Here is a 70,984-nt window from a genome sequence, read left to right on the forward strand (position 1 = left end):
TGGTCTGGAACCATCTTCACTTCCTTACCATGCAGGCCACTCCAATGTAGCAGCTTGCTTCATCAAAGCACACAAGCCAAAGAGGCAGCAGAGAGAGAGTCTGACAGCAGGACGGAAGTGACCGTCTCTTGTAACCTAATCTTAGAAACGGCATCTGTCACCTTGGCCATATCCTACTCATTAGAAGTAAGTCATGGGCCTTGCCCCCAGTCAAAGAATATCAGCAGGGGGCATCACCGGGGAGGTCCTGTTAGAAGTCTGTTGGCCTCGGGGCGCCTGGGTGGCTCAGTCGGTTGAGCGGCCGACTTCGGCTCAGGTCATGATCTCGCGGTCCATGAGCTCGAGCCCTGCATCGGGCTCTGTGCTGACAGCTCAGAGCCTGGAGCCTGTTTCAGATTCTGTGTCTCCCTCTCTCTGACCCTCCCCCGTTCATGCTCTGTCTCTCTCTGTCTCAAAAATAAATAAACGTTTAAAAAAAAAAAAAAAAGAAGTCTGTTGGCCACACACAGAAGGCCACTGGAGGTGTCTAAGCAGGGAGATGACGTGATCTGATGTATATTTTCAAAGGATCACGTTGACTTTCTTGAGGACGTGCAGTGTGGGCAGGGGTTGGGTAAGAATGGAAGCAGGGAGGCCAGTGGGGGCTTCTGTGTGAGATGATGCTGGTTTGGACTAAGGAGGTAACAGTGGAGAGGCAGAGGACAGCCAAGGATGCCTCACCAACAGATAGGAGGGGCTGGGGACAAGCACAGAGGAACTGAGGATGACTCCTGAGCTTGCAGTCACATGGCAGGATGAGGGTGCCTTTGACTCCTGGGACGCACGCTCTGCGTTTCTTCTCCCCCTGGGAAAGAGAATCCTCATCCTCCTCTGGCCCTCCCCAAGGTCACACGTTCGCTGGACGGTTAGCCAGCCATCAGGAGCACCGGCCGGGAGCACAGCACAGATGTCTCCTTGTGCCGGGCTGAGGGACTGACCCCCATGTCCTCGATCTGATTAGTCCGCCCACGCTCAGACCAACCAAGCCAGCGAAGCGGGGACGTGGTTGGAGAACCGCTCGCCTGGAACTGCCCTGGCAAAGTCATTCAGCGCCCCCTGGTGCGTGCGTGCGTGCGCGTGCGTGTGCGTGCGTGTAGGTCTCAGACGGTCCACGGTTGGAGTGGGGAATACGGTAGAGGGAAGGGAGAGTTCTGAAAACCCACCGTCAAGTTTTAGGCCATTCCAAACAAATACGTTCCAGAGAGACGAACACGTTCCTCACCTGAAGAACACCACCTCTGTGGGCGAAAGGAGAGATGATTATGTGGCTGCCATTTGCTGTGACGGCCCCGTGGCTAAGCACTTGACAGATACCTCGCTTCATCCCCATAACAACCCAGTGAAGCAGGCACCAGGATTACCCCATTTCACAGATGGGAAACCCGAGGCTTCGGGAAGTTAAGCAACTTGCCCAAGGTGACAGAGCCAATGAGCGGGAGAGCCAGGATTTGATCCAGGTCTGTCCGACTCCAAACCCGCGTTCGAAACCACTACCACCTTACTGCCTCTCATTTAGGCCGATCGGAGATTCGTTTCCTGGCTCGAGGGATGAAACTAGGGGCAGGAGATCTTCTAAGCGGGCCCAGGCTCATCAGAGCTCTCGTCAGCCCTGACCTAGTGGTTAGGAGACGGAGCAGTCACCCCAAGAAAGGGTCCAGCCCTTACCAGTGCAGGCAGCGGATAGCGTGAGAAAGGGGGGGGGGGATATGGAAGAGCTCGGGGTTGGCCAGTTAGTTGGGGGGACAGAGTCACAGCAGTGTCCATGGAGCAGGGAGCCGGCTCCATGGAGTCAGGCTGTCCCAGGCCGTCCCAGGCACAGCCTCCCTTCCTGGGGCCCTTGGGGTGTCCTCACGCCTCCTTCCCAGGTCAGCCAGGCGCTCATCGGAGGCAACACCCACCAGTAACCCAAATGACATCACCAAACACCAGCCACACTCATCATTCAAACCTAACATCCGCTCCTAAACCCAGACTCCTGCACATACCATACCGGCATCAGCTTGCTTACAATTTAGGGCCTGGGATTTTGGCTCATTTAGAGGTCTGTCTGCCAACCAAAGGGAGAAAACCTCATGACTGGGTTGTTTCTGTTTACGGGGAGCAGGCCCCCACATAGGAAATTTCCTGGGGGGGGGGCATTGTCCACATAGCTTCCCAAGACCCAACCTCACGGGGAGACAGATATGGGGCACTTATAAAACAAGGCGGGGAGGGCTCCGGGAGCACAGGAGGAGTGGGGAGCTCTGCTTGGCTAGTTGGGGAAGGCATGACATCAGGTTTTGAACACATCAGAATACCTTGGGTATTTGCCACCTCTTGAATAGGAATCACAAAGAAGGAGCTGGCTGACAGTCTCTGAAGGTCTGTCCCTGTCACCTGCAACATTTTCCCTCAGGTTGCAAGAGGCCCCCTTCCTGGGGCAGGAGCAGGGTGAGCAGAGCAGCTGGGGAGTCTGGATGCCTGTGTTCTATTTCCAGCAGCTATCACTGACTCACCGTGTGACCTTGCTGAGGTCACAGCTATGTTTTCTTTGCCTGGGGAAAATCAGAGGTGGCAAAGTTTGCATTTCCCCAAGGCGTAGGAGTCCTGGGACATTAGGGGCCCCTCCCTGCCCCCCACAAACCCCAACAGAGTCTTCTCCCACTGACATTAATGAAAAAGGCTTAGATTTAGATTCGAGGGACTTTGGGGGAACACTCAAAGCAAGAAGCAAAGAGTTCCTGCCATAGCGAGACTTACGGCCACTTTTTAATGTAGTGTTCCTCTAAATACGCTTCAGATCACGTCCCCTCCCGGTATTTCCCCACGTGGGCCTTACATAGTCTGTGGAAGAGGAGAGGGAAATTATTTTCTCCCTGGTTTCACGATGAGGAAATCCAGGCCAGGAGGGGGTATTTCTCAACATTTTTCATTACCGGGAGCCCCTTTTGTTACGTTGCCTACCACCCTGCATCTCCGTTTTGCAAGCCCTTGCTAAGTAAATACTCCGCATTTATTAAGTAGGGATGCATCTCTGTTTTCATTCATCAAAGTCATCCATGAGTGCCAGCTTCTGCTCTGCACAAAAGAACTAGGGCTACCGTCAAGTTCATCACCAAGAATTCCAGCATTGGCTCCGGGTGAGCTCTTCACAGGTAAAGGTCCAGTTCTCACCAGATTTTTACAAAACTCTGAAAAGAGTTCACCATCAAGGGGCCCAAGGACCCCAGGCGAAGAAGTACTTCCCCAGAGACATCAAGGGGCCCGTGAAAGTTTCTGTGGCTCGTGGTGGGGCCAGGACCGGGGCCAGGAGCCTGACTCCCAGGCCAGGCTTCCAGCAACCACCCTACTTTGGTAGGAATGGCTGGCACACACTGAGACACACTCGCAAGGTGGCCGCCACCAAATGCAGGTGTCCCAAAGCAAGGACGCTGAGGGCTCAGCCCCGTGACAAACGGGTTCTCCTGGGGACTGCAGTGAGCAGCCGGAACCAAGCCTGAGACTGGAAAGGGGGAGGAGGTAACAGATCGGCGCAGGGTGTTCCCGGAGAGTTGCAACAGGGGGACCTGTCTATTCTGCCACCTGCCTGTGCTTTGTCTGACATTAAAATACTACCTCATTTATGCAGCCTGGGGTACTCTCACCCACTCTAGGAGGATTCGGATTATTTCTCCCTGCACCTGCCTCTTCAAGGGAATGATGCCAGAGCGGGGGCTGAACCCCTGCACCTGGGGATGATAAAGGCAAGCTGGGACAGTAGGGGCACAGAGGATTCGGGAGGTCTGGAATGGTGGCCTGGAGTACAAGCAGAGAAAAGAGCCGCAGGGCCCCAAGAGCTGTTCCCTGGAACTCTTATCCATGACCGCTCCCCACCCCCCACCCCCACCCGCCACCACGCCCTGGTCTTCTGCAAACACTTGTCATCTGTTGAGCTATTGGCTCAGCCCCAGAGGCTCAGGTTTTTGATCCATCGGAAGGCATCAAGACTGCATGTACCTTTGGAAAAAAGGCTGAGGCTTAGCTCTTACGGTTTTAGAATCTGAGCCTCCACCAGTCTGTGTTGGGCCAAGGGACCAGGGCAGGGTCTCCAGGGGACTGTTGCCCAACAGCTGTTCCCTGGGTTATTTTGGTTCAGTGGGAGCTTATCAATTCCAGCGTATTTGGATCAAGAGAGCCAACAGCAAGAGAATCTCCGGGTGGTTCTGTGGGGACCTCTCCAACATTTCTGAAATGAGCTGGGGTGGGGGAAAGAGTTGCTTGGGGAGTAGTTTCCCCAGGAGGGAAATCTGCCAGTATCATACCTATCACCTTCTCCAATTTTACTCGGGGTCCAGAGAGGTGAGGCCCTGGAACTGACGCCACACCCCTGGGGAGCCAGGTCTCTGACCCCAGGCCACAGTGCCTCTCCGCTGGGCCTCGGGCAGACCAGAAAGCCAGGTCGGATGGTGCCAAGGGGGATTCCGGTTCCCGACAAGCTCCGGCCAGCATGGAAAGCGCTGACTGGCCCTGGCTTCCTTGTGGGCCACAGCGAGGGGGGGAGGGGGGTGGGGCAGGCAGCTGCCCGCCTCACTGACCCCAGTGCCTCCCTGAGATGGGTCGAGTGCGGGTGGGCGGAGTGAGGCAGGAAAACGAGCCACTCTGGAGCCCCGCCCAGCCCTAGGTCAGCAGCTCCTGGCTTGGCCCCCCAGAGCCCGCGGGGACTGCCCCCGGGCGCAGAGCCAGAGGGACCCAGGCCGCGTTCCCTTTGGCGACCGGGCTGGCGCCCGGGGAGCGCGCTTAGGCACCAGGCGGGCGCACGCCCCCCACACGCCCTCTGGAAATCGCCGGGGTGGGGGGCGCTCCGTAACCGAACTTAGTCGTCGAGCGCGCTCCTGGCAAGTCCCAGCGACAGGTCTTATTGCCGGATCTCAGAAAACAAGCGGCCCCGGGCGAGGCCGCTTCGGCGAAGTCCCCTCGGCAACCTCTATCGCTCCCGCCTCTCCCTGGGATTTTCCAGCGGGTTAATTTCCTGTCCGGGTAAGTCCTTCGCGAGTCCTCGCCCCTCCCTCCCCGACTCTCCCCGGTGCGTCCCCGCCGCCCCGGACTCCCCCAGTCCGTCCGCGTCGCGCTCGGTCGCCCCCGCGCGCCCGGGCGCACGCCCTCCCCGCCCCGGCCGCCCTCCAGCTCCCGGCGCCCGGCCGCCCGGGGCCCCGCGCACCGCCCCGCGCCAGGAGGGCTCGCCCCGAGAGCCGTGTCCGCGTAGCCGCGGCTCGCGCGGGTCACCACCCCCCTCCCCCCCCGGCCATGCGCCCCCGCACCGTCCCCCGCGCCCCCTCCGGCGCCCCCGCCGCCGCCGCGCTCGGCGTCCGCAGCCTCCTCCTGCTGCTACTGCTCCGGCCCGGGCACGCGTGCCCCGCGGGCTGCGCCTGCACCGACCCGCACACCGTGGACTGCCGCGACCGCGGGCTGCCCAGCGTGCCCGACCCTTTCCCCCTGGACGTGCGCAAGCTGCTGGTGGCCGGCAACCGCATCCAGCACATCCCCGAGGACTTCTTCATTTTCTATGGCGACCTGGTCTACCTGGACTTCAGGAACAACTCGCTGCGCTCGCTGGAGGAGGGCACGTTCAGCGGCTCGGCCAAGCTGGCCTTCCTCGACCTCAGCTACAACAACCTGACCCAGCTGGGCGCCGGCGCCTTCCGCTCGGCCGGGAGGCTGGTCAAGCTGAGCCTGGCCAACAACAACCTGACGGGCGTGCACGAGGCCGCCTTCGAGACGCTGGAGTCGCTGCAGGTGCTGGAGCTCAACGACAACAACCTGCGCAGCCTCAACGTGGCCACCCTGGCGGCGCTGCCCGCGCTGCGCACCCTGCGTCTGGACGGCAACCCCTGGCTCTGCGACTGCGACTTCGCCCACCTCTTCTCCTGGATCCAGGAGAACGCGTCCAAGCTGCCCAAAGGTGAGCCTGCAGGCGGGACCGTCCCCTGGGCTGGGGGTGACGGGGAGGGAGCAGGCGGCCTCGGGTCCGGCCTGGACGAGGGGGGGACTGGGTGCTTCAGAGCAACTGCCCCGGGAGTGTCGCGCCGGCAGGTTCCCAGCCTGAACGTTGCCCGGAGGTCTGCCGGGGACAGCGGGTGGGCCGGCTCGCATCTGGACTCTCTGGGGTTTCTGGGCCCGGATGCCATGCTTCTACACCTGTTTCTCCAACAACTCACTTTCCAAAGTTAGGGACCTACCATCCCTCTGTTACCCACGTCCGAGATGGACTCATCGGGCTTTGGGTCCTAGTCCTGGTGGGTACAGATTATTTAGGGGCCCCTCCTAAGGGCAAGACGCCCTCCGTGTGGGAAAGAGCTGAGTGCCGTCCTCGCTACGCTGAACGTGGAAGGATCCAGCCAGTTCTGAGGGCTCTCCGGCAGCCTCCAGAGCCTGAGCAGGTCTGTTTCTCAGCTCTGGTGTCTGAGAGGGATGAGAGGTCTTTCTGGTGAGGAGTGATGGCAGCCTGCTAACAGCCAGTGATGCAGTAAAGATTTGCAGTTCTGGGGCTTTGCAGCCCAGATGTGAAATAGCGGAACAAAAACCTTGCAGGCCGGTGCCCCCTTTCCTTTCCTGGCGTGCTTTTCCGGTGGCGACATGGACATAAGGACCCCTCTGGCAGATGGGGACACAGCGGGCACAGAAGTTAAGGGGCCCTGCTAAGGCCAGCGGAAGGAAGCGAGGCAGAGCTGAGAAGAGGGGACCCCGGCATCCACAGAGATGAGCCCCAGGATGGGGAGCAGGCAGAATGTCCCTACCCTCAGTGGATTCCAGTTTTCCACTGGCGAGCATGTAAGCATCAGTCCTAGCAGTGACCTTGCGAAGCCTCCCACCTTGCCCCCAAGGCTTTGGCACAGTGGGACCCAGAGCTGTAAGTCACACGTTAGAATAGGTGACATAGATGCGGGTTTCGCTCTGCTGTATCTTTTTTCCATTTCTTGCGATTTCAAGGTCGTTGCTCGTCTATGCCCTGAATTCCTGTGATCCCTTATTCACTCCAGACTTTCCTAAGCATGGCCCCCAGGGGTCGGGGGCAATCACTCCCCAGCAGACGCAGGCCCCTGAGCTGGCATTTTCAGCCCCGGCCGGCTCGGCCACGTGAGCAAGTCCTAAGCAGATCTGACCTGCCTTCACTCAGCTGCCTGGTTCTCCCCACCTCCCCACCTCCGGGAGACAGGAATGTCCAGATAAAAACGTCATTGTGGGATGACGGTACGCCCTGGTTCTCACTGCTCCTGCCTTTGCTTTTGGGTGGAGTTGGCCTCCCTAAGCCCTGTCAGTAGTTGAGTTGGCATAATTGGTTCCACTTGCATGAGGGCAAGGTGTTATAGAGTTGGAGGCTCTAGATTTCAGTCTCACTTCTGCCACGGATGGCTGTGACCTCGCACAGGGCACGTACCCTGTCTGGGTTTCAGACTCCTCATGTCTAAAGGGCTTTGCTTGAGGGCCACCTGGGTGGCTCAGTCGGTTGAGTGTTCGACTTCGGCTCAGGTCATGATCTCGCAGTTCGTGGGTTTGAGCCTCGCGTCGGGCTCTGTGCTGACAGCTCGGAGCCTGGAGCCTGCTTCGGATTCTGTGTCTCCCTCTCTCTCTCCTCCCTTCCCCTGCTCATGCTCTCATTCTCTGTGTCTCTCAAAAAATAAGTAAACATTGAAAGAAAGAAAGAAAGAAAGAAAGGAAGGAAGGAAGGAAGGAAGGAAGAGCTTTGATTGACCCCCGAGGTGTCTACAGAACCCTGGATGTAGAGTCAGAAGACACAGGTTTGAGTCCCGGTGTAAAAACCGGGTGAGTCTGGCCAGGTCCCTTAACTTTTTTGAGCCCTGTCTTCCTCCCATGTGAAATTGGGACACGGATAATGCAGGGTGGCCCATCTGACCGCGTGGTCATCCGGATCAAAACCAGATAATGTGGGCGAAAGTAGAGAGCAGTGAGACTGCAAGGTGCTATTCCTCCCAGGGTCTGTGATAGAGGGAAGAAAAGGGACACCAGATGGGGATGTGTGGCCGGGGGAAAGGATGGACAGGTTCAGAGCAAGGAGCAGAGTCCGGGCCCTGGTTGACGGTCGGTCTGGTTCAGCGGGGAGAGGACAGAGGCAGCGAGGAGGGAGCGCGTGGTCTCCATGGGGGCTGCCGTGAGCGTGGCCAGAGCGGCGTCCCGAGAACCGCGAACCACAGCGGGGTGCGTGGCGAGGGAACTAGCCCGGGGCCTCGACGCAAGAGAGCTGAGTTCCGATTTTGACTCATGTTTCTCTCTGAGCCTCAGTTTCCCTTGCCTCTGCCTTCAGAATGCAGTAAGAGTGTCCCCCGCGTCGTTTGCGGTGAGGTTTGAAGAAGGTCGGTTCTGGCGAGGGCGCAGCGGTGCTTAGCACAGCGAGGGTGCTCTCTGGAAGCCGGCGGCCCCGTCCCTCCTCCTCCCGCCTTGCGTCTTCGCAGAGGCTCAGGGCAGCGTGGCTGAGGAACCAGACCGGGCCCAAATCCTGCCTCAACTTCTTGCTAGTTGGGTGACCTTGGTTTCCTCCTCTGTGAAATGGACATGATGCCTAGCACCCACCTCCTGGGGTTATTGGGAGGATTAAAGAGGTTTGGTTTATGAAACACTAAGAACAGTGCCTGGCACCCAGCAATCCTGTGGAAGTGTTAATGCTGTTGTTATTATCCTGTTTTAACAGGAAGGCCCGGAGAGGTGAGGGCACAGAGAATTAACAACAGCTGGGGGGCGCACGGGGACCTCAAGGCTTCCAGCCCCCTGCCACGATGTGGCCACCCACTTCCTGCCGAGGAAAATCGGGCTTCGTGGAGTCAGTCCGAGCTGCAGGGTTTTCTAGACAAGTGCCCTGCCTCCCCCAGGGGGAGGGGATTCAAAGGCAGGAGCAAAGGGATCCTGTCCTCATTGCCTTTTCCTCGCCTCCCTGTCCCCTCCCCCAGAGAAGCAGAAAGGAGCAGAGCAAGTGACCTTGACAGGCTCAGACATTTACAAAAATACATTCATCCGCCAGGCGAACCTGAACCTCTCGTGCGGCCGCTGTGCTGATGGGAGAGCTTCCCTCACAGACCACACCACAGCCGGGAGGAAGGGACGTGCTGGGGATGACGGGTCCCCTCCATCCAGGCTCCTTTGGGGCTTAGTCAGGGCTGGGGCTGGGACCTTAGGAGGGACTGCCGGGCTGGGGCTGGGTCTGAAGGAAGAGGAGACAGAATGCCTGCTGGAATGCCCATCAGCCAACTTAGCGACAAAACAAACAAAGCTGACAAACCTAAACAAACAACCAAGGGACACCTCCCCCAGGATGCCTAATTAACTCTGAACTTCAGGTAAATAATGCACGATATTTTAGTATAAGTATGCCTCACGCAGCCTCTGGGATATACTTACACACAAAGGTATTTGTTGTTTTCTGAAATTCAGCATAACTGAGCCACCCTGGCTCGACGTAACTGGCCTGACCTTGCGGTGTGCGTCACTTTGTAGTTTACGAGTCCCACCCCCTTTAATACAACTGGGCCCGGCAGGTGCCTTTGCCCACAGTTTACCCAACAAGATGCAAAGAGGCGGTTTGTGGTCATGTGGTTAGTGGCTGAGATGAGTTTGTACTCAGGAGTGCCTGACCCTACAGCTCATTCTTTCTGGTGGGCAGAGATCAGGGAGGAGGGCGAGAATATCCCCAACCCCCCCCCCCTCCGCCCCCAGTCTCCAATTGCCCTGGGTGACAGTTGGCGGACCTTCCAGCCCCAGATCCTGCACCTGGTCTGGTGAGACAGTGCGTTCCGGGCAGGTTGGGACAGTGTGTTGCCAAGGGGACAGTGACCATCCCTCTTTAGGTAGAAAGGACTCCAGACCTGGAAGCAAGAGTCCTTGGCAACCACTCAGGCGAGCCGCGGGGTAGAGAGGGAGAGGGTGGGAGGCTCTGGAAAGAGGGGAGCAGCAAGGTAACACCCTTGAGCTTTAAAGCTTCGTGCTGGCCCAGCACCTGGTCTCTTTAGCAGCCCAGTGAGATGGATTGGGAATGAAGACACGAGGGAGCTTGGTGGAAAAGGAGATTCTTGGGCCCTCAGGCCTACTGAGTAGGCCGCTGCAGGTAGGGGCCCAAGGTCTGCAGTTTTAACCCCCTGCCCTGGGGCTTTCAGTATACACGGAGGCCCCTGCAGGTAGGAGGAGCCCTGGAGGGCCTCTGCATCTCTAGAAACCCAAGGTCTTGTCTTGGGTCAGTAAGCAGCTCATTAGCTATGTGCCAGTATCTCAGATTTTTCTTCTGTGAACAAACGAGTGGGTAGGAGGACTTTAAGGCTCCTTCCAACTCTAAAATTCGATGGTTTCAAGGAAGGGGAATCTTGTCCTCATTAAGGATCAGGAAGTTGAGGTGAGGGGAGGCCAGGTCCCTCTAGAGAGTCCTCTGCTGGAATCTAGGGGGCTGTGGTCTCTGTGCAGTAGGGTGGGGGCAGAGCACTCAGGACTCGGGGCTCCCAGGACGCCTCACCTGTCCCCAGCCTAGCTCTGGGAGCCACAGGGAGGAAAGGCTGCTGGGTTTGAGAAACCCTAGGGACAGGCAAGGGGCTGTGTCTGTGCTCCACTTCGGAGGTGCATGGAGCCCGCGGACTGTCTACAGCCCTCACCACACCCCAGAGTGCATCAAAGGCACATGTGGGTCCCAGGTGGAGGCCAAATTGCCTAGACACCTTCTTTCACCGTCTCTAACCACGGTGCACGTGGCCGGCAGGTCACAGCCCCCGGTCCCAGCGAAGAGATCTGAGCTTATCTTGTACCCCAAGGCCTTGACACAGGCAGCTATAGGGAGGGAAGGGCTGGGGGTGGGAAGGGAGACAGGGGGGCCACAGGTCATGCTTTGGGTCTGTAACCCTGGTCCCCTGCGTGGGCAGCCTCCTAGAGAAGGTCCACTATAGTGCCTGGAGTATCCAAGCGTTTGGGGGGCTCAGCTCCTGGGGGTCCCTGAGCCCTCTCTAGGAAGGGGTGTTGTGACAGGCAAGGTCCTGGACGAGTGACAGGACTAACCCCTCCTTCCAGCCCCGACTCACTGCTCGCTGGGGGAGCTGCCCCCACTTGCCGGTAACCTACTTCCTTTTCTCATGTCAGACATAATGAGGGCCTGGCTTGGTCAGACGAGTGGGGACGTCTTGTCATACTGACAAAGTAAACAGTGTTTCAGCGAAAGGGACGAAAACTGACGCTTTGCTGGAGGTAATTCGGGGCTGCAGGTGACTCCAAGGTGACTCTATTTCTTTTTCTTTAGAAATAAAAGCAGTTTTATTTTCCCAATTATGATATAACAGCCTCCTTGTATACGTGGGGAATATAGATGAGTATCATGAAGGAAATAGAAACCACCCAAAATCCCACCACTACTAAAGTTTTGCTGTATTTTATTCCAGTCGTATTCTTATGCACATACATAGTTTTAAACAAATTGCTGTGGTATTATAGATCTTATTACTGATGTTTTTTTTCCTCTTATTGGGTTGTGAGAGTTTCCTGTCATTACAGTACTTTGACAATGTAACCTGGGGCACGTGGGTGGCTCGGTTAAGCGTCTGAATTCAGCTCAGGTCATGATCTCACGGTTCGTGAGTTCAAGCCCTGCATCCGGCTCTGTGCCGACAGCTCAGAGCCTACCCTCTTCAGATCCTCTCTCTCTGCCCCTCCCCTGCTCACGTTCTGCCTCTCAAAACTAAATAAACATGAAAAAAAAAAAGATTTAGAAGATGTAACTTTTTTTTTAAGTTTATTTATTTTGAGAGAGAAAGAGACAGAGAGAGAGAGAGAGAGAAAGCGCACACAAGCTGGGGAGGGGCAGAGAGAGAGGATCCCAAGCAGGCCCTGCCCTGTCAGCACAGAGCCCGATGCGGGGCTTGAACTCACAAACCGTGTGATCATGACCTGAGCCAAAACCAAGAGTCGGACGTTTAACTGACTGAACCACCCAGGTGCCCCGAAAATGTAACCTTTAATGGCCACGGAATACGTCATTTGATGGATCTATTCGTTGAACCTGTCTCCTGTTGTTAGAAATGTGATTTATTTCTTTTCATCCTTTTTTTTTTTTTTGGTATATAAACAGTGCTGATCTAAACATCCCACACATGTAAAGCTTGTGGATGCTTCTTGTATTTCATTTCTTTGGTGCAAATTCTTTGAAGTGGAAATGCAGGGTGAAAGTCTGTGGTTGTTTTAACCATACGTTTTTTGGTTAAACCATACGTTTTTGGTCTGGATACGTTTTTTGCCTAATGGCACCCTAGGGAGGTGGCACCATTGGCAGGCAGGGGAAGACCTGTCTTGCCACATCTTTCCCAGCGTGATGTGTTATTATTTTTAAACCTGTTTCCCAGTAGACAACACAGGGACATCTTCTTTCTTTAATCTGACCATTCAAGCGGATGTTTTGGGTATGTTTATACACCTGAGAACCACGTTCCTGGCGGAGGTCGACTGAGATCTTCTTCCCTTTGGCAGGTGGTCTCCCTCGTGCCTTTGACGGGTCTGTGCACGTCCTGTGACCAGCGGGTGTATTCTTAACTCGTCTCTTAATTAGAGTAGAGTCACGGGGTGACACCTCTCCCATCACCACCGGCATCCGGGGCTGAGCGTCAGCTTTCACGGGCACCGGGGTCTGCAGTCCCGGTGGAGAGTGAGCCGAAAACGTGACACAAGGCCACCTCGCCCTGTCTTGTTGGCTCCCAGGAGAGCCCGGCCGTGGCCTGCTGCTTCGTCCCAAACACTGGCTCTCTCTGGAAATGTCACATTGGTTGTGCCGTTCTGTCAGTTAACTCAAAGGGCAGCCTCATCGCTGGGCAACGTGGGACGGTGGACCTACCTTCCTGTCCAACTAGGGCAGCCCTGGGGGACACAGTTGGGGATTTTTTTCGGAGAGGCCCCGATCGCCGTTGGCTGGCTGCCAGCTGACTCACATACCCAAAGAGTGAGCCTTCCAGCCAGGGGCCCGTCCAGTTTCCGCTATCCCAGAGTCTCGTGGTATTGGATGTGGTGTGGAAGGGAGGGCTTGGCAGGCCTCGTCACCTTCGGGCTGGCTGTGTCAGTGATAGCACAGCAGGACCTCCACGGACCTACGTGAGTTGTCATGAGGACCCGGAAGGGACGCAATTTGCAGAATAGCACGTTTGTCCTGAACGTGGGCGTTACAGGCCCACCGCAGGGTGCATGACCCAGGTCCTGGGAAGCTGTCCTGGGCTCCTCCCCTCAGGGCTCTGCCGCAGCCGTCACAGGTCCCCGATCCTACCCTCCCGCCCTCCCTCCCCATCCCCGCCTTTACTTCTTTATGTCTCTGGTTCCTACTTAGCCTCGCAGCCTCCAGCTCTCTGGCCCCGAGGCTGGGTTGGGAGCCTTTCCTGTGTGACCTCATTGGATCCTGTACTGTCTCTGTGACCACTGCTTGAGACTGCCAGGTCACAGGAGTGGCCTGTTCGGAGGACACGAGATACGTCTTTTTCCTCCTTGAACCCCCAGAGGCTGGTACAGGATATGGCATGTTTGGACGATGGCTTCCCCTGCGCTTAGAACAAGCCAGCTCCCTCCCATGCCCCAGAAGACCTACCCCCACCCGCTCCCCCGTCCCTGCCCACCCCACCCCAGCCACACCGACCCCCAGCTGTCCCTGGAACACGCCAAGTGTCACTGTCCAACCGGGACCCTGAACTTACTGCTGTCTCTCCCGCTAGGACATTTCCTCCTCAGATGGCTGTACCTCCCTCACCTTCAGGTCCCCAGTCGGACGCCCCCGCCTCCGAGACCTCCCCTGTCCCCCCTGCCTAGGTAGTCCCGCACCACCCCCAGCCCAGCTCTGTTGCGTTTATGTCAGAGCACCCACGAGGTCCACGCTACCTTGTCCACGAGATATCTCGTGTCCCTGTAGACACACGAGCTCCCAGAGAACAGCATGCTCGCTGCTGTGTCCCCAGCACCTGGGGCCACGCCCAGCGTAGAAGGGGCTGTGGGCATATGTGAGCAGACGTGCCCAAGGCCTCTGTCACAGAGATCACTGGCCTTGGCTTCTGTCCTCAGCACATAGCCCTCTCCGACTGTGGTCAGCAAAGGATATCCAGAACATCTTTCAGCAAAGGCAGAGGCCTGGAAGGGAGGTTCTGCGGGTTCCTGTACCAGATCTGTGTGATCCCGGTCAGACCCCATCGGCTCTAAGCTTCGGGCTCTCCACTGTGAAGGAGGGGGGTGCAGCAGTGCCCGCCTCTCTGCTGGGGCACCGCTGGCAGGATGAAGGGGCGGCCATCTGGGGGTCCTGGGGCGACTAGTGCCCTGGTATTCTCTGCTGTGCAAGGTGCAGGTGAGGGGCCGGTGGACAGAGTTTGTGTCGCCAAGGCCATTGATCTCAGCTGAACCGGAAGCCGATTCCATCTGGAGCAAACAGAAGGGGTTCTGGTGAGGATGTGGGGTGTCACCGGCAAGCCTGGGTCCCAGGCCGTCGGGCCCCAGGAAGTGCTGTGGCTGAGACCTGGGAGGCCACAGGGAGCACAGGGCCTCTGTCCCGCTCATCTCTGCCTCCCACACTTCCTTATTCTCCCCTCCACGTGCTGACAGGCTCTCTCTACTTCCTCACCCACGTGGCAAAAGCAGACTGCTCCATTCAAGAGGCCAGCGGGGGGTGGGAGAGACTGTGCTCTGTTGGTCCCGATTTCCAGGTCCCTGTAGGAGGCTGTGTCTGGCTCCGTTTGGGAGCTGTCCCTCTCAGTCCAGTCGGCTGAGGGTACAGCCGCGGTGACATTGTACCCAGGGGCTGCCAGGGCGTGGGGGGCTGGGCAGCCACCATGAGGCATCTGTGACCGTGGCCGTGCTTCCAGTTAACTGATGGCAGATAAATCCCCTGATGCTCCTGGGTCCCAGTGTCCCCTTGGTCAAATACAGGTGATGGCATCTGCCCTTTGACCTCGAGTGACATCATATGAAGAAGCTCAAAGTGCAATTTCCTTCACCACCACACATAGGAGCTATTTTTTTTTCTCTTTATGCAGATCATAGAAATGCTGATGCACACACCAGATATGCACACAGCCTTACAAATCCCACTGGGTTTCGGCATGGCTGGTCAAATCCCAAGTGTCTGGTGACCCACGCAGGTGGGCACTGTGTTTTTACGGCACATCCTCCCGGTGGCTCTCAGGCTGGCCTGTCCGATTCAGAGGCTGCTGATCAAAGAACCCCTGGTGCCCCACGACCCCCATCCTCTGGGCTGGTCGTGGCATAAATGCCAAGGGCAAGGGTCAGGACCTTGAGGGAGCATCGGACCCCTCGGGATTAAAGGGAAGAAGATCCTTAGAGGTGAACCCAAACCAAAGAGGCAGGAATTAGGGTCCCGGTCCTGGCTGCATCTGTAGCTGTCAGTGGGACCCTAGATCGCCTCAGAGGCCCCTCGGGGTAGCAGGTGGGAGTCACTGGAGAAGGTGGGGCGGGAGCAGAACCAGAGAACACGTGCATGAAAGATAATTTAGAGCACCCGCTGGAACTCCCCAAACAAGCTGGTGGCTGTGCTCCTCCTACTGACTTCCAGTCTTTGGCCCCCCGGGCTAGATGGCAGTGAGGACTCCTTCCTGCTCTGATTCTGGCTGATTCTGTTCCCTCCTGAGTCAGCCTCCTCCAGGTCACAGGATGAGGGGTCCAAAGGGACCCCAGCTCCTAGCAAGAATCTCTGGGGTGGGTTCCCTTGCCACAGGTCCTACCCGCCAGCAGCTGTCTTTTAAATAAGGAGGTACAAGAGTATTTTCTCCTCTTCTCCCTCTCGATATCAAGAAAAGACCCCCCAAAGTTAGGTGCGCTTGGGTGCTGCGGTCGGTTAAGTGTCTGACTCTTGATTTCGGCTCAGGTCATGATCTCATGGTTTATGAGTTCGAACCCCGTGTCGGGCTCTGCACTGACAGTGCAAAGCGTGCTTGGGATTCTCTGTCTCTGGCTCTCTCTCTCTCTCTGCTCCCCCCCCCCCACTTGTGCTCTCTCTCCCCAAAATAAACAAATAAAAATTTTAAAAAAGACCCCCCCCCAAAGTTATCAGGATAGCCTTGCTTTTTCACAAGATGCCAACAAGACAATATCTGTTTTTAAACACAACCACCACAAATGATTGTCTGCATCAGAAATGAAAGTTGCCCGGGGCGCCTGGGTGGTGCAGTCGGTTGAGCGTCCGACTTCAGCCAGGTCACGATCTCGCCGTCCGTGAGATCGAGACCCGCGTCAGGCTCTGGGCTGATGGCTCGGAGCCTGGAGCCTGTTTCCAATTCTGTGTCTCCCTCTCTCTCTGCCCCTCCCCCGTTCATGCTCTCTCTCTGTCCCAAAAATAAATTAAAAAAAAAAAAAAAAAAAACGTTGAAAAAAAGAAATGAAAGTTGCCCACGGTCACGCTGAGGGGCTGGGAGCTTAGAGCCGAGGTCAGGACACCCTGCCCCCAATGCCACCCCCTTGACTTGGGCAGGTCGCTAACTCTTCTGGGCTTTGGTTTCTTCGTCTGTCCTTCCACCCTCCCCCCCCCGGGTCATCAGGGAAATACTGACATGAAAAAGCTTTAGAAGAAAATTGGGGAGCATTTGCGAAAGAGAAGGGCCATTGTCAACCCAGTAAAATGACAAGACAATGGTTTCTAGGTCTTCAGCCCCCTAGACAGAACCACAGAACAGCGACCAGCAGCCAACGCTCTGTACCCCCTTGATGGGACACAGGAGAGAGGGCGGACGTCCCAGGTCACAGAAACTGCTGGATGATGGAAAAGCCTCAGCTCTAATGTTCGTTGGTGGGGACGGGAGCAGAGGGAGGGGGTGGTGTGGAGAGAAAGGACTGCCCAGTCAGTGCAGGGGCGGGGAGGCTGGGGAAGCTTGTGGAGAGCCCCCGGGGAGGCCGGGAGAAAGAACCGGGTCCCACGGGACAATGAGTGGAAAAGGGAGGCAGCCAAGTGCCACTGGTGTTTTTTCTCTGGGTGAAAGAGTTGTTTTATTTTATTTTAAGAAATAATCAATAGACTTTTTTAGAGCAGTTACAGGTTTATGGAAAATAAAGCAGATGATACAGAGAGTTCCCATAAACCCCCTCCGGCTCAGTTCCCTATTACTGACACCTTGCATTAGTCTGGTCCGTTTGTCACAATAGAGGAACTGATGATACTATTACATTATTATTAACTAAAGTCCACAGTTTACACCAGGTTCACTCTTTGTGACGTACATCCTATGGGTTTGGACAAATGGATAATGTCATGTACCTGCCATCGTGGTATCACACAGGGAATTTCACTGTCCTAAAAACGTCCTGTGCTGCATGGATTTATTCCTCTCCCCTCCCTCCGGAACCCCTGTCTGGGAAACACTAATTTTTTATTTTTTATTTTTTTTTTTTACTGTCTCTATCATCTGGCCTTTTCCAGAATGTCATAGAGTTTTTAATTTATTCCTTTTCCTCTGTGTGCTTTTCCACGTTGGTGCAGTGGGGAAGTATTATGTTCCCCCTCCCCCACCTTACCTTTATTTTTAATACAGCACGTGACAGGTGCACACACCTGCGTTAGCCGCAGCTCTCCTGCCTCGCCAGGTTATCCCTTTATCCTTTCAGGTAAGGCCGCCCCGTCCCCCTGGCAGAGCCCTGGCTACCTCAGTGCCCCTTGCTGACTTCCGGAGGCCAGTCCACACCTTTGTAAACAGCCCCTCGGTTAGATTCCCGTCCAATAACCCATGTGGGTGGGCCATACTCGCCTGCTGGGACCCTGACTTGAGGAGCTCTTGCAGATTCTTCCGCAAGGAATGGAAAGAGAAAGAGAATGCTGTGGGCTAAATTATGTTTCCCCAAAATCAGGTGTGCAAGTCCTGACCCTCAGTAACTCAGACTATGACCTTATTTGGAGATAGGGTCGGAAGCAGGCTCCAAGCTGTCGGCACAGAGCCTGACGCGGGGCTCGAACTCACACACCATGAGATCATGACCTGAGCCGAAGTCGGACGCTTAACCCACGGAGCCACCCAGGTGCCCCGAGATAGGGTTGTTTTAAATGTAGCTGGGATTTGTTTTAATCAGGCCCGGTAAGACTTGCAGACACAGAAATGACCGTCACGAAGGAGGACGCTTAGCACTCACAGATCTCTACAAAGAGGAAGTGTGGATGCCATGCAGGACTGCCCTGGGAGGCACCAGGGATGGTCAAGGGGCAGAGGGGGTAACGGGAAGGTGCAGGCAAGAATCTTTAGTGTGTTTTTTGCAGGAGGAAGGGGCAGGGTAGACGGGCTGGCAGGTTTGGGGTTGGCTTGTTTGAAGAATTGGGGCAGGCTGGGCGCTTTAGGGGTGGTCCCCAGTCATCGGGTCCCTGGCCCTGGCGTCATCCAGGGCCCAGGATGGAGTTCCAGACCACAAGAGTCTGACAGGAAAAGGTGGGTGGGGGTGTGGACCAGTCAGTTTGCATACCAAAGGTGTGCTGTTGAGCTGGTTGTTGACTTTCTGTCTCTAGGAATTGGCGAACCCTGGGAGGGGCCGTCGCTCCCCAGGCAGCAAGGCCCTAAGATGTCAGAAACGTGATTAATACAAGGGTCATTGCAGATGTATCTAGTCAGGATAAGGTCAGTAGGGTGGGCCCTAAAGGATGAACACGAATGATGCCCTCATGAAAAGGGGAAATTTGGACACAGGCTGGAAGGGAGAAGGCATGTAATGATGAAGGCAGAGGTCAAGGTCCACAGGGCAAGGATTACCAGCAAACCCCCAGGGGCTGGGGTTGAATAGCCTCCAAAATGGTGTCCAGCCGTCAGATTTTAGGACGATTTTATGACGTCGAAGCAAATTGCTTCACTCTGTTTGCATGTTGGGGACATAAGCCCTCAAGGTGCAAATCAGCCTCTTGTTTATTTCACTGGGGGTTGTCCCTGCCCCCTGCCTTGAGGAGGCTGCCCCCCGTGGCCTATTTTGTGTCTTACCGTGTCCCCGGCACTGAGCCAAGCACCCTATGATAGCTTCACCCGGTGAAAAAGTGAGCCACAAATGAGCAGGTGAAGTTAATTTTAATATTTTATTTAATCCAGCATATCCGGAATGTTATTTTTTTTCAACTTGGAATCAGTAGAAAAGTCATGCATGAGATATTTTCCCGTTGTTTTTTTCACACTAAGGCTTCAAAATCTGGGGTGTATGTCACACCTACAGCACATCTCCTGCAGACTGGCCGTGTATCAACTTCTCGACATGTGGCCAGTGGCTATGGCAGTGGGTGGCATAGCTCCGAGTCTGTTAGTGTCTTCCAGGGAGAATGTTTCCAGCCGGCATCACCCCGTTTTACAGATGAGAAAGCCAAGGCACAGGCAGGTTAATATAACTTGGCCCAGGACACCAGCCAGAGTGGAGGTATGGCTCCAGGATCCTTGTCAGCGGTCACTGTACAGCTTTTCAAATCTCATGTCAGAAACCAGGGTACCTTCTCTACGAGCCCATCCTCTCGGGTCCAGAGCCTCTGTTTTGAGCTCAGAACCCCACTTAGTCAGTGAGCTTTCCAGATTCAGAACCTGGCCTGAATCCAGAGAGGACCTGAATGTCTTAGCAGAAACCAGAGCAGACCAAACATCTGTGAAAACAAATTCAGGGCCAAGTGAAGGACATGGCAGTGACTTTGCTCTCTTGGAGGGAACATTCTAGAAAACTCAACAAGCTTAGATTATAGAGTTTTCTGGTGTATCTTTCTTCATTTTCGGTTAGGAAAACATGGCTCAGAGAGAACAAGTGATGTGCCCAAAGCCACACAGCAAACTGGTGAATAGCAGACAAAGGTCAAGGCCCCCCAGTTCCGGGCTGGTGCTCTTGTCTCATACCGCTCATCACTCACCAGATGGGGATGTGGCGCCATGACTGAGAACTCAGGCTTTACATCGAGAGCCCCCACCATTTGAACCCCGCTCCTGTATTTACTAGCTGGGTGAGCCTGGGCAGATCACTTCACCTCTCTCGGCTTCTGTTTTCTCATGTATAAAATATGGGCAATAATAATATTCATGACTCTCTCATGAGGGTCAAAGAGAGAACCCTTGTAATGGGCTTAGCACAGTGCCTGATACACTGAAAGCCCATTATAAACACCAGCTGTTATCACTATCAGCTGTAAATCAACACCCGTGTCGCCTCCCCAGGGACCCAGTTCTGGAGGCTCACGCCAAACCACCAATACACGGTGTCGCTGCAGGTGCTCAGGACTCAGAGTCGGCTCCCAGGCAGGGCTCTGCCACTGACTCACTGTATGATCTTGGGGGCTGTGTTGGTTTTGTGTTATTTCCTGTAACAGACTACCACAAAATCAGTGTCTTAGGATACCATAGATCTATAATCTTACAGTTCTGTAGGTCTAAAGTCCAAAACAGGTCTCATGGGGGCACCTGAGGGGCTCTGTCGGTTAAGTGTCGGGCTCTTGGTTTTGGCTCAAGTCATGATCCCACGGTTTGGGAGTTCAAGCCCCATGTTGGGCTCTGTGCTGACAGTGTGGAGCCTGCTTGGGATTCTCTGTCTCCCTCTCTCTCTGCCTTTCTCCAGCTTCCTCTCTCCCTCCCTCCTTCTAACCCTCTCAAAATCAGTAAATAAATATTAAAAAAACACATCAGGTCTTACAGCCTGAGATGGCTGTGCTTCTTTGGTCTTTCCCAGCTTTAACAGGCTGCCCCACACTCTTGGCTCGTGGGCCACATCACTGTGACCTCTGTCACATCTCCTCCCTGAGGTCGGCCCTCCCGCCTCCGTCTTACAAGGAATCTGGTGACGACACTGGGCCCGCCTGGATGATCAGGATTTTCTCCCCATCTCAAGACCTTAATCACACATCTTCAAAGTCCCTTTTGTGTATGAGGTAACATAGTCACAGACTCCGGGGATTAGGGCACGGGCATTTTGGGGCCATTCTTCTGTCTACCGCAGGGACTTAACTGCGCCGCTGTGGGTCTTCCTCACTTGTGAAAGCAGAGGGTCAGTGAAGGTGAGGGCCTCTCTGCCTGCACAGGTTGTTTCTAATGACACCCCCCCCCAACCCCAGCCCCTGCCGACCCCTGACCTCACTTCCAAACACGGCACAACTCTGGCCCCAGTGACACCAGTTGTCACAGTGCTGGGATCTACTGAAAACTGCAAGGGGAGGTGTCTGTTTCGGGGACCCCAGGTCTACCCTTGGCCACCTAGCTGCTGGCAGATTCATAAATATAACAAAAAAATCCAATCTGATTCCTGACTTCCCAAGAAAACCAGAATTGCCGTGTTGGTTTCAGACGGTTGAGGCGTCAACACCAGCAGGTCGCGGGCAGCTGTCCTGGGGTGACCATCGTAAACAGCCACCGGGGAGCTCCAGAGAGAGGCAGGTCTCACATGCTGAGAGCGAAGGATGGATGGGGCCTAGACAGAGAGGGAAGGTGGCACTGGTGAGCGGAGATGGGGAGACACGAAGGCGAGTTTCGCAACTGGGATGAAATTGTCCACCCGATAGCGGCCCAGGGAAGTTCCAGAAATGACCACTGTGTGCGTGAGCCCACATGGTCCTGAGGACACCATGGTGTGACGGAGAGAGAACGGGCTTTGGTGACGGCCAGGCCTGCCTTTAAGTCCAGGCCCTCACAGACAAGTTGTGTGACTTTGGGAAAGCCACACAGCTTCTCTGAGCCCTGGTCTCTGCATCTAAAACATACCTCACATTTGTGCATTCAAGTCCATGGCGGTATTATTCACAATAGCCAAAAGGTAGAAACAACCCAAGTGTCCATCGATAGATGAATAGACAAGCAAAATGTGGTTTGTCCTTACAATGGGATATCAATCAGCCTTAAAAGAAGGACATTCTGACACCTGTTGTGACAGGGATGAACCCTGGGGACACTACACCAAGTGAAACAAGCCAGTCACAAAGGACAAAATCACTCTAACTTCCACTTATGTGAGGCACCGTACAGGAATTAAATTCATAGAGACAGAAACTGAATGGAGGGTGCTAGGGACTAGGGTCAGGGGAATGGGGAATTAGTGTTTAATGGGGACAAGGTTTCAGTTTTGCAGGCTGAAATGAGTTCTGGTGATAGAAGGTGGTGATACCTCCAGATATCACCAAATGCCTGCTGAGGGGCAAAATCACCCGCCGTTGTGAGAAGCACTGGTCCAAAGGGCTGTTGAGGAAGAGAATTAAGTGAGTTGATAATGGTGAACCCATCATAGTTCCTGGCAAACAGTAGGAGTTGCAATAAATATGACTTCCCTATCGAATGTCATCTCAACAGTGTAATTGGAAGGGGCCCACTTTCCATGCACACCCCACATTACCCCCAACACACTCAACACATCACTGTACCCACCTGGCCAATGGGCCCACTGTTAGAGATTTCCTTGGGGCAATGAGAACTCCAAAGGACAGGTCCAGGGAGGGAGCCACAGTGGGTGTCCCTGAGTACTCCATGGCAACGTGGAACATTGATCATTATAAGTACGGGAGGTACCAGACTCAGGGGGCCAGTCTTAGACTTCCCCACACAGAGGAGCCTGCCAGAATGTTCTCTTTAACTAGATCATCGATAATAACTAGACTAATAGATAATAACTAGACTAAACTAAACACTAGCAAATAGTGTTTGCTACTGAGGTGGCAGTGATGAGAGTGGTAGAAATGGTGGAGGTGGTTTCATGGTGGACACGGGACAGGCGGGGACATCACCATGGTGGCCGGGACAGGTGGTGGGCATCAGGGTAGAGATGGTGGCCATGGGACGGGTGGTGGACATCATCATGGTGGCTGGGACAGGCAGTGACATCATCATGGTGGCCGGGACAGGTGGTGGACATCATCATGGTGGCCGGGACGGGTGGTGGACATCATCATGGTGGCCGGGACGGGTGGTGGGCATCATCATGGTGGCCGGGACAGGTGGTGGGCATCATCATGGTGGCCGGGACAGGTGGTGGGCATCATCATGGTGGCCGGGACAGGTGGTGGGCATCATCATGGTGGCCGGGACAGGTGGGAGACATCATGTGGGATGGTGGCCACGGGACAGGTAGTAGAAGTAGTAATGGTGATAGTCGAGATGATGAGTGATGGTGGTGCGGGTGGTGGCAGTGGAAGTGAGTGCCTGCCTCCCCAGAGAATAAGATTTTCAGCCCTCGGTGATCATCTCTGCTCATTTCTTACCAGGAGGAGGACAGGCTGGGAAAACTGCACTGTGCGTCTGTCGATCTTCTGTGCATGTGCAGTGACTGATGTGGGTGTCCTGAGGTCCAGGGCTGCCAGTCAGGCTGGAGTCACAACCCTGGCACAGGACCGACTGCACTCTGCTGCCCATTCTATGGAACATGCTCCGTGGGGCCAGGACCGAGCAGGAGCCCTTGACCCGATGCTGCCGGTGCATCTTCCCCTGGTAGAAATGAGCTGATTGCTTAATCAGACAGAGTGTCTGCGGCTGAGACAGGGAGGACAGTTGGGAATTTCCCCTGATGCAGCAGCCCATATTTAATGAAAGTTACGCTGGGGAACAAAGGCCAGCACTACAGGAAATTAGAGCTGCCATCCCCAGGGCCCCGCTCCCTTGCAGTCCATGCAGGGAGGCCTCGCTGAGAAGTCTTCCTCTGCGACACCAAGAGCCTACAGCAAGGGCCATGGTACCCACAACTTCGGGTGCTCATAGTAAACTAAGAGCCGGGTGCTTGGAAAGAGCACAAAACTAGGAGTTAGAGAACCTGGGCTCCATCCAGCTTCCATGTGACCTTAGACAGGGTGTCTAACTTCATTGGACCTCTCATCTGCAAAATAAAGGGGAGACGTGGGGTGGGGGTAGACTCACAGATGCGTTTGGATCTAACCTTCTATGCTGCTGTGAAATCAGGAAGCCCTGGCTGGAAGTCTGGCTGAGCATGTGAAAGAACACAAGGGTGATTCTGTCTCCTGATCCTTTGGGTTTGGAGTTCCGGGAGGCTGGCAGGCAGGGCCTGGCAGGGTTTCACCAGCCCAAACTGAGCCCTCTTACTCCGGAGAGCAGGAGAGGAGAGTGATAGGAGGGTGAGCGCTGGCCAAGGGCAGTGGGACGGATGCCCAGGGGTTGGTCCTGCCTCCCAGGGGGTGGGAGCGGAGGCCCCTTCCCTGGGAGTTGGAGCTCTGGCAGTGGGCTGGGTGGAGACAGTCAGCTGCACTCTCTCCCCAACCTCCTTGGTGCCAGGGCCTTCTCACCCCTTGATAAGCCTTGTGAAGTTTTTAGTACAGGTCCTGGGCAGGCAGTTCACAAAAGAGCCACTCCAAATGGTCAGTGAGCACAGGATACAACATTTAGCTCTTCTAGTAATCAGAGGAATGTAAATTAAATCAATAATTGTGCTCTGTTATGGCTTATGAGATCGGCCAAGACGAAAAAGTGACAAAATCCCATCACTGGCACAAGTTCAGCGGACGGTCTTCAACCTGTGGGAATGTTATCGCGGGGAGATAATTAAGAATGTGTGCATCGATGTCCATAACAGATTGCCTCTAGGAAGAAATCACTCTGGAAGAGTGTTCTAGGATTGTGTAAGTAAATTATGACTCGTCTACATAATACAGTGCCCGCAACCGTTACTTATGATGTTTGGTAATTATACTGGTCGAATGGAAAGAGGTTCCCAGTATGTTTATCCAACAGAGTGGCTGAGTAGATTCCTACTTGGACGATTTATGTACACATACGCACAGAAAAAATCTAGAAAGGTATAAGCCAGTGTGTTAAACATGTATTTATGGGTCCTTTTATCTTGCTTCTTTTTGTTTATTTCTCTTCTCTCAGTGTATACACGGGCTTTGCGTAAGTGGAGTTGGGAAAACAAAAAAATATTTTTGATGACAAAAAGTGCTTCGGACAGCCTATCGCTGATCTGGATTAGGCAGTTCCCGGGAGGCTGGATCAGGGGAAGGGCCCCAAGAGATCCTCTGGCCGCCGGCCTGTTTGTTGGCAAGGGGCAAGAGATTAATCTCAATCTACCATCCGCTGTGTCACCATCTATTTTGGGAGAGTGGCAGCTCTTCACCCTCTCCAGCTCCGGTGTCAGCTGCTGGGAGAAGTCATCAGTCAAGGGGACAGAGCGGCAGCGGGCGGGGCGCTGGCCACCCTGCACGAGGAAGGAGGCATGTCCCTTTGGAGTGCGCCCCGTGGAGAAGGAAGAAATGTTTCTGAAGGGAAGGAGTGGTGGGGTCCTTCTGGCCTCGGCCGGAATGAGCTGGACCCCAGTTTGTTTCGGCGGACGGTGGATGTGGATGGGAGGGAACCCCCTAGCAAGACAGAGGTAGGAGCTCAACCTCCCATCAGCGGGGCCCTTCCGCTGTGTCGTCTCCCCACGAGGGGGCGGAGATGCACCGAAACATCTCCACCCCCTCAGGACCCGGCGGCCACGGAGCACATGCTTTTGTAGGACAGCTGCGGAGAGCCAGCTGATTTACAGCCGGGGAAACAGAGGCTGACAGCATGGGCGTTGAGCTCACCCTTGAACTCCGTTTTCGTGCAGTCCACTTGTGGGGCCTCTTGAGTGTAAGCAGCAGAAGCCAACCTCTGGCTGACATAAGCGAGGAAGGGACTCACTGCAGGGATGTCGGGGAGTTCACACAATGGAAGGGAAGCCCGGGAAGCAAGCTCAGAAAAGAGTGCATTTTAAGAAGCCCCCAGGGGGGTGAGAGGTGATTGCCCAGAATGAAACCTGGGAGCCAGGTTTCCTCCAAATAAGGAGACACGGAGGAGGAGAAGCCAAAGGGCAGGAGAGGACTGTCCCCCATATAAGACACCTGGAGTGTGTTGCATTGTGTCCCCCCAAAGATATGTCCAAGTCCTAAAGCCTGGAACCTGTGAATGGGACCTTATTTGATAAAAGAGTCTTGGCCAATGTAGTTAAGGATCTCAAGACGAGATCATCCTGGATTTAGGATGGGCCCTAAAATCCAATGACAGGTGTTTCTTTTTTTATTTTTTTAAGGTTTATTCGTTTTTTTTGAGAGTGAGCGAGAGAGAGAGAACATGTGTGCGGGAGCAGGGGAGGGGCAGAGAGAGAGGGAGACACAGAATCCGAAGCAGGGTCCAGGCTCCGAGCCGTCAGCACAGAGCCCGACGTGGGGCTCGAACTCATGAACTATGATTGTGACCTGAGCCGAAGTCAGATGCTTAACCGACTGAGCCAGGCACCCTCCGCCAGGTGTGTTTTTATGAGAGGGAGGTTTGACAGAGGCAGAAGGTGGAGCGATGCCATCGTAAAGCAGGGAAGTTCTGGAGCCAGCAGAACCAGAGAAGGCCAGGACCTCTCCTCCCCTTGTGCCTTCAGAGGGAGCCTGGCCTTGTGGCTTCATTTACAGACTCTGGCTCCAGAGCTGTGAGGGAGAAAACTTGTTTGAAGACACCCAGTCTGGGGGCACCTGCACGGCTCAGTCAGTTAAGTGTCCAACTCTTGGTTTCAGCTCAGGTCATGATCTCCCGGTTCATGAGTTCAAGCCCCACAGCGGGCTCTGTGCTGACGGCTCAGAGCCTGCTTGGGATTCTGTCTCTCTGCCCCTCCTCTTCATGCTTTCTTTCTCAGAATGAATGGATAAACTTAAAAAAAAAAAAAAAAAGCCACCCAGTCTGTGGTAAGTCGTCAGGGCAGCCCTAGGAGACAAATACAGCACCCAGATCCTTGAGCATGACCTTGTATGTTCTTTCCACTGAGACCCCTGGGCTGGGGCCGCCTCTGGAGGTGGCATGGATTCCAAATTGGGTTTGCACTTTTACCGAGCAGCCTTGGCGTAATTATATGACCCACTGGGGCTTAGTATCCCCTGCAAGAACTTTGTGGGAACATTTTGAAGGCAACGGGGGGAGGGTCACAGCTGACCGCACAGATCCTGGAGTCAGACTGCCTGATGCCAAATCCTGGCTCTACCGTTTCTTAGCTGCATGACCTTAAGCAGGTAACACAACTGTTCAGTCTCCTTACCTGCGAACCAGTCGTCACAGTGCTGCCCCAGAGTTTGTTTTGTGGATTAAAGCAGCGTAGACAGTGCAGAGTGCTTAGAAGAGCACCAGGCGTTGGGGTTCCTCCAGGGGGTTAGCTGATCTGCCCCCACTGTTTGTGGGGGCTCTTTGTTCCCATGCCATCCATGCCCAAAGAGTGCTGAGAATTTCCAGCCTTCCAGAGGGAGAAGCGTGGGAGAAACACAGCTTCTCTTTCATCGTAGGGAACGGAGAATTATCTGCTGCTGAATTTGGGGAGAAGGACTTTTGTCCTGCAGGGGAAGGGTCTGTGCTTGTCCAGCACAATCGGACATCAGGTGGGACGGTCTGTCTGTCACAGGAGATGGCTTCGGAAACTCTTCGTGGCTGTACAGCTAAGCCACATTCTCCAATCCTATCTCTATTCATATATTCATTCAAAAATATGTTTTGAGAGTTCTAGTTACTGGGAATCCAGGAGGGAACAAAACCAAAGCCTGACCTCACAGAGCTCACATTGGAGTGGGGAGGGGCAGGGAAGCAGAAAATAAACAAGTATATACATACGTCAGAGGTCACGCGGTGCTGAGTGCTATAGAGAAAACTAAAGCCACGTTGGGGGGCGGCTGGAGAATGATCATGGTGGGAGTGGAGTAGGGGGAGCGTCTCTGATAAAGCGCCATCTGAGCACTTCACAAAGAAAGTGAAGGAGTGGGCCAGACGCAGGGAGCAGGTGCAAAGGCCCTGAGGTCACCTCTGCTTGGGATGTTTGAGGGATGGCAGGCAAGGTGCACTGAGAAGTTTGGGGGCGTGGCAGTAAGGATCGTGGCTTTCACTTTGAGACAGATGAAGAGGCTTGGGAGGGAAATGCGTCGAGCAGAAGAATGATGGGATGAACGCTTTTCTGCAAAAGACACTTCGGGGCTGCTGAAGGGAGGACTGGGGCAGCCTGTAGAGCAAAAACATCAGGGCAGCTCCGAGGCCCCTGCAGTAACGAGACCGATTGTCTGGTCTCCTTCCTCGGGATCCCACGTCATCCATGCAGTTCTAGACTCAGCGGGGGAAGGGTGTTATCCGCTGAGCCCATCAGCTGTCACGGTTGTTCTTGCAGAGGTAGTATCTGTTACACGGCTAACTACCTGTAATGAGTAGGAAGAGTTCACATCTGGGATGCATGTCACTGAAGAAGGTCGAGGAGTCATAAAAATTGGTAGCTCCCAACAGTTTTGCCACTAAGAACCTGATGGGTTAATGTTTCCAGAGCCCAGCTGTGAGAGATTTTGTCCACCAAACAAACCCCATATTTGACGGATAGCTCTGTGGCCTTGTCACTAACAAGTGAGTGGCTCCTGATTGGCTTTCTTGAGAGACCGGTCCTCCCTTACCGACCCGCAGCCCACCTTTCGGGACCCTGGCCAGGCATCACACGCTAGGATCCTTCCCACCTAGACATTTCTGACCTGTTGTGGATTTTCTTGGTTTTTGTGACATTCGTATATTGTGTGCCAGCTCGAAGCTGGGAGCTGTGGGTGCAGACGTGGTAAGCACAGCCCCCCTACCCCGTGGAGGAGACATGGGGGCGGGCAGGGAGGAGAGGGGAAGGGGGAACACAGGTAGCATTCACGGCAGGCTTCCCACAGGAGACGTTTCCTGCACTGAGTTTTGAACAGGAACTGGCAAACCTCCTCTGAAAGGGCCAGATGGTAAATATTTTAGGCCTCGCGAGACATACAGTCTCTTGTAAGTCCTCAGATTTGCCATTGTAGTGCAAAGCCGCCCTGGATGATGTGTAAACCTGTGGGCCTGGCTGTTCTCCAATATGTCTTTGCTCACAAACACCTATGGGAGGGGCGGAAGAAGGGGGTGTGGCCCTGGGCTGTGGTTTGCAGACCTCTGCTCTCGAAGAATAAGGAAGCGATCGCCCAGCACTTGTCCAGGAGAAATGGAGAGTGTGGAATATGGCCCTGGAGCGTGGTAGATGGTGCTTCCCAAAGGCGGCCCTGGAACCGTGGTCACATGTCCAGGCACGCACGGACCCTTCTCAAAATGAGAACAATGAGGGCGTTGCGGTGAGTTGTTCTTAAGGCTCAACGTATTTACTGCTGTTCCCTTTTATCCCGCCCTTCCTAACTTTAATGGCGTACAAAGGTTTCCCTTATAAAATGATGATGTTGGGACGCCTGGGTGGCTCGGTCAGTTAAGCGTCTGACTTCAGCTCGGGTCATGATCTCGCGGTCCATGAGTTCGAGCCCTGCATCGGGCTCTGCGCTGACAGCTCGGAGCCTGGAGCCTGCTTCGGATTCTGTGTCTTCCTCTCTCTGCCCCTCCCCTGCTCGTAGTCTGTCTCTCTCTCTGTCAAAAATAAATAAACATTAAAAATAAAAAATAAAATAAAATGATGACAACGACGATGTTGTTGATGATGATAGTGTGTTTTTCATGTCCTCACAGGTCAGAATTATAAGCTGCTGTCCTATGTCAATCTCTCCGTTTCTTCTTATTTTTTTTTTTTTTTTACCAGCATATAAGATCCAAAAGCCTGAGGACCACAGCTCTAGACCATAGGCTCTCGAGAGATCTTTATCACGGGCACACGGTCTTTGCCTCAACCTCTGGTCATGCCTTTCACTCCAGGGCCACCTCTGGGACACGGGACATGGGACAGAAGCCCACTACCCCGGGGGGCACTCAGATGCTTGCACGGGGACCAGCCGGGTGACACGAATGAGTGAAGAGGCTCACGGCATGTGTCCTGTCTCATTATGGCAGCCTGACAGTTGTGTCCATATGACTATGCCGCTTGGTCTCCTGATTTAAATTGTGGTGTTTTGTTTTTTTTTTTTAGATTCTTTTTTTTTTTTAACATTTTTCTTTTTAATGTTTATTTATTTTTGAGACAGAGAGAGACAGAGCATGAACGGGGGAGGGGCAGAGAGGGAGACACAGAATCGGAAGCAGGCTCCAGGCTCTGAGCCATCAGCCCAGAGCCCGACGCGGGGCTCGAACTCACGGACCACGAGATCGTGACCTGAGCTGAAGTCGGACGCTTAACCGACGGAGCCACCCAGGTGCCCCTTTTTTTTAGATTCTTAAAAGACCACCACCATCGCATTGACAAGAAAAAAAAAATGCAGCCTGAGTGGGGCTCATGGTTGCCATTAAAAAAAATTTTTTTATAATGTTTATTTATTTTTTGAGAGAGAGCGTGAGCAGGAGAGGGGCAGAGAGAGAGGGAGACACAGAAGCCGAAGCAGGTTCCAGACTCTGGCTGTCAGCACGGAGCCCGACGTGGGGCTCGAACTCACAAACCACAAGATCATGACCTGAACCGTCAGTCAGACGGTTAACTGACTGAGCCACCCAGGTGCCCTTCATAGGCCGCCATTTTTAATCTCTTAATCCAAATTCTCAATTCCTGGCAATGAGTCTGCGGTGACTCCACACACAGCCCGACATCCGCCAAGAGACAGTCCTTTGGGAAGATACCATATCTAGGGGGCTCCATCCTAGTCCTGAGGTGCATCTAACACCCACCCACACTTTCAGATTCCACCCGCGCCTCTTGTGTGCAAGGCCTTTCGCATTCCGCTCTAATAATCCCTCAAACTCAAAGGTATTCGCTCGTTCCATAAATATTGATGAGAACACACGAGACCTTCCAGACACCCTGTCTCTTCATTCTGCAATTTGTGAAGCCCTGCAGATTCTCCAACTGTATATTATCTTCCTTTCCGGTGGCTTCGTGTTTTTTAGTTCTGGTTCCTTTGTTGGATTATTAATGTCCTGGGGCCCGGGAACTCACTTTCTTCAGGACTGCAGACAACGTAGGCAGACGGAAAAAACACGGGCTTCGGAATAAAACCGAGTGTAGCTCGAATTCTGGCTCCATCACTTAATAGGAGAATTGCCAACGATTTCTGAGCCCCGTTTCCTCGCCTATGCCCTGGGCATATTCCCGCTCACCTCCCAGAGGGAAGTCAGCGATGAATGACGTGTGTTAAGGGGTATGCTCTGTATCACACAGTAGGTGCCCAACACCTGATACCCCCACACGGGCACACATGTCCTTCCGACTGAGGGCATGGGTGAGAGCTCAGGAAGGTGTAGGTGAATTATACTGAATGGGAGGTTATGCATATTTTCTCTTTTCAGAAATCGGCCCAGTGGGTCTCCCCTGGGCTCTCCCAGCCCTACCCTCCACTCAGTGTTGACTCCCTTGGGACTAGCCCTTTGCACTATGGCTGCTAATCCCTGATGAAATATCACATAGAGTCTCTTTAGGAGACTATGGCCTTCATTTAAAAAGAAGGAGCAACCCAATAAGTACCTGAAAGGATGCTCAATGTCACTAGTCGTTAGAGGAATGCAGAACAAAATCACACCCACAAAAAATGAGATAAGACTTTACACCCACTAGGATGGCCATTATTATTATTTTAATGTCACATAACAAGTGTGGGCAAGGACGTGGAGAAATGGGAACCTTCGTGCACCGCTGGTGGGAAGGTAACATAGTGCCACCATTGTGGAACGCAGCATGGCGGTTCCCCGAAGAGTTAAACATAGAATCACCCTATGATCGAGCCATTCTACTTCTGAGTATATATCCCAAAGAACAGAGCAGAGACTCCCAACAGCTTTTTATATGCCGATGTTCACAGCAGAAGTATTTACAGTAGCCACAAGGTGGAAACAACCCAGTGTCCATCAACAGATGGATGGACAAACAAAGGTGGTGTGTCCTTGCAATGGAAGACCATTCCGCTTAAAAAATAAGGAAATTCTGATACGTGCTACCACATGGAGGGACCTTAAAAATCTTATGTTTGGTGAAAGAAGCCAGTCACACAAGGACAAATATTGTATGATTTCACATATATGAGTAGGCGAGTTCATAGACACAGTAGGATGAGGGAGACAGAGAGGGGGAAGGGGAGAGTTATTGTTTCTTGGACACGGAGTTTGGGGGATGAGAAAGTTCTGGAAACAGAGAGTAGTGATGATTGTACAGCATCGTGGGTATACGTAATGGCACTGAATTGTGTACTTATAAACAAAATGGTAAGCTTTGTGTCGTGTCGAGTTGGCCACAATGAAAAGTACAAAAAGGAAGAAGGAGGAGGAGAGAGGGAGGAGGAGGAGGAGGAGAAGGTTGGAGCGAAGATGAAGGAGGAGAAGCCGCCACCCCCTCTGTAGACGGAGAATGATTCTGGGCGTGCGGATCGTCCGTTCTCCTCACCGCTAAACCCCGAGCCGTTTCCGCCTCTTGGCAGCTATTCCAAGCAAGTAGAGGACAGAAGACAATTTCGTTTTAATTTCCACCTCAGACTAATATGATGAGAAAAATGTCTTCTCTCTTGTTGCTGAGGAAAAGCACAGAGAGCACTGTGATGGGCCTAGATATTTGGGCAGACATTACTGGGTGTGCCCAGGAGCGTGTTTTTGGATGAAACGAACATTTGAACCAGGAAAGTGGGTACAGCAGAGGGTCCTCCCCAAGGTGGGTGAGCCTCATCTAATCAGTTGATTAGAACAAAACCACTGGCCCTCCCTTCCTGTGAATAAGGGGGAGCTCCTCCTGCCTGATGGCCTCAAGCTGGGGCATCAGTTCTTTCTTTCTTGCCTTCTGACTTGAACTGAAACATCGTCTCTTCCTGAATGTTGAGCCAGTATTCAGACTAGAACTACACCCTCAGTTCTCCTGGGTCTCCAGCTTCCTGGCTGTGGATTTGGGAATTTGTCACCTTCCGTAATCATGGGGGCCAATTCCTTATAATAAATCCCTTTACACACACACACACACACACACACACACACACACACCCTATTAACTATCTCTGGAGAACCCTGACTAATGCAAGCACCCTCCTCAGATATCTGGAGTCAGGTGTGGGCACAATTTGAAACCTTGAAAATCTGAACAAAACTAACACTTTTTTTCAAGCACAAATGGTGGCCAGGCGCCATGTTAAGAGCTTTTCAGATATCCCTTTATTTCATGCTCATGACCATGAGCCGGGGGTCTGTTCTAAGAGTCACTAGAGGCTGTCCCTCCATGCCTGCATTTCAGAACCCATCTCCTGACAAGGGAGACTTCTCCAGTTTGTCTAGGTCAGGGTGTGGGAACAGGAGGGTTGCTGGAGAGTTCTAGAGAGTCTCTTTAAGAGACAACCTGCCCAAAGGGAACTTGTTCTGAGTTGCTGGGTGGCGCTGTGCAGCCCCGGGAGAGTGGGTGTGGCAGGGTAGTGGTCAGAGTGTGGACTTGAGCCAGACTGGCTGGGGTCACTCTCAGCTCTGTCGATCCCTGGCTGTGTGGCCTTGGGCAAGTCACTTGATGTGTCTGTGCCTCAGTTTCATCATCTGTAAAATGGGGATAATTACAGTAGGTCGCTCATTGGGTTGGCATGAGGATTAACTAAGCTGACAGGTGTAAAACCCCAGTTACAGCATCTAGCATACACAAAGTGCTGTATCTGTGTTGGCTTTTATTTGCTGTTCTTAACTCGGACAGCTGAAGAGATGCGGGTCAGGAAAGGAGGGAGAACGTTCCAAATCAAGTAGGGACATCCCAGCGACTCCTTCCCTTCCCTCACGTGCCCATGCCCACCCGCCTTTCCACTCACCCTGTCCTGGTGACCCTCCTGTTAGACCTAAAGTCCTTGAGGCCTGAACTGTGTCTTTCTCTTCTTCCTTCTTTCCCTCCCACCTTCTCTCCTTTCCTTCCTTCCTCTTTTCCTTTTCTTCTTCTTCTTCTTCTTCTTCTTCTTCTTCTTCTTCTTCTTCTCTCTTCTTTTTGGTGTGTGCTTCACAGCCTCTAGCATAAAGCTTCGCTTGTTTTGTTTCATGCCCTAATCAAAGAAAGCCATTTAATAACTAAGCTCAGCAATGAATAATAGCCCTGCCTTAGAAGGTAACTTACTTTTCCAGGCACTTCCACCTGAAGTTCTCAACCAGAGGGACTTTAGTCCCCCCACCCAGGGGACATGTGGCACTGTTGGCAGACATTTGTGATTGTCATACTGGGTGGGGTGCTACCAGCATCTAGTGGGTAGAGGGCAGGAATGCTCATAAACGTCCTGTACCGTGTGGGATAGCTCTCCTACAACAAGTATATATATATATATTTTTTTTTAATTTTTTAATGTTTATTTTTGAGAGAAAGAGACAGAGACAGAGTGTGAGCAGGGGAGGGGCAGAGAGAGAGGGAGACACAGAATCTGAAACAGGGCTCCAGGCTCTGAGCTGTCAGCATGGAGCCCATTGCAGGGCTCGAACTCACAAACCACAAGATCGTGACCTGGGCCGAAGTCCGATGCTTAACCGACGGAGCCACCCAGGTGCCCCCCAACAACAATGATCTGATGCAACATATCAATAGTGTCAAGGGTGAGAAGCTCTGGTCTAGAGTAAGATCCTGCAGGGGAGAAGAGGGGACGGGATCCCCCAAATCAGATTACCTTGACTCCTGAGTTCTGCAGCCTGCCTAGAACACGTCTCCAGAACGCTCTCTCTGGCAGCAATGCCCTGCCCCCTCTCCTGGGCCTTGTCTGCCCAGCTAACGCTCTTTGTCTGACTTTTTTTATTCCTCTGCCTTTCCTGAGCTACGAAAATCCATGAAGACAGTGTATCTTACCGTGTTAGCTCCATCGATTGTGGTTCCAGAGTCCCTCACCCGTGGTGGGTTTGCATGTGACGTTTGGCAAACAAGCCTGTTTCTTCCAGCCGCAGAGAAATGTGAGATGACATTTTCTAAAAGGGTCACTTTGTAAAAATGCCAAGCTTAATCTCAAGGCACAACAAACAATGTAGAAATCAGAATTGACTCAAGGAGTCTTGGCAGGCCAAGGTTGGGTTTAAACACCAGGTGCTGTGGGCTGGTGTTGTTCTGTTGTGGTTGTTTTCCAGTGAATACAGCTTATTGAAGACAGGGACTGCTGGAAAGTTTCTCTAGATAACAGTGACCCGTTGCGGGTTTGAAGATTACAAATATGGTAAAACCTCGATTTGCGAGCAGAATTCGTTCTGGAAACATGCTTGTAATCCAAAGCACTTGTATATCAAAACGAATTTCAGGAACCATTGGTTCAGTTGTGATCATGTGACATGATGATCATGTCCCATACGACTTGTATTGCAAGACATCGCTCGTTTATGAGGTTAAAATTTACTAGAAATGTTTGCTCGTCTTGCGGAACACTCGAACAAGTTACTCGCAATCCAGGGTTTTACTGTATTATCTTAGAGTTAGAAACTGTGTTTCATGGAGTCCATTCGCGTCTACCTTGTTTATGTTCATAACATCTTTGGCTCGGGGGAAGGGGTGTTTAGAAGAGGCAGGTTAGTGGATTTTTCCACTTTTCCATTGAAGAAAACAGTGTCTACAAGGGAACCCCAATATAACTCTGTCTTCAAGTTCTCCTATTCTGTTCAAATGCATTTAAAATGCTCATAAGAAGTAAACAAAACTTTGGCTTCTGCCAAAGCATAAGAGACTCTTAAAAACTGAGAACAAACTGAGGGTTGATGGGGGGTGGGAGGGAGGGGAGGGTGGGTGATGGGTATTGAGGAGGGCACCTTTTGGGATGAGCACTGGGTGTTGTATGGAAACCAATTTGACAATAAATTTCATATGTTGAAAAAAAAACCAACTTTGGCTTCTTTCAGAAAAAGAAAGTCAAAAACTAGTCAAGCATACCTGGAGAAAGACACAGAGTTTTGTCCAGCTAATCCCTTGGGGATATAAGGTTGGCATTGAATCAGGGAGAGGAGGTGCTGTAAGGCTGGTTGCCAGGCAACGGTTCCCATGGGGAGGAGAGCATCAGCCCCAGTGGGTTGGCTGTACATTACAGAAAAGGTGGGCCAAGACCCAAGGAGGGAGGAAGCCTCTGTTTCTGAGCTGGGGAAGGAAAGATATGCAAATAAAGACCCAAAGGGTGGTCACTGGGTTGCCGTGCAATTAGCAAGCTGCTCTTTGCAGTACAGAAGCCAGCTAATTAGTGAGATGTGAAGAGATCATTCTGACTTTCAGATAATTCGGGATATGGGTTGAGGGCCACCTTTCTGAAACCTGGAGGCACTGAAAAAGAGAGGAGTTGAAGGTTTTCCTGAAAGTTGAAAGGAAGCCAAAGGTAAGTGTCCTGCAGTGTCCTTACTGCAATGGTGTCCTCACATTTCCGGGAAGGTGTGTTGCTAAAAGCAAGCTGTGAAAACTCTTGATGCTTCAGTTTTTTTTCATCCATAGAACAGGCATAATGGTACCACCTACCTCATGAACTTGTTGCAAGAATTAAAAGTCAGTATGTACGTAGCAGTTAGAAGAGTGTTTGCACATAGTAAGTGCAGTATGAGTCCTAGTTTCTACTGCTTTATTTTTCTCCCCTCTTCCAGATTAGAAACAGATGATCTGATCTTTTTATGCATTTTAATATTAAGCATTTTCTTGGACCTGAAGTTTGTGAAATCATGGTAGTAACTCGACTTTGTATATAGTTCATATTATGTATCAGTCAGGATGTGTAGATTACACTTGGTAACAAACAGTCTTTGCTGGCTGACTACTCACACGAGTCTTTATCTTTTGTTCATGTCCAATGAGAGTTTGTAGTAGTTTTCTAGGGCTGCCACAAGAGAATACCCCAGACTGGGTGAGTTAAATAACAGAAATGTATTTTCTCACAGTTCTGGAGTCTGGAAGTCCCAGATCAAGGTGCTGGCATGGTCAGTTTCTGGTGAAGCCTCTCTTCCTGACTTGTAGATGGCCACCTTTTTGCAGAGTTCTCATATGGCCTTACCTCCCTGCACATGCAGAGAGAGAGAGTGAGTGAGATCTGTGAGAGAGCGAGATCTCTTCCTCTGCTTTTTTTTTAATTTGTAAAAATTATTTATTTTAGAGAGAGAGCACACATGCACAAGCATGGGAGTAGGGGCAGAGGGAGAAAGAGAGAATCTTAAGCAGGCTCCACACTCAGTGCAGAGCCTGATGTGGGGCTTGATTCCACAACCTTGAGATCATGACCTGAGCCGAAATCAAGAGTTGAACATTCAACTGACTGAGCCACCCAGGTGACCCATGTCTCTTCCTCTTCTCTCTTTTCTTTTTTTAATTTTTAATGTTTATTTATTTTTGAGAGAGAGAAACAGAGCACAAGCAATGGAGGGGCAGAGAGAGAGGGAGACACAGAATCTGAAGCACAGAGCCCAATGTGGAGCTTGAACTCATGTACTATGAGATCATGACCTGAGCTGAAGTTGGACACTTAACTGACTGAGCCACCCATGCGCCCCCTGTCTCTTCCTCTTCTTATGAGGACACCAGTCCTATGAGATTAGGGCCATGCCCTTCTGATCTCATTTAACCTGAATTATCTCCCATTATTATCTCTAATTACAGACACATTGAGGGTTAGGTCTTCAACATAGAAATTTCAGGGGGATACAATTCGGTCCAGGTTGGTGGTAGAGATGGGGCCTCTGTTCGTGATACTCATTTGGAGACCCTGGTGAGCTGGGGGCTTCATCTCCAGCCGTGCTCACCTCTCCCACCTCAGCTCATACTAAATGCCCCTTTGCTCACTCTTCTGCCCCTGGCTACGTGGTGTTCCCCAAACACCAAACCCTTTGCCAACTTCCTGTCTCCTCTGCCTAGACTGGTCTTTCATGACTGGTTCCATCTCATTCTTTAGATCTTCACTAAAATAGTACCCTGTGAACACCCATCTAAAGACGCTCCTCTGTCCCAGACGCTCATCCTTTCATGCTAGTGTGTCATGTTAACATTTATGTGGGTTTTTTTTGATCTACTCACCAACTGTCTAAGCCTAAGCTGCATTAGGTTTTTTCACTGCTGTATCCCCAGGGCCAAGTATATAGTAGATACTCAATAAACATTTGTTGAATGCATGAATCAGTGTCTGTCTTCTAGAATTGATACTCTTTGAGTGTAGGGGCCTTTTTTTGGGGGGGGGGCTTGTTTATCACCAACCCCTTGGCACAGGATAAAATGCTCAATAAATGTGGGTTGAATGAATAAACGAGTATCTGGAGACCCATCCTTATGGTGCTCAGATTATCATGCCTTGGGCAAGTTTTCCTTTGGGCTTACTGAATCAACAGAGGGTGTAGAATTCACCCACCTGCAATCCTCATAGCTGTCTCCCTCTCTTCCCCTGATGGCATGATGAGGAGTCTTATTGTATGTGAAGTGCTTAGAACAGCGTCTGGCCCATGGTAAGTTCTAGTTAGCATTTATGGTTATTGTGTTTTTTTTTAATTAATTTATTTGAGAGAGAGAGAGAAGGCATGCGAGTAAGGGAGATGGGCAGAGGGCACGCTCAGCACAGAGCCTGACGTGGGGCTTAATCTCTGGGATCATGACCTAAGCTGAAATCCAAAGTCGGACGCTTAACCGACTGATCCACCCAGGCGCCCCATTCATGGTTATTGTTTTAAAGCACTTTCTCACATGTACTCAGATGCCTTGTTTTTCTGGACTGGAGGATATGAAACTCCTTTTTAAATGAGCCAAACACTCTTCCAGTGAAATCTTAAGGGGACCCTCAATATATAACACAGAGGTTAACAAGGGCTCCTCTGGGCACAGCTGGAGTGGATGTCCCGGAAGCTCTCAAACACCCTGGGGGAACTCACATCTTAAAGCACTCTTCAGGTGGTTATGAAAAACACGGAGGCTTCGCAGAAGCTTCAGTACCTGCTGTTTGAAGCCCTCCTTCACATATAGCCTATTTTCCCCACTCCTGTCGCAGGAAAACCCTTCTAGGGTAGTGCTGTGCTAACCCTGTTTGTGCCCTGAGGACAATGACGGAGAAGATTCTAGCAGTGACGTTGCCCACTGGAGCGTATTGTATGGATGGGCACTGTCACCCCCCTTCCCCTCCCCCTGCACTGGCCCCTCCTCCACCCGCCACCCCCAAGGCCACATAGTACCCAGGTCTGGATGAAGGTCTACAGAGGCCCTGACCTTGAATCTCCCCTTCTATCACCATCTGAGTGGTTCAAAACCTAGAGTTCCACACCTTAAGAGCAGGGCAGGGGAGACCAAGGCATTCGGATCTTCTCATGGTGGTTACTCTGGGACTTTAAAAAACAAAAAAAAAAAGCTTATACAATCAATCCCCTCCCCTCTTCCGTTCTGGGGGAACACTCCTGCTCTGCACTCAGTAAGCACTCGCCTTGCCAACTTCTAGGCAACCCTGTAGACCTCTCTCTCACCCCTCCCCCTGCCTCTTTCACAGGCCGTGAGGAAATCCAGTGCTCTCTGCCCCTGGGGAACAGGAGGATATTCCTGCACGAGCTGTCCGAGGCCAGCTTCAGCGAGTGTAGGTTCAGCCTGTCGCTCACGGACCTGTTCATCATCATCTTCTCGGGCGTGGCGGTGTCCATCGCTGCCATCATCTCCAGCTTCTTCCTGGCCACCGTGGTGCAGTGCTTCCAGAGATGTGCCCCCAACAAGGACACCGAAGACGAGGAGGACGAGGATGAGGACGACTGAGCCGCCCCCTCCCTTCCTGGATTGCCAGAGCCCAGGCGGGGCTCCCCTCCGAGCCTAGCGGGAAGAGGGGAAGCTGGAAGTGGGAAGCAGTCAACCCGCGGTGCCCAGAGCAGCACCTGCCCCTGGCCATGCACCTGGCCGTGCACCTGGCCGCGCACCTGGCTGCGCACCTGGCCACACACCCCGGGTGCCCGCTGGGACCTCCCATCTCAGAGTTTAAGACCTTAGGGGTGGACAAGCCCAGGAAGGATTCTGGAGAGACCTGCCTCTTGGCTTGAGGTTCGAGAATGGGGTAGAGAGAGGCTTCCCCGCTGACCCTGAACCCCAAGCCGGGGGGAGCAGACGCTTGCAGCTCTGACCACCGAGCTGGCTTGTGCATCTGTTCTCTGGCCTGGCTTGGGACACTGAGCAGCAGCCTCTTCGTCCTGGGATGCAGCCGCTCAGACAGGGACTCACGTCCAGGGCCCTGTCCCTGGAGTGGACTTCTGCCGTACCGGGCTTCAGCAGCCTCTGGAGGTCCACAGGACAGACCCCCATTTGGCTAAAGTGGCACTGAGGGAAAAGCTAAGATCTGGCCAAAGGGCGTTTGTCGCTGTAATTTGGTGAGCAGGTGGGGAAGACTTTTCCTGACAGAGCTCACACCCTGTCCTCAGCCCGAGAGGAAGCAACTTGTAGAGGAAGGAGGGTCCGTCTTGTATACAGTCTCCTTGGCCTCTGTGCCCCATCACTCCTTCCCCTGAAACACAGCCACTTGTCTCCCTTCCCCGGCCCCTTCCCCAGTCCCCCCACCACTGGAATCCCTCCTCAGCCAGCTAATGCCTGGCTGGTCTCTGTGCTGGCACGGGTCCAGACTTTTCACCTCCAGAACTTGTGGTAAACTTTCCCCTGAGGCCAGAATTCCAAAAAGCAGGTTGTGCTGGACCAAGAAAATGCTAAAAAAACAAAAAACAAAAAACCCCCAGAGATTTGGCCTCTGAGAAACCTCCATCAGTGGCCTTAGGGTGTGTGTTACATTTCCTTGGAGCATAGTTTGTGACAGGCAGTGTTTTCCTGGATGTGGAAGACGGCGCTGGGTTCAGAGATAATATGAAGCCACATCATGTGCCTGGCGGGTTAATGTAGGGCGACGGTGTCAGCAGCATTGGACTCTGCTGGGGACTGAGACTTTGAGGGAGCCTGAGAGAAGTCCTGGGTGTTTCTGGGAACCACCTCTCCACTGTTTCTCCTAATATATTCCTTATGTGCTCTTCCTCCTTTACTCCCTCCCATCTCTGCCTCCACAAAGACCCACCGTCGCTTGCTAAGGGCCAGGCACTGGTCTGGGCAGCGTGGGTGTGCGCTGAATAAGAAGACGGTGCCCCTGCTCGCTTGGCCTCTTTGTTTTTAAGTTTATTTATTTATTTTGAGAGAGAGAGATGAGGAGGGGCAGAGAGAGAGGGAGAGAGAGAATCCCAAGTAGGCTCTGTGCTCTCAGGGCAGAGCCCGATTCAGGCTCGATCCTGCAAACTGCCAGATCACGACCTGAGCCAAAACCGAGAGTTGGATGCTCAACTGACTGAGCCACCCAGGCGCCCCTCTCTTGGCCTCTGTTCTTGCGGGGGAAACATAAAACAAGCACGTAGACAGAACTGTAATGAAGGTGGTGATAGGCACCGTGAAAGAAAGAAGTGAGGTCCTGCAACAGAGTAATGGTAGAAGCTATACAAGAATGGGTAAATGGGTATATTAGCCAGGGCTCTCCAGAGAAACAGAACCCACAGGGGATATGTATTCTATATATCTATTACTGTTTGTCCATCCACTCATCCATCCATTCAGCCATCCATCCATCCATCCATCCATCCATCTAGATTATAAGGAATTGACTCACATTATATGGAAGTTGCAAAGTCCCAGTATCTACTGCTGGCCAGCTGGAGACCCAAGGGAAAACAGTGGTGTAGTTCCAGTCTGAGTCCAAAGGCCTGAGAACTGACAGAGCCACTGGTCTCCATTCTAGTCCAAGGTCAGGAGAGGACTCAGCTCAAGCAGTCAGGCAGACAGAGAAAGCTGGGGCTTGGGGCGGGGGGTGGGGGTGGGGGTGGGGGATAATTCTCCCTTCCTTCACCTTTTTGTTCTATTCAGACCCCCAATGGATTGGATGCTGCCCGCCCACACTGGGGATGACATTGTGCTTTACAGTGTCTACAGATACAATGCTATTCTCATCCAGAGACATCCTTAAGGTCATACCCTTAATAATGTTTCACCACATATCCAGGCACCCCGGACCCAGGCAAGTTGATGCATGAAACTAACCCTCACATCAGGGAAGGTCTCATTGGGTAGCTTCAAGCTGAATCCTGCCTCCTTCCCTCCCTCTCTCCTCTTCTTCTACTCTCTCTACTCCTCTTCCCTCTTCCCCCTGGAGGAGACTCGGGCCCCTGTCTGGCCCCCAGCATTGTTGGCCCCAGGAGAGACCACTAGCTCAGGAGCTGTCTTGTCACAGAGTCACTGGGCAGGCGGGCAGCATCTTTCACACGCTCTGTTGCACCCCAGCTCCAGAAGGAGCCACCTCTGTGGGCTCCCCCTCAGTTCAGGTACCACTTCCCTGGAGAAAACTGTATGAGCAGCCTGAAGGCGGTCATCATGAACGTTAGGTGCTGCGTGAATTCCAGGTTCCAGCCATCATGTGCACCTTCCTGTGAATGAAGGCTCACGGAGAACGTGCTCAGTCAGGGGAGGGGACTCTACTGACACCGGGCTACCTGAGAACGGGGAAAAGACCATGGCAGAGGTGTGTGTCACGGGCTCGGAGGCTGAGAGTGTGAGGCACAAAACAGTCTAACGTCAGCACCTCCCCAGCCTGGCCGCGGACTCACTGAGTTTTGTGTCGGGTCAGAATTGCTGCCTGTTGTCACAGGGTCCGGTCCCCACCCCCGGGAGCACCCTACCAGGGACACCGCTAAAGGCCCTGGATCCAACTGGGCCCCTGCCAAAGTTACAACTTGTTTCTCCCAGAATCCTGGGGAATTGGTGCCCCGGGCTGTGAAATTAGTACCACGGCCTTGGTCTGATGGGTTCCAGTGGGACTTAATGAGACTTAATGAGTCTATTTCACCCCTCGTGGCCAACAGAGTCAGCTGTTTCCTTAGAAGGCACAAGCCCTGCATGGCACAGGGGCCCGTGGTTATTTCCTGAATGAACGAGTGAGTGGGGGAGGGACAGCCAAGGGCTCGTTGGGCACAGGTCAACCCCCACTTCTGCTGGCTGCACCCCAGAGTTTTGGAAGGAACATGACTCTGGGGAAGAAGGGCTTTAAAATATTACCAGCTGAAACCATCACTGCCCGGACATAAAGCCTGTGAAACGCTCAGGACGTTGGGGACAGGAGGGACATCCAAGCCCAAGAAAATATATACTGACCGGGAGCCCCGGCTCCACTGGGAAAATGCCTTTCAAGAAGTGACAGTGGCACAAGCCAGAGGCAGTGACTCAGTGATCTCTGGCTGGCTGTGGGGTCTCAGGTTATAACTAACAGCAACAAGGACAAGGCTACATACCGACTGAGGGCCTCCTGCACCAGAAATACCCCCTGTCAGATCACCACCAGTGTCATTGTGTCTCAGATGTCACCTCCTCAGAGTAGCACAGTACCTCGTGCTACTTTCTGCACAGCACGTACCCATGATGTGGCATTGTTCCCCCTGTTTACGTGGTTATAGTCTACCTCTCTGGACTGGAACAGGAGCTCCCCAAGAGCCGGGATTGTCTGTGTCCCCAGCCCCGTGGGCTGTCCGTGTCCCCAGAGCCGTGCCTGGCACACAGCGGTGGCACAACCAATATGCATGTTGATTAAAAGACCAAACAAAAGAATTCCATGCACCATACCAGGAACACCACAAACATAAGCTCTTTTCAAACCTCTTTGTAACTCCGGGGGAGAGCTGCTACTATCCCAAGTTTATAGATGAGGGAAACTGAGGCTCAGAGAAGGTGGGTAGGTGACAGGACCTGGCAGAGCTAGACCAGATTCACATTTGGGCTTGGAGGCCTGTGCTCCTGGTTACGATCATAGTTCGTGTGCATTGAGGACACTCTATGCTAGATGCTGGACGAGACCCATTAGGCGACTCACAACCCCTGTAAGGCAGTGTATTCATCCGGGTTTCCCCAAGAAATAGAACCAATAGGATGCGTATAGACAAAGAGATTTATTCTAAGGAATTGGTCCGTGTGATGGTGGAGGCTCACAAGTGCAAAATCTACGGAGCGGGCCGGCAGGCTGGAGACCCAGGGAAGAGCCAATCTTGCAGTTCAAGTTTGGACACCGTCCCCTGTATAATCCCCTTTTAGTTCCACTTAATGGAACTGAGTCCACGAGGCCACATCATGACTGGGCGATTTGCTTTCCCCAGAGTCTACCGGTTTAAATAATGTCAGCTAAAAACACCCTTGTAGAAACATCCAGCGTAACGCTTGACCGCACATCTGAGCACCAGCCAACTTGACCCAGGAAGCAAACCATCACACACAGGTACCATTATCACTTCCCCTTTTACAGACCCATCGCCTCTGCGTGGCCGTTGAGAGAACTGGTTTGGGCCTGGGAGTAACCGGCCTGGCAGGACACAGCCCGTGAGGGAGTGGAGTTTGGCCACAGGTGCGCCGACCACCGCTCACTCTCTCTCCACCCAACTGCATGCCCTTCTCAGGCCAGTGGGAGCGGGCTTGACGGGGACATCCCGGGGTGGTGCTCTTCTCGGAGCGGTGTGCTGGGCTCCAGGAAGAGTAGCTGCCCTTGCTGGGTGCAGCCAGGATGAATTTATTTGGAGTCTCGAATCTAATGTCTCAGACCCCTTCCGGAGAGTCAAAACCACTAAGACATCTTGTCTCATTGTCTTGCTCTCCTTGATGTCTGATGACCAGGATTCTGGCAGGCATCACAGTTGAATTCACCTTATGATGATGACAGCGGGTACCCCCAGTACAGCCCTTGACCCCAGGCCTGGGGCCCCAGCGCTTTAGAGGGTCCTATCCCCGCCTTACTCTGAGCTCTTCCCCCTGGAGTGAAGGATCTGTAGGGGACAGGGTACATACTCAAAACCAATGCCCTCTTCTAGAACATTCTCTGGGAACACAGGACCCCAGAATTCCCCGCACAAACGATGTCAAATGATCTGCACCCACCATCCCTCTGCCAGGATGGACCGAGTGGCCAGGCAGTAGAGGTTGGCAGGGTGTGTGAACAGAGGTTGGCTGTGCAAGCTGGAGTGTCCATGTAAGTGTGCACAAGACCCCCGGAGGCACAGGATAGAAGAGAACGGGGGAGGTCTTAAATAGCTCAGCTCTCCCCACATGCCACATTCTGGTGCAGATTTCTAGGAATGCAAGAATCATTTGAAGCCGGTTTTCCAAGCGTTAAGAAGGTAGTTCTGCCAAGGTAGCTGGGTGGAACACTTCTTTATCAGCTCATCTTCATTTATGACGTACAACGGTTTCGATGTGGGTATGTGAAGGGTATTTTTACTCTTGTCCTGGCTTCATGGATTCTTACAGGGGGCCCTGGGTACCACAGCAGCAACCAAAGGGCAGCCACAAGCCCTGGTTGTGGCCCTAGGGGCCAACACTGCTTCTGCTCTGCAGAGCTGACCCACACCAGCCTTTGTACAGAAAGCATGAAAAATGCACGCACACCAGTTGGGTTCACCACCCACAGAGAAGGTTTGCATTGAACGTCCATGCTTCAGCCACCCCTTTCTCCCCCTCCTCCTCTTCCTTCCCCCCACTCCCCACCATGTCCCTATAGGCTCAGATGGCCAAAGTTACAGACACGAATTCTAGGTTCCAACAGCGGCTGGGGGCGGGTGTTTTTTCCTAACGCTATTAAATTTAACTGGACCCCGGAGCATATCAAGTCTCTAAGTCTCCTTAACATCCCGCCACCACCAGCTGAGCCAGCCAACAGCCCTGGGCCTTGGCCATAAACTCCTTTTTAGTGGCTCCCAGTAGCCTTGAGGGTTAAGTAATTTATTATTTGCAAAAATGGTCTATTGAACCCTGTATGGTAAAACCACCCCAAAGCAGACCCCTGTGGGTTTCATGTGCCTGCAGTCAACAAGGTAGCTTTGTTCTTTAAGACTCCAGGCTAATGAACAGACATCCAAACTTGAAATTGTTTTTCCACAGAAAAGACTTTTTAAAAATGAAAAAGAACACTTTTCTGCTATTTGCAAATGTGATCCATTTTTGGAAAACACACCTTTCCAGGGTGCGAGTTGTTATATTTTGGCCTTGGCAAAAAATACGACGTGCTTTTTGGTAAAACCTCATACCTGTGTTTGGGACCGTTCATTAAGAACTCATTTGCTGTCTGGAGTTTTGCTGGTATTTAAGCTAAGGATTGGTTTTCCAAGAATCATTCTTTTAGGGTGTGCTACTCAGTATAATACCACTATCCCCATCCAAGCCTCTAACTGAATAATCAGAGTGAAGTAACCATAGGTCTACCAGTCTCCAAAAGAGCCCTGGGGCATGGAAGGTTAGCTCTCCAATGGAGTGCCCCTCTGCTCCGTCCTTGTAGCCAAGTGCCCTTGGCCATGCCATGGACCCTCTTGAGCCACAACAATGAAACAATGGGAGGGACGTCCCACCCAGCACCTGGCACACAGACCCGCCCCACTCCTTCAGAATCCCAGTGGTGTCTCCTTGAGCGCTCACAGGTGCACAGTAGAGGGGACTGTCTCAAGAGAACTGGAGAATCAGAGCCAGAATCCCAGCATCAGATAACAGGAGCCAAAGGCGAGCAATCTGAAGACCTCTGACACATAATGAAGGAGCTCAGTTGTCCTTGTCACCATATAATCAGTCCCCAGCCCCACTGCTAGTGGCCTGGCTGCCCTCGATGCCTTTTGGTGCTCACGGAGTCTGCATAAATGTCAGAGGCGGCTCTTACATGCGAAACCTGAGCATCCCCGGGGGTCCACTCGCCAGAATACAAATGGCGCCACGTGATTCGTTCAAATTGTGTTGTCGTGCTGGATCCCTGCCTGACTGCAAGTCCGTGAAAGTATTTCCCCTGCCCACTCCCCACCCCACAGACTCTAAGTATTTCCAGGGATGGAGAGTCTCTCTCAGGCTTAAAACCCACCCTGAACTGGCGTCCACCGAGCATCCATCGTGTCTGCTGAAGGTTTACCTTTGTCCTGGACAGTGTGGCCTCCATGAGCCCTGCTGGGGCTCCTTGGGGGATGCTTACCACATGATCGGTGCCCTGCCCACGTGTTTAGTCCCACACCACCATCCCTGGAGGTGCTGTCACGGGCCACCTTCCTTTCAACCCTCACTCACCCCACAGAGCCTCAGTGTGTTTCTCATGGAAATGGGGACAATGCCCCCTCCATGGGGTCAGACTAGTCTCTAGGCTAGGCTTAGAAGCAGACCTTCTAAGATCCTTCTAATTTCTCCATTTCTTGGGCTTCCTCCCTGAACACCAAAACCTCCCTCTCCTCAGGCCCTCCTCCACTCAGGTTTATTGACACGAACAAATAGATTTCCCAGGCAGGGACACCACCATCCATAGCCATGGCAACAAGCCAGCTTCAGAACCAGATGAGGCTCAGGTGGGACAGGAAGGGATACGGACATTGGTGGCATTCAGCACTTCCATTCCTTCCTGATTGGTAGGGGAGATTGCAGGGATCTGCTGAGATGGGGAAAGCCATGGGCTCTCCACACCCTTGCAAAGCTGCCTGGGAAGACAAGAAATGCAGGGCAAGATGTTCCCACCACAGGGCTCCAAGCTGGCACCATGGACGTCTCCCCCAGGCCCATGGAGCCCTCTGCCCCCGAAGATGCCCGTGGTAGTGTAAACTCCATGAGGTCAGACGCAACAGGTCCCCATCACTAAACACCTTGAGCAGCCCTGGCAGAAAGGAGTCCTCCACTGTCACATGAAAGAGCAACACACACTCTTCTCCATCTGAATAAGCCACACTAGGGGCTTCCCTTAAGGAAGTACATGGGGGTAAGGAGGCAGAGCAGAGTCCCGGTTGGAGTCCAGCGCAGCCTATTACATTTGACCCACAGCCATCGAGATGGTTCCAACAGAGTATTTGGGAGTGGTAATACTGGAGCGTCGAAACAGTAATAAAATATTCTGGTATGTGAATTGTACTCACATCCCACCTGACTCTTTGCAGGGTGACTGAGCTGGGCCTCTGTTCATGCAGCTGACCCTCGGTCCGTGTGATACTGCTGTGAGTGGTCCCAGCCTTTGCCAGCCTGCTCCTGTCCCCAGTGCTCAAGCCTGCAGCCCTAGGGCATGTAAGCCTTGCTTGCTCCAGCCTGAGAGCCCTTGCAACTGGCTGTCCCCTCCACTTGGGATGCTCTTCCTCCACATCTTTGCTCCTTCCTTCTGGTCACAGCCCAAAGGTCACCTTCTCAGTGAGGCCTTCCCCGTCCATCTCAGCTAAAGAACCGTCCCCTGCCCACCTCTAAAGCACCTACCTCACTCTGTTTCCTTCTCTCCAGAGCGCTCATCGCTGTGTGGGCGTCTTGGGTTTTGTTTCCTTGTTTGTTTGCTCTGTCTCCTCCTCTCTTGATGGTAAACTGCAAGAGCAAGGTCCATCCTTGTTTATCCTGTAGGACCAGAGCCCGGATCTGTCATGGGCTCCACAGAGCCTCAGTGGTAAATATTTGTGAAGTGGTTGGATGGGTGGGTGGATGGGTAGATAGATGGACGGATAGATGGATGAATTGGTGGATGGATGGGTAGGCAGGTGGATGGATGGATGGATGGATAGATGGGTGGATGGATACCTGGATGGATGGATGGATGGATGGATGGATGGATAAATGGGTGGATGGATAGTTGGGCATGTAGATGAATGGATGGGTGGATAGAAAATTTTCTACCCTTTCCAAGGACTTGAAAGCCACACATAATGTGCGAGGAATACAACCAAGAAAGGATTGACAAGACATACTGAGTGTGTTAAAGGAGAATGCCTCTTCACCTTGAGGGAGGCAGAGTTCCGAGCCCAGGGCTATAACCACATCGGGGACCACTTGTTGTGTTTCCCTCCTTAGCAGTTGCCCACCTTTGCTGTAGCTCAGGAGTCTTCCCCTCTGCCCCAGTGCGGGCTGCTGATTATGGATACAACCCCCAGACTTTGCACCTCACCTTTTGTCTGAGCCCCAGGAAAACAAGCCCTGGTCAGACTGTCAGATTGCCGAGTCCTGTTAGGCTATGGGGCCACCTCCTCCCCCCTCCTCTCCTCCCCAAGCCCTCCTCCCCCTTACTCTCCTCTCCTTGGCCCTGCCAGCCTTGGCATCAGCGGCGGGGTATTGAGTGATCTCCATCCGTGACCATCTGACCCCTAATTACTTCCGTTAATTGCTTGGACAGGCCTTCCCTGCAAGAAAGGCTTAAAACCCAGCGATGGCGAGAGGGGGATGTTCTTCACCTGTCCTTGTCCACCACCTGCCTCTAGAGGGAGGAGACTGTGCACCAGTCAGGTTATTCGATTTTTCCAACCATTTGCTCACAGTGGAGGTCAGTCTGTCCCTTTAATGAGCTCCCTCTAAAAGCTTATTCTCTTGCTAATCCTGAATCTTCTAAAGTGCCTGATTGCTTGCTGGGAGAAATCAGTGTGAGGGCAAGAGAGAGGTGGGGGGAGAGCTCTCTTCAGCGTGGGATTAAGTGCCGGGATGATTTCTGGTCCCCACTCTGACTCCCTCGCCCAGAGCCCCCCAGCCCACAGCACAGAAGCCCAAGCAAGGTATAGATGCCCCTCATACCGGTTCTAGGGAGGTTGTGTGGGTCCACACTTCCTCCTCATTCTCCCCCACCCTGCATCAATCCTCTGGTCCTAGATGCTTCTCACTTGGGACTGGCTCATTCACTCATTCATGAATTCACTCAGTATCTGAGCGTTGACACGGATCCAGGCACCGTCCTCCATCAGCAAACAGAACAAACATGGTCTCTGACTTCAAGTACTGTCGTAGCAGAGAAAACAAGTAAAGCAATGATCACGATAGAGGTAACGCGTTACCCTGCCAGGAAGTGCAGGTACCCGAAGAGCCCAGGGCAGGGGCCAGCCCAGGGTGAGGGACCAGGAGAAGGGTCCGCGGCTAGAACTAAGGACTGTGCCCAGACCCCTGCTCTAGGACACGAGCGACTTCCAGCAGGCCTTCTAACAGAGTATGGCTGTGTCCCTAGGAGGACCCCAGCCCCCTATCAAGTGCCTGCCTGAGGAAGCTTATCAGAATTCACTGTGCTAGCCAACACAGGACAATGCGCCCAACTTCCCTCTCTGAGAGCATTTACTCAAAAGGGCTTTCAGTTAAGGGTGCTTCCTCTGTTCCTTTGAGATTATGCATCTGTCCTATAACTCAGGAGTTTTTCTCTGGGGCCTGGGAGCCATTCCTTTGAAAGGCAACCATTAGGAAGGGAGGGCCCCGGCTCCCAGTCCCTGTGCGGGGAGCACAGGATCCTCACTTCTGTAACCGCCAAGCTGGCAAACGCAGCTGGCCTCATCTCAGGTGCACTGACCACCCTTTGTAGTTTTTCTGAGCAGCCCCCCACCCCGCTCACCTCCTTCCTCACTGTCCCTTTAAAATGCACAGTCAACTCTGGCAGGTCAGAAGAGAACTCCACCCTCCCCTACCGTCAGGCCTCACCGAATAAAACGTTTTCACCCCTTTAACTAGGGTCCCGCTGTATTTATCTTTGACACCGTGGAGGGGAGGTTTAATCTGAAACTAGAAAGCTGAGCAGTAGCCAAGCTGAGCGGGTGGGTCTAGGGCAAGGAGGTGGGGGAGAATTTTCTAGGCAGAGAAAAAGGGAGAGATCAGAAGAGGCTTAGGGGACTGGAGATGGGAGGGGTGAGGTCTTTGGTGCCTGGCCTGGCCCTGGGAGAGCCTGGGGGCACTGCCTGAGGCTGCACACACCCCACCTCCTTCCCTCTCCCAGTGAGCTTCGCCCAGCCCGCCCTGCCCAGCCCTCCCTGCTGCAGCCCCAATGGCTTCCTTTCTTATTAAAAACAAAACCTGAGGGGTGCCTGGGTGGCTCAGTCCGTTAAACCTCCGACTCTTGATATCAGCTCAAGTCGTGATCACAGGGTCATGGGATCCAGCCCTGAGTTGGGCTCTGAGCTGACAGTACAGACCCTACTTGGGATTCTCTCCCTCTCTCTCTCTCTCTCTCTGTCTCTCTCTCTCTGCTTCTTCTCTGCTCATGCACGTTCTATCTCTGTATTTCAAAATAAATAAACTTGTAAAAACTAAAGTAAATAAAATAAAATAAAATAAAATAAATTTTAAAAATATTTAAAAAACCGAGGCACCTGGGTGGCTCAGTGGGTTAAGCATCTGACTTCAGCTTGGGTCCTGATCTCATAGTTGGTGAGTTCAAGCCTTGTGTCAAGCTCTGTGCTGACAGCTCAGAGCCTGAGGATTCTGTGTCTTCCTCTCTTTCCGCCCGTCTCCCGTTCGCATACGTCTTTCTCTTGCTCTCTCTCAAAAATAAATAAACATTAACTAACTAACTAAATACATTTTAAAAAACACAAAAATTGAGATAGGACATACCACCCAGTCCCCCTTTGAGTGCACTTGAGTGGTACAGGGGTTACTACTCTCTAATTCTGGAACATTCCATCACACAGAAAGAAGCCCCATACCTATGAGCAGCCACTCCCATTCGCCGTCCCTCACCCCTGGAACCACTCATCTACTTCCCGTGTCTGTGGATTAGCCCATTCTGGACATTTCATGTAATGGAATCACGCAAATGTGGCCTCTGGTATCTGGCTTCTGTCACTCAGCATCCTGTTTTCGAGAGTCACCCCTGTTGTGGCATGGGTTCGTATCAGTGCTCCCTTTTCTTTCTTTCTTTTTTTTTAAATTTTTTAATGTTTATTTATTTTGAAGGAGAGAGAGACAGAGTGTGAGTGGGGAGGGGCAGAGAGAGAAAGAGGGAGACACAGAATCCAAAGCAGGCTCCAGGCTCCGAGCTGTCAGCACAGAGCCCGATACGGGGCTTGAACTCATGAACCGTGAGATCATGACCTGAGCTGAAGTCAGACGCTTTACCAACTGAGCCACGCAGGCGCCCCTGGGTGCTCCCTTTTCATGGCTGGATAATATTCCACCCGGGGGCTACTTGGCCCTTGGCTCATCCATTCATCAGGGGACAGACGTTGGGATTGCTTCCCTCTTTGGGTACCACGGATAATGCTGCTGTGAACACTCATGTGCACAGGTGGGGTTTAGGGGTTTTTTAGTGAACAAATGCTTTCGATTCTTTGGGGTGTATACATGGGGGTGCAATGGCGGGTCACATGGTAACTCTTTAACTTTTTGAGGACCTGCCTGTTCTCCGAAGTGACTGCACCACTTTCCATCCCCCCAGCGACGTACCAGGGTTCCAATTTCTCCACGTCCCTGATGACGCTTGTTATTGCCTGTCTTTTTGCGTATAGCCATCCCCATGGGCATGAAGTGGCACACAGCTTCTCTTCCCGTCCCTCCGGTCCCCACTGTCTACATCTGGCTTTGCGTGCAGAGCGGCACTGTGTGCTGCTGAGAGACCCTCACGAGTCGGTGAGAACACGGCAAACCCAGGGGCTCTGACGTTTCTACCCTTCACCCTGCTCTTTTCTGCATCGCCAGGGAGAAACCCCTTCACTGGGGCAGGTAGCTGATGGCAGCTCATGTCCCAGGTTCCTCCCCATAAAAAGTGCTCAAAGAGGCTGAGCTGGAGAACCTTCCAGCCACAGCATTTTCTGTCCTCATCATCACAGCCCATCTTTGGGTGCAGAGCGTGGTCCTAAACGGCGCTCTGAACTGAACCACACTCTGAAAGGGAGGTCAGCGCCCTGGGGAGAGGAAGAAATGCTCTCAGAACACTTGCTCTGACCCAAGCTGGGTGCAGGTGGACTGTGTCCAGGAGGGCAGGGCCGGGGGCACGGAGCAGGCTGGTGCGGCCAAGGGTCCTGTGAAAGGGAGGCTGTCCAGACTCTGAAGGGCTCTTCCTTCCCTGCGGCTCTCTGCTCTCGGCAGATGGCATCACCTTTTGCTGGGATGCAGCTCCACTGCAGGGGCGGGAGCCAACGTTCGCTCAAAATCACAATCTCTGACTTAGAAGGACATACATCTGCCTCCCAACAGGGCAGCTGAGTCACTTGATAAAGGCAGATTGGCCTTCACTGAAACGTCTGGGGCAGGGGTGTGGGGCGTGCGTGCATGCGTGTCTCTGTAAGCCCAAGCAGCTGGGATGCAGTTTCCGGTTAGGCTTTGCCCCTCCTGACACTCCCGCAGGGACTGCGCCTGACAGAAAGTTAGGAACCTTCTGTTCCTTCTGGAACCTTCTGGAACCTTCTCTGGCATTTGGCCTTGGGTGGTTGAAGCCACCACCCGGGAGTTGCCCCTCCCTCCCCCAAGTGGTGTGCTGGGACAACGGCTCACAGAAAAGAGTTCCTGAGTGGAGCATTGGCCGATTCCTGGGGTGTAAATATAACCGCCCCCCTGGGTGGATTTCAAGCCACCAAGGTGATGTCACTGAACTGGGAGCTGGGAAGAGATGCATGGAGTTGGTCTCAACCACTGATGGGAGCAGGCAACAACACACCGCTGGCCCTGCCCAGAGTCCCCCAGTCCCCCAGTGACTGATGGGGGAGGTATCAGGGATTCAAAACCGCCCCCTTTTGTCCCAAGGTGGGACCGGCCCTGGGAGGCCAGTCATGCTCTGGGGGTCCCTGCAGGACCAGCCAAAGCCAGCCTTCTGAAACCAGCCTCATACCGTTTCTTCCCCTGGTTTCTTCTGTTTCCTTCACTCCTTGGTGGTGTCTTCCGAGGACTCTCACTCAATCACACGTGCCGCAGATCCTTGGTCTTGGCCTCGGCTTCCGGCAGACATGACCCAGGACAGGCCTCTCTGCCAAGTGGTGCACATGGGTTTTCTGACAGTGGCGGGAGGGAGGGCGTGACCATCCCCCTGACTTTTGCAGGTAGTCAGAATAGCCTGCACCAGGAAGCAGGAAATTGGCCCCCGACTCCGCCACCCATCGGGGCCAAGGCCCTTCTGCTTGGTCTACCCCACGTCGGACAAGGAGAAAGCGTGGGTGTGGACCCCATCACCTCTGGAAGATTTGGAAACTTTGGTCAGGCCCCATTCCTGGAATCTCCGGTTCATTGTGCCCAGGTTGGGATGCTTCTTATTTAAAAATGCCTCAGGGACATCTGTTGACCAGGTGAGCATGGAAATCATGGTTCGAGGGCAAATTTCTCAGCCTATGCACTATTGACATTTGGACCCAATCATTGTCTGTCAAGGGGGCCGTCCTATGCATTAGGCTGCTGAGTGACAGCCCTGGCCTCCACCCCCAGATGCCCGTAAACCCTTCCCCTGTTGGGACAATCAGAAATATCTCCAGACTCTGCCAAATGTCTCCTGGTAGGCAACATCACCTCCTCCCCGCTCCCTGGTTCAAGATCTATGCCCATGAACCTTGAAATGTCACGGCCATCCATCAAACCATGGATTGGACTCCACACAAACCCTTTTATACTTTAAAAAAGCCTTTTGCATTATATTTTCCAGTTATATTTGCATACAGTGTCTAAATATACTTCCTCTTTAACTTTATTGTTATTATTACCATTAAGTGAGGGGAAGGAAAACTCCCAATTCTAATTCTATCTCTGCGGACACATTCATTTTGCTTTGCCCCACCCCCCTTCGTAACCGTGTCCCCTCTCCACCACTATCTTTTTTTTTTTTTTAGTTTATTTATTTATTTTGAGAGAGGGGGGGACATAGAGAGAGGGAGAGAGAATCCCAAACAGGGTCCGTGCTCTCAGTGCAGACCCTGACATGGGGCTCAAACCCACACATCGCAAGATCTTGACCTGAGCAGAAACCAAGACTCGGATGCTAAACTCACTAAGCCACCCAGGCAGCCCCCCCACCCCCCAACTATCTTTAAATAGAAGCAGTCCCTTCTGAGTCCCTCTGTCGCTGCTGCTGTCAACAGAAGCTCCTGGAAGATCTAGGGAGATTCTGGGACGTAGGAGGGACTGAAGGGCTTGGGAAACCAGAAGAAAGTAGGAATGTTGGCCGGGGGCGGGGATGGGGAGGCAAGCCACTGCCCCTGGGAGAGGGGTTCATAACCAAACCACGTCAGGGTCACAGCATTTTCCTTAGCTCCCAGCTGAGTGGTGGGGTCCAGAGGGTCCTTCTAAAGGAGAGCAGAGCGGGTGAAACCCCAGAGATAGGAATATTCAGCAGCTCTCAAAAGATGGTCCTCTGTAAGCAGTCACTTTACATCCCAATAGAGCCCTTGACAGCCAGACAGAGGAGTTTGGGCCCACCATGTTGTGACCTAGGGAGCCACTGAAAGTTCTTGAGTAAGGGCATGGTGGCGCCAGTAACATTCCACAACACAGGAAGGATCCTGACAGTTGCTAAACCTCCAGGCTTTCTGATGTCTCTCCAGCTTACAGCAAGCCATCCGACAATAATGGGGCGGGTGGGGGGATGCTCTTGGCAATGGGGGTGCTGAGGGAGCAGGCGGCTCGTCTAGCGGACGGGTACTACTAGCACTGATGGGCCCTCATGGTCAGGGCCTGTCTGGACTATGGCGGGCTGGCCGGCCATCGCTGTAAGCCGCACCAGCTTTGTAAGCCAGGCTCCGACGTTGAACCAGCAGCTTCCAAGTGCTCTGATATATGGGGCCCAGGGATTTTCTCTTGTGTAAGAGGAGGATTTTCTCAGATTAACCAAAAGGAGACAGGCATACATAAGGCTCTGGATGAGGCTTTGGGAAGGAAATCTCAGCCTTTCTCTAGGCATATTCTTAATTTTACTGAATCCTCGTGAGTGACGGCGATGCTTCTTCAAACCATCTAGGGATGAAAGACGGAACAAAGAATATGACTCATAAGTCCTTCCCGTTCCTCTCTCTTTTCTTTTCTCATAACCTGAGTCTCTAAATCCAAGTAAATATGATCCTCCCAGGAGGGGTTTACACAAGTCCACAGCCTTTGGCTGGCAGATTGCTTTTTTAAAATCAGTTACTCAAAAAGGTAGTTGAAACTGTCATTTTCAAACCCTGAGGTGGCATCCAATTCGAAAGTGTTATGCGGACTGCGCCTTCCCCATCGCTGGGGGAGTGGACCCACATCCCTTAGGTTGGGCGGATTCCCACCCTGTCCCAGCATGACACAGCAGCCCAAGAATGCATACGGGGGTGATGAAAATGTTTGGGGACTTGAAAGAAGTGATGGTCGTGCAGACTATGAATGTACTAAATGCTACTGGATTATGCACTTTTTTTTTTAAATGTTTATTCACTTTTTGAGAGATGGAGACAGAGACAGAGTGTGAGCAGGGAAGGGGCAGAGAGAGAAGGAGACACAGAATCCTAAGCAGGCTTCAGGCTCTGAGCTGTCAGCACAGAGCCCGACGCGGGACTCAAACTCATGAACCGTGAGATCATGACCTGAGTTGAAGTTGGACGCTTAACCAACTGAGCCACCCAGGCGCCCCTGGATTATACACTTTAAAAGATTAGTTTTATGTTATGTGGATTTCAACGGCATTGAAACTAGGGCAGGGTAAAATATATTTTATTGAGGTCAGCATGTAGCCCCTGCCCACTCCTAGTCTCCACCTGTTTGACTCCAAACAGAGCTCCTTGATCTTATATCCCTTTGGCTCCAAACACAAGCTTCCTTATTTTATTTTATTTTTTTTTAATGAAATTTATGTCAAATTGGTTTCCATACAACACCCAGTGTTCATCCCAGCAGGTGCCCTCCTCAATGCCCATCACCCACCCTCCCACACTCCCCATCAACCCTCAGTTTATTCTCAGTTTTTAAGAGTCTCTTACGGTTTGGATCTCTTCTTTTCTAACTTTTTTTCCCCTTCCCCTCACCCATAGTCTTCTGTTAAGTTTCTCAGGATCCACATAAGAGTGAAAACATATGGTATCTGTCTTTCTCTGTATGGCTTATTTCACTTAGCATAATACCCTCCAGTTCCATCCACGTTGCTACAAAAGGCCATATTTCATTCTTTCTCATTGCCAAGTAGTATTCCGTTGTGTATATAAACCACAATTTCTTTATCCATTCATCAGTTGATGGAAATTTAGGCTCTTTCCATAATTTGGCTATTGTGGAAAGTGCTGCTATAAACATTAGGGTACAAGTGCCCCTATGCATCAGTACTCCTGTATCCCTTGGGTAAATTCCTAGCAGTGTTATTGCTTGGCCATAGGGTAGATCTATTTTTAATTTTTTGAGGAACCTCCACACTGTTTTCCAGAGTGGCTGCACCAGTTTGCATTCCCACCAACAGTGCAAGAGGGTTCCTGTTTCTCCACATCCTCTGCAGCATCTATAGTCTCCTAATATCAGACAAAGGACTAGTATCCAAAATCTATAAAGAACTCACCAAACTCCACACTGAGAAACAAATAATCCAGTGAAGAAATGGGCAGAAAACACGAATAGACACTTCTCTAAAGAAGACATCCAGATGGCCAACAGGCACATGAAAAGATGCTCAACGTCACTCCTCATCAGGGAAATACAAATCAAAACGACACTCAGATACCAACTCACACCAGTCAGAGTGGCTAAAAAGTCTCCTTATTTTAAAGCCCCAGCCACATCCCTGGCTTCCTCAGAATTTGACATTTATATCCGTTGTTCCCAGAATTATGATCTCCAGTGCTGTTCCAGCTCTGACCTGCTCACCCGGGCTTCTTATCTCCTGTCTAAATGGGAGTTCCAAGGGCTACTCCAAGCCAGCTGTGGGCAGTGGGGCCCCCAAATGATGGGGGTGTTCTTTAATACAATAGCTCATGAGAACACTGAACCAAGAAGGAAGTAGGAAACAAGCAGGGGGTTGAGGGGGCCACTAGATCATGACTCCAAGCTGCTCTGCCCTTCCCTCTGAAGCCTGTCTGTACATCTTATTTACTGGTTTTCTTGTGCATTGCTGGACAGAGATATTACAGGGAGGCAGGGCTCTCAGATGGCCCCCAAGATTCCTACCCCCTCGTGTGCAGACCTACTGCCTTTGAGTGTGGGTGGAACCAAAAAAATGATGGGATTTCAGTCTTGCCATTAGGTGGCATCTCAAGACTAAAGGTGATGGAATTTTGCAGATGGTGACTTTGGGTTGATCACACGGGAGAGTGCCCTGGGCATGCCTTTAAATGAGCATCTTGAAGAGAGAGACTCTCCCGCTGGCCTGGAGGAAGCATGAGAATGAATTCTGCCACAGGAGCTTGGATTAGGACCCCGAGCCTCACCTGAGACCCCAGCCCTGGACGCCCCTCGACTGCAGCCTCGAGAGACCCCTGAGCAGAGGACCCGGCTGAACCATGCGCGGACTCCTAGAAACCCAGAGATGATAAATGGGTATTTTATGCTGTTTTAAGCCATTAAATTTTGTGGTAATTGCCATTCTTTGTGGCACATGAATATATAGTGACTTAAGAAGAGAAAGACATCCTGGCCAGAAAGCCCTAAGTGTCAAGAGATTGGATAAATCAAACTTTAGATCTGCCGTCCGAATGTGATTTTGGGGGGATGGGGGCAGAGTTTTTTGTAAGCAGCGTTATTCAAGTATGATTGACATGTAATAAACTGTACATTTAAAGAATATAATTAGACGGGCACCTGAGTGGCTCAGTCGGTTGACTGTCCAACTCTTGATTTTGGCTCAGGTCATGATCTCGTGGTTCTTGAGTTCAAGCCCCACATCGGGCTCTGTGCTGACAGTGCAGAGCCTGCTTGGGATTCTCTTTCCCTCTCTCTCTCTGGCCTTCCCCTGCTTGTGGGCACACATGCACACTCTCTCTCTAATAAATAAATAAACATGAAACAAACTTAAGAATATAATTTGAGGAGTGCCTGGGTGGCTCAGTCAGTTGAGTGTCTGACTTCGGCTAAGGTCATGATCTCACTGTTCATGGCTTCAAGCCCCGCGTCAGGCTCTGCACTGACAGCTCAGAGCCTGGAGCCTGCTTCGGATTCTGTTTCCCTCTCTTTCTCTGCCCCTCCCCTGCTCATGCTCTGTCTGTCTCTCCCAAATATAAAATAAAAACATTAAGCATTATTTTAAATATTAAACATTATTTAATTTTTTAATTAAAAAAGAATATAATTTGAAAAGTTCTTATCCATCCCCATGAAAGCATCACCATGATCAAGATTGTGAACGTGGCCTTCCTCCGTCTCACCGCCCCTCCCCATGCCCAGACAACCGTGATCTGCTTTGTCCCCAGAGACTAATTTGCATTTTCTAAAGTTGTAATAAATAGAACCGTTACCAATCCATCGATCACAGCCTCTAACTCAGGAAATGGACAGGTAAGTCCTGGCGCACTGCCACGGCCATCCCGAAGGGGCTGGACGAATCGAGGGCACAGCTCCTGGCTGACTTTGCCAACACTAGTGCTGGAAAGACATCACAAAAGAAGCCACTAACTCAAGAGACGAGAAAGGGAGACATTTACTTCAGGTGCAGGCAGCTGGGGGTGGTGGCAGGCTCGAGCCTTAACAAGCAACCTCTCGGCCTGCAAGAGGGACATTTAGCATTTTCTAGGCAGAGGTTCAGGGGGGTATACGCGAGAAAGGAGGAAGAGAGGGCGTGATCACGGGCGGGGGCACCGGATGGTGGGCAGGGAAGGGGGCGTGTGGGGTGTGATCTTCCAGGCATTCTGTTGCTATCAGGGCTTTTCTGGCATCTGGACTAGAATATTCCCGTCGTTGCAAAACACGTCAACGCCTTAAGAAAGTGTGATAAGAGATAAGAACAACGGACTTTAGTTAGAGCGTGAGTAAAGCGATCTCGGCTATTTCTGGTTTTAAGTATTGGGGTCTATGGTTGAGCAAGACGGCTCTCTGACAGACCCAGAGCCTAGGAATTCTTTTTGGTTGGGTTTCCCCTTCGCCCAGCATGTCCATTTGGAGACTGATTCGTGTTGTTGCATGTACCAGAGGTCATGCCTTTGGTTGATGAGTTGTCCTGAACACCCTTTGATCTTAAGCAGGACACTCAGTGTCTCTGGCCTCAGTTTCTTTAGTGGGTGAACAGACACCAGGGGCGCCTGGGTGGCTCAGTTGGTTAAGCGTCTGACTTCGGCTCAGGTCATAATCCTGCGGTTCGTGGGTTCAAGCCCCGCGTTGGGCTCTGTGCTGACAGCTCAGACCCTGGAGCCTGCTTTGGATTCTGTGACTCCTCTCTCTGTCTCTCCCCGACTCATGCTCTGTCTCAAAAAATAAATAAACATTAAAAAAAAAAACAGACACCAGATCCCTTGGGAGCTATTACCTGGCTAACTTCCACGTCTTCTCTCCTGGGCTTTGGGACCCAGCACACCTCTTCTAGTATTTTCTTGTCTGTGTACTAGATGCCTGGGTTTTTTTCCATGGGTGGTAACTGCCTCTAAGTCTGAAAAATCTTAGTTTTTAATTTATAGAAAGAGAGAACTTTTGGGGCGCCCGGGTGGCTCAGTCGGTTGAGCGTCTGCTTTCGGCTCAGGTCATGATCTCACTGTTTGTGAGTTCGAGCCCCACATCGGGCTCTGTGCTAACAGCACAGAGCCTGCTTTGGATCCTCTGTCCCCCCTCTCTCTGCCCCTCCCCCTCCCTCAAAAATAAATAAGCTTAAAAAAAAAGAAGAAGAGAGAGAAATTTGAGACTCCAGTATTCCAGGGACCCTCCACGACGCTGAGTGACCTCCCCAACAGCAGACCCTGCTCAGGGAGCGGCCAGCATGCCCATCGCCCTGAGCACCCGAGGGCTCTGAAAACAGAATCCCACCTCAGTGTTGCAAACTCAGAAAGAGTCAATCGAAATCTCAGGGTCGATCTGTTGTCAGGCTGCCCTCCTTTCTGCTAGGATTCTGGGTGAGGAGTATAAATAGTACAGTGGGTAATCAGACAGACAGCAGGGTACAGCCCCTGTCCTAGAAAAGAAATAAAATATGTTTGAAAAAAGAAGAAAGAAAGAAAAAGACAGAAACAAACAAAAACAAGGAGTGCTTTTGTATCTCCTAGGCAGAGCGACCCTCAAACCCTGTTCCTGATGGTCCCACGGTCCCCCGCAGAAATAGCAGCCAGCTTACCTCTCCAAAACGTGCGCACCAAGTCTTGAAAGAACACTGTCTGTCTCTCTCTCTTTCTCTCTCTCTCAAAAAAAAAAAAAAACATTAAAAAAAATGAGCAATAGTGGCTCCCTTTGGCCATGACAAGGCTCCCACTCTTCTGACTGATTGGAAAGCCTATTAGGGACTTTGCAACCACAAGCTGGCACTCTCTTCCGGAACAGGGTCTGGTCATTTGTTCATCAAATGCTCACTAAGCATCTTCTCCATTGCTGACTGGCACTGGGCAGAATTGCTGGGGCGTCTCCATGAGAACCCCGTCTCCACGTCTACCTACCTTAGGAAAATGACCCCATGCGTGCCTATATTTCAGACTGATTAGAATTGGAGAGCTTTAAAATGAGAAATTTGCTTCATTTCTACCAATTTCTTCCCCTGCCATTTTGCGGACGTACTGAGGCACAAAGAAGAGAAGGGACCACGGTAAAGTTACAGAGCTGGCCAATGGTGAGTCAGGATGACAACTTTCCTGTGTCACTTAGGATTAGGTTCGGGACTGGGTTGGGCTGTATATGACAACAAACAGGCAAACAGCAACAACAAACAGGTAACAGGAGCCTGAACAAGAGAGTGGCTTATTTCTGTGTCGGATCAGGTGGCCGGTCAGTTGAGCATCGTCTGGCCGTTCCACATTCCCAGGAATCCCAGCTCCTTCCCGGCCGGCCGCGGCACCTGACTTCCACCTCATGGTCCAAGATGCCTGCTTGAGCTCCAGCCATCACTTGAGCATCCTAGCCAACAAGAAGGAGGAACGGAAGGAGGGAAGAACACACCACTGCCTCCTAAGGGGACTTGCCAGAAGTTCCACACACTTCTGCTTACTTCTTACTGGTTTGAACCTGGTCACCAGGCCATAACTCTTTTAAGGGAGGCTGGGAAATGAGAGGTGGGGGGGTTGGGGGGAGTGTCACATGACCAGCTAAAATGTTGTCTTATTCCCCAGGGAAGAAAGGGAGCATAGGTATCGGAGGCAACTTTCCAGTTGCCTCCCTGCCCCCACCCCCCACCCACTTCTGCCTCAGGTGTCACCTGGGACCGCAGTTCTAAGCAGGGAATGCGCAGGTTCAGTTGACCTAGATTTCCAAGTTTTCCGCTTGCTAAAATTTATTTGAAACCCCCGAACCAGGGCTTACAGTACTTTTGTAGTCATTCACAGACCTGCCTGTGCCCGGAGTGGCCAAAAGTTTGAGTCACCCGACGCACGGGTTCCCAGCCGACGTCGGATGGGGGGGGACGCTCTCCCCTCTCGTTTCAAGCTCTCACACCTCAACCTTTGCACGGTCTACTGACTGCCACATTTTTTGCATCTTTGCACATTTTGTTGGTGATTTTGCAGTTTAAAATGGCTCTCAAGTGTATGTTGAAGTGCCATCCGGTGTTCCTAAATGCAAGGGTTTGGGATGAACCTCACAGAAAATATGTATGTTGCATACGCTCGTTCTGGCCTGGGTAGGCCATGAGGTCAATGTTATGGATCTACAATATCTATCAACTAAGATGTCTTTGTAAAGCGACAGATGTAAAACAAGGTTTTGTATTGATAAGTTGGCAAAAAAGTTGTGGCCAGAAGTCTCAAGGAACCTAACCCTGTATTTCCCCTCGAGGCAATGATTCAGTATTTACCAGTTCAACATTTTGTGGACTTTATGGAACATAGCTGCCAGAAATAATAAGAATTGACCACACACACTCTCACCGAATCCTCAGGGACCATTAAGCTCATTGGAAAGATGGGGAAAAACTGCTTCAGAGAGGTTAAGTGACTTCCCCAAAGTGGCACAGCCAGAAAGTGGACTTGAACTCACTTCTGTCCAGCCTGAATTCTGCCTCGTTGCTCCCGTCAGGCTGAACGGAGAGAGGCAGAGAAAATTCGAAAACCAGGATCAAGGTTGCAAGATGGTTATGCTCAGAGAGGTCAAGCCCAGAGCTCCCTCTCCCACCCTCTCTGGGCGCACCCCCGGCGGAGGGGCCTTGAGGAAAGTGTAGGAGGCGGCCTGGGTCCCCAGCTGTGAGCTGCAGAGTGGACAGTCGGGGTGGGGGCGGGGGGCTCCTCGGCAGGTGGACAGCTCTGTGTAACCGAGGATTGATTGCTGCCGTCTGCCCTCTCTCCGTCTGCCCCGACGCGACCCTTCATCTGTGCACAAAGCAGGCAGCTGGTGCCTCTCCGCCCCCTGCCCGGGAAGCGGCCTGCGGGTCCCTTCAAAGCAGGCCCCAGTGGCAAGAAAGAACAAAAAGACATTTGCCGTTGGAAACACAGCAGACAGCAGATGCAGAAAGAGTGTGTGTTGTTTTGTGTGGGAAAGAAGAGTCAGAGGAAACAGTGAAAAACAGAAGCGAAATGAAGAGAGCTGTGCGAGGCTCAGAGCCAGCCAGGAGCAAACGGTGTCCCTAAATGGCTCTAAGGGTCTCTAATCACTGGAAATTTGCCCCCCCCCCGCATGGAACGGGGCTGCCTTGCCCATTGGATTTCCCGCGGGGCTTGGCCATGGGAGACCGGCAATGCGGTGGGGTCCCCGCTGGAGCACCAGGGGCAACGTTTTGCAGGTGACCCCCATCCGTGCCCTGTTCTCATCGTTAGAAGTCACTATGGCCAGGGGCGGGGGGCGGGGTGGGGAGGTGTCACAGACCAGGAATTCCCTCCGCTCAGCTCCCTTCCGACTTTGAGATTCTTTGAGAAAATGCCTACAAAGGTATGTCCCGGGGGGAGATGGCGAGGATGAAAAATAATTAGCTTTCGAGCTCATACCGCATGCCAGGTACCTTCTGGTCCCCATTTTCCCAATTTTCCCAACCTCCACGCCAGCAGGCCACATGATCCCTGTTTTTCCCTTGGAGACATTGACTAGGAAGCCACGTGCCCAGTGAGACATGTCAGCCAGTGGCCGTATCTCTCCCGTTATACCACGCCACCCCACCATCAACACCCAGAACCATCCAGAAGCTAATAGCTCTGGAGGAGATGGGCAGGAAGACATAATTCCTCCATAACAACGAGTTCTTTGTTAGAAACAGTTCCTTGGGCTTCCTGGGATGAAAAGGAGACCATACCTTCTCTACTAATGATTTCTAACTGTATTTTTAGCCAAAAAAAAGGAGGGGGGGGTGGGGTGGACGCCTGGGTGGCTTAGTCGGTTAAGCATCTGACTTTGGCTCACGTCATGATCTCACGGTTCGTGAGTTCGAGCCCCGCGTCGAGCTCCAGGATGACAACTCAGAGCCTGGAGCCTGCTTCGGATTCTGTGTCTCCCTCTCTCTCTCTGCTCCTCCTTGTACCCCCCCCTTCTCTCTCTCTCAAAAAAATGAATAAGCGTTAAAACAATTTTTTTTAAAAGGAATAAATCACCTGTACACATAGTATAATGGTCCTCCCTCTCTCTCTCTGCCCCTCCCTCACTCATGCTCTGTCTCTCTCTCAAGAATAGATAAACATTAAAAAAAAATTTTTTTTAATCATTAAAAAGAATCTCCAGTTAGAACCTAATGCAAAAGTCTGGACGCTGGTGACAGGCATGGAGAACCCCGATGGCATGGGACGCCTCTTGCGATCGGCCACCTGGCACGTCCCCCAGCTCCGGGCAAGGTGTGCCCTTCTTCAACCCCTGATATCGAAGAAGTCAAAAGCATCAGCCGTGGATGAAGTGACACCACCGGGCGCTGGTAGGGCTCATCCATCCCCCCTGCACGAGCTGTCCTTTCTGGGCACCTGGCTGACCCCTCCCCCCCCCCCCCCCCCCCCCCGCCAGCCTCTCACTCCTCCCGCGTCCAAACCACCACCGCCTGTCCCAGCTCACTCTTGGTTAAGCACAGCAGGGCACCCGGGAACTTCCCAAGATTCTCTTTCTGTAAAGGATCAGACAAGGTAATAGTTTAGGCTTTGCAGGCCATTTATTGCCTCTGTTGTATCATTTCTTTTTTGTTTGTTCTTACAACTCTTTAGAAATGGAAAAGCCACCCTTAGTCCACGTCCAGACAGGACACCGACTAGATCTGGCCCCGGCTTAAAGAATAAAGTCGCAGCCTGGCATTCAAGGCCTCCTGTGATCTTCCCACAGGCCCTTCTGTGAGCCGTATCCCATATTATTGCCACTCCCCTTACTCCACTCCTGCCAGATCGGAGCCCTCCCACAGCCATAACCACCCAGCACGCCCCCCCTGGTTGGCCCCCTTCCCCTGTTCCTTCCACCTGGAAGGCTCTCTACCCACCTCTTCTGCCTGTTGAGATCCTGCATCTCAAATGCCACGTTGTCCACGGAGCTTTCTGGATTTTCCTCCACAGGGCATGTTGCATACAGTTTGTGAAAGTCGCTCCCCCAGAGTCATGGGGTGCACAACCTGCACAACCAGACAGGGTAACCTGCCTGCCTCTAGATACAAGTGATCTCTCCCTCCTCTGAACTAGAAGAAAAAAATTATTTTAGGAAGCGTGATTACTACCTAGATTCAGTTTTCCACCCGTGGCACGTTCAAATCTCTAACTCTTTTCTGTTTTGTTGCAGTACTGTCTTATTGAATCTATCTCTTAATAGAAAAAGAAAAAAAGTACCTTGTCCTTGTCCACTTCTCTCTTCTCTATTTTCTTTTTTTTTTTTTTTAGGTTTTTAATGTTTATTTACTTTTGAGTAAGAGAGAGAGGGAGAGAGAGCGCACGCACAAGTGGGGGAGGGGCAGAGAGAGAGACACACACACACACAGAATCTGGAGCTGGCTCCAGGCTCCGAGCTGTCAGCACAGAGTCCAACGCAAGGCTGGAACCCACAAACCGTGAGATCGTGACCTGAGCCGAAGTCGGACGCTTGACTGACTGAGCCCCCCGGGGAACCCCTCTCTTCTCCATTTTCTATGTGGCAGATGGGAGTTTCCCACAATGGCTATAGTGATGTCTCCCACCCCGTGTTGGCTTCAGCAATGTGACTTTGCCATATCCCCGTCAAGAGGTGGGGTCCGTGGTGAGGGTGAGTTTGGGGGCCCCTGAGTCAGCCCTGATAGGAAGTTCAACTCCCCCGAGACTACCGTGCTGTGGGAAGTTCAGCCACGGGGGGATGGTCCTGATTTGGTGACAGGTCACATGGAGAAACGGTGAGGAAGAGACCATGCACTCTTAGAATAAACCTGACCCCTTTCCCACGGGCTGATGGCTCAGCTGCCTCTGTGACTTACCTCCCACGTGCCAGGAGCTGCTCCTGCCACCCTCTGTCAGGCCCTGGGATGTGCCAGGCCTTTCCTGCCCCAGGAACGTGATCTGTACGTGATCTTCCCCAGCCTCGAATGCTCTTCCTCAAGTGTTGAGAGGGCTGGCTTCCCATCAACCAGCTTGAACCCCACCTCCTCAGAGAGATCTTCCCTGGCCTCTGGATCCCAAGTAGCCCCAACCCCCCCCCCCGCCCCACGTGTCCTCTGTCTTTGCTTCCCGCCTTCCCTCCCCTGAGCTCTTTCTCGTGGCTTGAACTGCTTCGAATTCTACCTGCTTATCAGGCTGTCTCCATCGTTAAACTATAAGCTCTGTGGGTGCAGGCACCTTGGTCTTGACCACCTTGTAGCCCTGGTTCCAACAGAGTGCTGGGCAAATGGTAGACGCTTAAGCTTGTGGAATGAATGAATGAATGAATGACGCTCCTAAGGTCTGGCTTAGCCTAATGCTTCTCCGAAATCCCACGGCACTTAGCCGGGGACCCGTCTGTCAGCAGGTATTTGCTGGAGAAAACTTGGTGATTGATGCCCTGTGTAGATCCCATGTGTGTCCCTACAGTGGGAGCTGGTGGGGGTCGGGGGGAGTTCAAGACGGGCTTCATCTTCCCGCCCCTCAGGGTAACCTGAGAGGGCACCTCACCCTCTCCAGTAGGGGCCAGGCGAGGGAGCTGAAAACTGGAAGACATACTGCCTCCACCCAGTGAAACCAGGGGAAATGAGTGGAGGAATGAATGAATGAACGAATGATGTGATCAGCCTAGGCCACTCCTGAAAACCACGGCGTGACAGAATAAGGCCCACCAGACTCCCGTCCCCAGGGAGGTGCACCGGAGAGTCCATGAGGCTTGTGGGTCTGGCCACTTGTTCAGGGTGGGCAGGAGAGCCCGGGGTGGGCGGTGGGGTCACCTTCTCCCCACTCCACAGGTTTCCTGCAGGATGTTGGCTCTCCCCTCTCTCTCACCCCCCCCCCACCCCTTCTTGTTTCCTTGCTTTCCTTCTCCTTCACCTCCACCCCATCCCCAAAGCCTGCAGCCCAGCCCGGTGGCCAGCTCAAGTGGGACCAGGCACTGAGACTGTGCCAGTCTCCGGTCCTCGAGTCACTGGCACCATGCCGACGTTGGGACCTGCACACGCCTACCTCCCGCATCTTCTCCCTTGGGTGTGGACGTGGAGGCCGGGGAAAGATGACCAGCTGTCGCCCCTCAAGACTCAGCAACAGTATCAACAATATGTATCGAGCGCCTACAGGGACTAGCCATGGGGTCGCTGCAGTGAGGTCTCATGCCCTCCCGGAGCTGGTCATCTGGAAGGAACAAGAATGCAGAACATCGTTACAAATCGTTCTATGCTTCTTCTGTGGACAAAACCAGCCTCAAGAGGGATGGAGACGAGCGGAGGTGGCCAGGGAGGGCTTCTCTGAGGAGGTGGCAGGGCAACCGAGACCTGGAGGACGTGAAGGAGCTGTTCTAGCACAGGGGGTGGGGGTGGGGTAGGAGAGGGTTCCTGACGGAGAGGAGAGACCCCCCTGCCTGTGTCCTTCCACCCCCCAGAGCCAAGATCATGCAGCCAGTCACAGCTCCCTGTACCAACTCCCATCCCAACCTCTCGCAGTGGGAGGTTTACCCTGAGAGGGGAGGGTCACCTCTGTCTTTTTTGGAGGCAAGTTAACATCCCCTGCAATGTGCTGCTACGAAAGGTGACAGCTCTTTGATTTATCTCTCGCGGACATGCCTCCCCGTCGGTGACTAAACAGCACCTAAATAGACCTGAGCTGCGTTCAGACGAGGCAGCCTGAACGTATATTTACTCAGGAAGCAGAAACTGCTTTGGACAAGGAAGAAATGATTTGATAGCAAAAAGAATTGTGGAGAAACGGGAAGGATTTCGCCAAATTCACGTACAGAGGATCTGGGGGGCAGGTTGGGGAGGGGACAAGCTGCTGGCTTAATTATCTTGTTTATCACACCGACCAGATCCCGTTCAAGACAGCCCCAGTGAATAACAACGCGAAAAATCAATTTTGAGCTCACCTGGAAAAAAAACAAAACAAAACAAAAACTCACCACCGTTGACTACTCTTCTGTACGTTTCTTGATTATGCCAGAATAGAGTCGTGAAGCTTCGGTGGTATCTGAATTAAGCTAAAGAAAGGTTTAAAAAAAAGAAAAGCCTGGTTATAAGAGCATTAGACTAAAATTCCGAAGTGTCTACAATTTTGATTTTGTGTCTGACCTTGGAAGTGGCATTTGATTCTTCAAAGCGAACTTTACTCTTTTATATCCCCGAACGATCAACCTGGCAGATACAATCCCTTAACACCTTCTCCTTCCCTTCTTTGTCCCATGCAGCACCTTGGACTTCCTTCTTTGGGCTACACAGAGACAAGCACATAGACAAATGAAGGATTCAAACCAGGCGAGGTGAGTACTTAGGCTACGCTCTGTGCTACCCAAAGAATTCAAGCTAATTCACGTCTGCCTCACTTAAGGAAAGAACAAAGGGAGAAAGGTAGTAATTCTTCAAAACATTCTATCTTTTGCTGTCATCTTTTTCCTGAGGAATAAGGGGTCCTATGAGGCCGAAGACTTTTCCGAGAAATATGGCTGGAGTCGCCGTGGTAACTTTCTCCCTCCGGGGACCAAAGAGGGCTTTGAATTTTCAAAGAGGTTGAGCCCTCCGTCTGTGACCACGTCAAAGTGGGTCACAGATCCGCTCTAACAGATTTCACTGTCAAATAGGAGGCTGGCGCCAGGCCCAGCCCGTGATGGAAAGTTAATAGAATATTTCTCATCCAGGAGCCTTTGGATCGCGTGGAGACGCGGAGTCGAGAAGGCAGGCCACAGCGTTAAGTGGAAGAAAAATGCCACATTTTGACAGGAAGTTAACTTTCAGACAACCTCTCCCGATGCCCGCTCATGAATATGTATATGTTTAAAGAACAATTTGAGTGAGAAGCGATTAACTCCAGCACACTGCTCATTTTTCTTAAAACGTCTTCTCGAAACCCTGTCTCCCTTGTGTACTGTGCAGCTCTCTCCAATCGGCCGAGTTGGCCTCACTGCCATCATCTTTTGTCCTGAGAGCCTGGTGTCCGCCTCTTGGTCACTCAGCAGTGCCCACCCAACTGTCTCCTTAGCCACATTTGACCCTGTGTAGTGAACTGTCAGTGTCCCATCCAGACCTCTGTACTTGGGCACACCCATCCCCAACTGCTGTGTGTGTTGACTGCTAACGGCTCCCAGCTCCTGCTTCTTCCAGAGAATCACCTCCAGCAGGAGTGGAGCCCCCTTGTCAGCCCTGCCCCAGGCACCCCACAATCATCACTCACTGACAGAGGAAAAGAAAAAGGCAGCCCCCTGGCCTCCAGGTGGGATTCAGCTGTGGCACAGTCACATTCCAGAGCCCGCCAGTGTGGTCAGGCAGAACCCGGCTTCAGCTGGGACCATGTCCTTACTTGGCTCCTTCTCCTGCCCTGTCCTGTGTCCACCACATTCTTCTCTTGAGAGCCTGCCCTCAGTCAATCCCAGGCACCTGCATCCCTGTGTCAGTCAGGCTCTACCTCTAGAGAACACGACCTAAAACATCTGGATACGTTGGGGTGGAAATAGTTTTCCTCTACCCTTCAAGGTTCTTCTGGCTGATCTGAGAATTAAATTGACATGAGGTCAGTTAACTGGAGACAACAAAATATAATTTTGAATATATAGAACCCACATGCACAAGACGTTCAAAGACAGAAAGGTAAAATGAAGTATATATACCATCTTGAATTAAGGAGAAGGCAGTAAGAGTCTGGTGCTTCAAAGGCAAGGGAATGATTCACGGGAAGATGAAAAAGAGTAAGTGCTTGGTAAACAAATGTTTGCTAGTCCCCACAGAAACAATGGGACACAGAGAGGAATTTTAACAATCAGGTTTTGCTAAATGCTTCCCTGTTTACTATCCTTAGTTCATATTACATTGTGTTATCTATGATGACAGCTCTCTTCCTGGAGCAGGTTTTCTATCTAAATTCTTTTAGGCAGTTAGAAGGAAGATCAACATTTCTTCCTAAATCTTTTGAGCCTCCCTAGAAGTCTGATTGATTTCAGCTCAAAATAAACTTCTTGCCCAAGTGGCACATCTATTCTGAACCCCTACAGATATGCAGGTGCCCAAGAATGAGTCACACTGACCAACACAGACACAATTCACCTCCATTATCTTTGCAGAAATCCTTTTACATTTGAGAGCACAGGACCTGACAATGAGCAGTTAGGGCATTTTCTCATCATATGGGGTGGGAGGGTTGCAAAGACTGAGCTGCATGGACTGTTCACATGGGGAATAAATGAACTTTCTCATAAGTAAGCTCTTCTACCAGCAGTAGCCATATGTTTAATATGAAACTGTGTGGGTCAGGATTGGACACCCCCAGGGGACAGTGGTAAGGGCAACCAAAAGCCTTGAAAGTTCTTACACCATTTGGGAAAGTAGATTCAGGAGTGGTCTAAGTCCCTCAGAATATACCCAGCCCCTGATGTCTCTGTGGCAATCTCCATAGTGTCATTGCTTACGTTTCTTTAAAAAAAATTTTTTTAATGTAAATTATTTTTGAGAGAGAGAGAGAGAGAGAGAGAGAGAGAGAGACAGCATGATCAGGGGACAGGCAGAGAGAGAGAGGGAGACACAGAATCCAAAGCAGGTTCCAAGCTCTGAGCACTCAGCATAGAGCCTGACGCAGGGCTCAAGCCCAAGAACCATGGGATCATGACCTGAGATGGAGTCAGATGCTTAACCGACTTGAGCCACCCAGGTGCCCCACCATTGCTTACATTTCTATGTTATATATGTTATACCTAATATAAAAATTCTGGTTTACGATAGCATTAGAGAAATCATTTAACATCACTAGAGGTATTTAATAAATGTTAAATATCATAAGTTCAGAGAAATTTTGTTAATAAAGGGCATGTTCCAGAAACCTACAGCAAATATCATCATTAATAGTGAATCAACACCAGCACTATAGGCTGTGTGCTATAATATGTCTGTTAACTTTGCTGTTATTCAATGTTGCACTAAGGGTACTAATCCAATTTTGCAAAAAAAGGAAGAAGAAGAATAGGTATAAATATTTGAAATTAATAGTGTAGATGATATGATTGTCTACATAAAAAATGC

General features: G+C 52.0%; 1 protein-coding gene across 1 annotated transcript; it reads left to right on the forward strand.

Annotated features, from left to right (window-relative positions):
* The first annotated feature begins 5,297 nt into the window (after positions 1–5,297).
* Positions 5,298–40,712, forward strand: LRRC38 (leucine rich repeat containing 38). The gene is made up of 2 exons (XM_019460971.2): positions 5,298–5,956; positions 39,206–40,712. The coding sequence occupies exons 1-2, from the start codon at positions 5,302–5,304 to the stop codon at positions 39,460–39,462; spliced, it is 912 nt and encodes a 303-aa protein (XP_019316516.2). The 5' UTR covers positions 5,298–5,301; the 3' UTR covers positions 39,463–40,712.
* Positions 40,713–70,984: the final 30,272 nt, after the last annotated feature.

The sequence above is a fragment of the Panthera pardus genome, unplaced genomic scaffold, assembly GCF_024362965.1.
Source record: "Panthera pardus isolate Hobbes unplaced genomic scaffold, ASM2436296v1 HiC_scaffold_11, whole genome shotgun sequence".
Classification (NCBI taxonomy): domain Eukaryota; kingdom Metazoa; phylum Chordata; class Mammalia; order Carnivora; family Felidae; genus Panthera; species Panthera pardus.

What these genes read in the sequence shown, in the direction of transcription:
- LRRC38 (XM_019460971.2), top strand. Translation starts at nt 5,302, where the DNA reads ATGCGCCCCCGCACCGTCCCCCGCGCCCCCTCCGGCGCCCCCGCCGCC. An exon ending in CGCGTCCAAGCTGCCCAAAG is followed by an intron (nt 5,957 to 39,205) that starts GTGAGCCTGCAG and finishes CCTCTTTCACAG; the next exon opens with GCCGTGAGGAAATCCAGTGC.